Source organism: Brassica napus, chromosome C4 (assembly GCF_020379485.1).
Source record: "Brassica napus cultivar Da-Ae chromosome C4, Da-Ae, whole genome shotgun sequence".
Classification (NCBI taxonomy): Eukaryota; Viridiplantae; Streptophyta; class Magnoliopsida; order Brassicales; family Brassicaceae; genus Brassica; species Brassica napus.
Genome location: NC_063447.1, coordinates 3,232,084 through 3,290,451, shown reverse-complemented (window position 1 = coordinate 3,290,451; position 58,368 = coordinate 3,232,084). Strand labels below are relative to the sequence as shown.

Below are 58,368 nucleotides of genomic sequence, written 5' to 3'. Positions count from 1 at the left end.
TTTAGGGTAACACATAGATTTTTAAAAAAATCAAAAAATATGAAAATTTTTTCAATGCATAGTTGCATCCTGAACTAACATATGATAATGTTCAAAGGTTTGGAGCCTTCTTTGTCTCCGTTTTTCATAAATTAGCGATTTTATAGTGGTTATTCCACCGATTTAGGGAGTATTATAAAGTTTACTAAATAATTGATAAAAAATTATAACGATACCCATATACCACGAAAGAGAGTTTAACATACATTAGTACAAATGTATTGTTAAGAAATTATAAAACACACTAAAAATATAAGCTTCTGTATATAGAGCGTTTAATGTAAACCTCAATATTTTCGTAGGGGTTAACACATAGATTTTGAAGAAAATTCAAAAAATATAACAATATTGCTTTAATGCATAGTTGCCTCCTGTACTAACATATGATATGTTCAAATAGTTTTGAACCTTTGTTGTCTTCATTTCTCTAGAGAATAGCGATTTATAATGGTAGTCCACTAATTTAGGAATATAAGAAGTTTTACTAAATTATTTCTAAAACAAATTGAACGATGCTCATGTACCATGAAATAGAGTTTAGCATACATTAATACAAATGTAGAATGTGGTTAGAAATTTTAAAACAACACTAAAGATTATAGGTTTCAGTATATATAGCATTTACCAAAAACTCAATATTTTTTGTATGGTTAACACATAGATTTTGAAAAATTTCAAAAATATGACAATATTGTTTTAATGCATAGTTGCATCCTGAACTAACATATGATGATGTTCAAATAGGTTTGGAGCCTTCTTTGTCTCCGTTTTTCAAGAATTAGCGATTTTATAGTGGTTATTCCACCGATTTAGGGAATATTATAAAGTCTTTCTAAATTAATTGATAAAAAATTATAACGATCTTCATATACCAAGAAAGAGAGTTTAAGATACATTAATACAAATGTAGAATGTGGTTAGAAATTAGAAAACACCACTAAAATATAAGCTTCAGTATATAGACCGTTTAACGTAAAACTCAATATTTTCGTAGGGGTTAACACATAGATTTTGAGAAAAATTCAAAAATATAACAATATTGCTTTAATGCATAGTTGCCTCCTGTATTAATATATGATGATGGTCAAAGAGGTTTTGGAACCTTTTTTGTCTTCATTTCTCTAGAGAATAGCGATTGTATAATGGTTAGTGCACTAATTTAGTAGTATAAGAAGTTTTACTAAATTAATTTCTAAAAAAATTGAACGATGCTCATGTACCATGAAATATAGTTTAGCATACATGAATACAAATGTAGAATGTGGTTAGAATTTTAAAACAACACTAAAGATTATAGATTTCAGTATATATAGCATTTACCAAAAACTCAATATTTTTCGTAGGGGACACATAGATTTTGAAAAAATATAAAAAATATGACAATATTGTTTTAGTGCATAGTTGCATCCTGAACTAACATATGATAATGTTCAATAGGTTTGGAGCCTTATTTTGTCTCCGTTTTTCAAGAAATTAGCGTTTTATAGTGGTTATTCCACCGATTTAGGGAGTATTATAAAGTTTTACTAAATTAATTGATAAAAAATTATAACGATTCCCATATACCACGAAAGAGAGTTTAACATACATTAGTACAAATGTAGAATGTGGTTAGAAATTATCAAACAACACTAAAAAGTATAAGCTTCAGTATATAGAGCGTTTAACGTAAAACTCAATATTTTCGTAGGGGTTAACACATAGATTTTGAGAAAATTTAAAAAATATAACAATATTGCTTTAATGCATAGTTGAATCATGTACTAATATATGATGATGTTCAAAGAGGTTTGGAACCTTTGTTGTCTCTATTTCTCTAGAGAATAGCGATTTTATAATGTTTAGTTCTCTAATTTAGGGAGTATAAGAAGTTTTACTAAATTAATTTTAAAAAAAATGAATGATGCTCACGTACCATGAAATAGAGTTTAGCATACATTAATACAAATGTAGAATGTGGTTAGAAATTTTAAAAAAAACACTAAAGATTATAGATTTCAGTATATATAGCATTTACCAAAAACTCAATATTTTTCGTAGGGGTAACACATAGATTTTGAGAAAATTTCGAAAAATATGAAAATATTGTTTTAGCATAGTTGCATCCTGAACTAACATATGATGATGTTCAAATAGGTTTGGAGCCTCTTTTGTCTCTTTTTTCAAGAAATTAGCGATTTTATAGTGGTTATTCCACCGATTTAGGGAGTATTATAATTTTACTAAATTAATTGATAAAAAAAATATAACGATTCCCATATACCACGAAAGAGAGTTTAACATACATTAGTACAAATGTAGAATGTGGTTAGAAATTATAAACAACACTAAAAAAGTATAGGATTCAGTATATAGAGCGTTTAACGTAAAACTCAATATTTTCGTAGGGGTTAACATATAGATTTTGAGAAAAATTCAAAAAATATAACAATATTGCTTTAATGCATAGTTGCCTTATGTACTAATATGATGATGTTCAAAGAGGTTTGGAACCTTTGTTGTCTCATTTCTCTAGAGAATAGCGATTTTATAATGGTTAGTCCACTAATTTAGGGAGTATAAGAAGTTTTACTAAATTAATTTCTAAAAAAAATTGAACGATCTCATGTACCATGAATATAGTTTAGCATACATTAACCAAATGTAGAATGTGGTTAGAAATTTTAAACAAACACTAAAGATTATAGATTTCAGTATATATATAGCATTTACCAAAAACTTAATATTTTTCGTAGGGGCTAACACATAGATTTTGAGAAAATTTCGAAAAATATGACAATATTGTTTTAATGCATAGTGTCATCCTGCACTAACATATGATGATGTTCAAATAGGTTTGGAGCCTTCTTTGTCTCCGTTTTTCAAGAAATTACGATTTTATGGTGGTTATTCCAACGATTTAATGAGTATTATAAAGTTTTACTTAATTAATTGATAAACAAATTATAACGATTCCCATATACTACGAAAGAGAGTTTAACATACATTAGTACAAATGTAGAATGTGGTTAGAAATTATAAAACAACACTAAAAAGTATAAGCTTCAGTATATAGAGCGTTTAACGTAAAACTCAATATTTTCGTAGGGGTTAACACATAGATTTTGAGAAAATTTCAAAAAATATAACAATATTGCTTTAATGCATAGTTGCCTCCTGTACTAATATATGATGATGTTCAAAGAGGTTTGGAACCTTTGTTGTCTCCATTTCTCTAGAGATAGCGATTTTATAATGGTTAGTCCACTAATTTAGGGAGTATAAGAAGTTTACTAAATTAATTTCTAAAAAAATTGAACGATGCTCATGTACCATGAAATAGGTTTAGCATACATTAATAAAAATGTAGATGTGGTTAGAAATTTTAAAACAACACTAAATATTAGGTTTCAGTATATATAGCATTTACCAAAAACTCAATATTTTTCGTAGGGGGTTAACACATAGATTTTGAGAAAATTTCGAAAAATATGAAAATATTTTTTATTGCATAATTGCATCCTGAACTAACATATGATAATGTTCAAATAGGTTTGGAGCCTTCTTTGTCTCCGTTTTCAAGAAATTAGCGATTTTATAGTGGTTATTCCACCGATTTAGGGAGTATTATAAAGTTTTACTAAATTAATTGATAAAAAATTATAACGATTCCCATATACCACGAAAGAGAGTTTAACATACATTAGTAAAAATGTAGAATGTGGTTAGAAATTATAAAACAACACTAAAAAAGTATAAGATTCAGTATATAGAGCGTTTAACGTAAAACTCAATATTTTCGTAGGGACACATAGATTTTGAGAAAAATTCATAAAATATAACAATATTGCTTTAATGCATAGTTTCCTTATGTACTAATATATGATGATGTTCAAAGAGGTTTGGAACCTTTGTTGTCTCCATTTTTCTAGAGAATAGCGATTTTATAATGGTTAGTGCACTAATTTAGGGAGTATAAGAAGTTTTACTAAATTAATTTCTAAAAAAAATTGAACGATGCTCATGTACCATGAAATAGAGTTTAGCATACATTAATAAAATGTAGAATGTGGTTAGAAATTTTAAAACAACACTAAAGATTATAGGTTTCAGTATATATAGCATTTACCAAAAACTCAATATTTTTCGTAGGGTTACACACAGATTTTGAAAAAAAATCAAAAAATATGACAATATTGTTTTAATGCATAGTTGCATCCTGAACTAACATATGATAATGTTCAAATAGGTTTGTAGCCTTCTTTGTCTCCGTTTTTCAAGAAATTAGCGATTTTATAGTGGTTATTCCACCGATTTAGGGAGTATTATAAAGTTTTACTAAATTAATTGATAAAAAAATTATAACGATTCTCATATACCACGAAAGAGAGTTTAACATACATTAGTACAAATGTAGAATGTGGTTAGAAATTATAAAACAACACTAAAAAGTATAAGATTCAGTATATAGAGCGTTTAACGTAAAACTCAATATTTTCGTAGGGGTTACACATAGATTTTGAGAAAAATTCAAAAAATATAACAATATTGCTTTAATGCATAGTTTCCTTATGTACTAATATATGATGATGTTCAAAGAAGTTGGAACCTTTGTTGTCTCCATTTCTCTAGAGAATAGCGATTTTATAATGGTTAGTCCACTAATTTAGGGAGTATAAGAAGTTTTACTAAATTAATTTCTAAAAAAAATTGAACGATGCTCATGTACCATGAAATAGGGTTTAGCATACATTAATACAAATGTAGAATGTGGTTAGAAATTTTAAACAACACTAAAGATTATAGATTTCAGTATATATAGCATTTACCAAAAACTCAATATTTTTCGTAGGGGTTAACACATAGATTTTGGAAAAATCGAAAAATATGAAAATATTGTTTTAGTGCATAGTTGCATCCTAACTAACATATGATAATGTTCAAATAGGTTTGGAGCCTTCGTTGTCTCCCTTTTTCAAGAAATTAGCGATTTTATAGTGGTTATTCCACCGATTTAGGGAGTATTATAAAGTTTTACTAAATTAATTGATAAAAAAATTATAACGATTACCCATATACCACGAAAGAGAGTTTAACATACATTAGTACAAATGTATAATGTGGTAGAAATTATAAAACAACATTAAAAATTATAAGCTTCAGTATATAGAGCGTTTAATGTAAAACTCAATATTTTCGTAGGGGGTTAACACATAGATTCTGAGAAAATTTCAAAAAATATAACAATATTGATTTAATGCATAGTTGCCTCCTGTACTAACATATGATGATGTTCAAATAGGTTTTGGAACCTTTGTTGTCTTCATTTCTCTAGAGAATAGCGATTTTATAATGGTTAGTCTACTAATTTAGGGAATATAAGAAGTTTTACTAAATTAATTTCTAAAACAAATTGAACGATGCTCATGTACCATGAAATAGAGTTTAGCATACATTAATACAAATGTAGAATGTGGTTAGAAATTTTAAAACAACACTAAAGATTATACGTTTCAGTATATATAGCATTTACCAAAAACTCAATATTTTTCGTAGTGGTTAACACATAGATTTTGAAAAAAATTTAAAAATATGACAATATTGTTTTAATGCATAGTTGCATCCTGAACTAACATATGATGATGTTCAAATAGGTTTGGCGCCTTCTTTGTCTCCGTTTTCAAGAAATTAGCGGTTTTATAATGGTTATTCCACCGATTTAGGGAATATTATAAAGTCTTTCTAAATTAATTGATAAAAAAATTATAACGATTCTCATATACCAAGAAAGAGAGTTTAACATACATTAATACAAATGTAGAATGTGCTTAGAAATTATAAAACACCACTAAAAAGTATAAGCTTCAGTATATGGACCGTTTAACGTAAAACTCAATATTTTCGTAAGGGTTAACACATAGATTTTGAGAAAAATTCAAAAAATATAACAATATTGCTTAAATGCATAGTTGCCTCTTGTATTAATATATGATGATGGTCAAAGAGGTTTTTGAATCTTTGTTGTCTTCATTTCTCTAGAGAATAGCGATTGTATAATGGTTAGTGCACTAATTTAGAGAGTATAAGAAGTTTTACTAAATTAATTTCTAAAAAAAATTGAATGATGCTCACGTACCATGAAATATAGTTTAGCATACATGAAAACAAATGTAGAATGTGGTTAAAAATTTTAAAACAACACTAAAGATTATAGATTTCAGTATATATAGCATTTACCAAAAACTCAATATTTTTCGTAGGGGTTAACACATAGATTTTGAAAAAAAATAAAAAAATATGACAATATTGTTTTAGTGCATTGTTGCATCCTGAACTAACATATGATAATGTTCAAATAGGTTTGGAGCCTTTTTGTCTCCGTTTTTCAAGAAATTAGCGATTTTATAGTGGTTATTCCACCGATTTAGGGAGTATTATAAAGTTTTACTAAATTAATTGATAAAAAAAATTATAACGATTCTCATATACCACGAAAGAGAGTTTAACATACATCAGTACAAATGTAGAATGTGGTTAGAAATTATAAAACAACACAAAAAAGTATAAGATTCAGTATATAGAGCGTTTAACGTAAAACTCAATATTTTCGTAGGGGTTAACATATAGATTTTGAGAAAAATTCAAAAAATATAACAATATTGCTTTAATGCATAGTTGCCTTATGTACTAATATATGATGATGTTCAAAGAGGTTTGGAACCTTTGTTGTCTGCATTTCTCTAGAGAATAGCGTTTTTATAAAGGTTAGTCCACTAATTTAGGGAGTATAAGAAGTTTTACTAAATTAATTTCTAAAAACAATTGAATGATGCTCACGTACCATGAAATATAGTTTAGCATACATGAACACAAATGTAGAATGTGGTTATAAATTTTAAAAAAACACTAAAGATTATAGATTTCAGTATATATAGCATTTACCAAAAACTCAATATTTTTCGTAGTGGCTAACACATAGATTTTGAGAAAATTTCGAAAAATATGACAATATTGTTTTAATGCATAGTGTCATCCTGCACTAACATATGATGATGTTCAAATAGGTTTGGAGCCTTCTTTGTCTCCGTTTTTCAAGAAATTAGCGATTTTATGGTGGTTATTCCAACGATTTAATGAGTATTATAAAGTTTTACTAAATTAATTGATAAACAAATTATAACGATTCCCATATACTACGAAAGAGAGTTTAACATACATTAGTACAAATGTAGAATGTGGTTAGAAATTATAAAACAACACTAAAAAAGTATAAGATTCAGTATATAGAGCGTTTAACGTAAAACTCAATATTTTCGTAGGGGTTACACGTAGATTTTGAGAAAAATTCAAAAAATATAACAATATTGCTTTAATGCATAGTTGCCTCATGTACTAATATATGATGATGTTCAAAGAGGTTTAGAACCTTTGTTGTCTCCATTTCTCTAGAGATAAACGATTTTATAATGGTTAGTCCACTAATTTAGGGAGTATAAGAAGTTTTACTAAATTAATTTCGAAAAAAACTGAACGATGCTCATGTACCATGAAATAGGGTCTAGCATACATTAATAAAAATGTAAAATGTGGTTAGAAATTTTAAAACAACACTAAATATTATAGGTTTCAGTATATATAGCATTTACCAAAAACTCAATATTTTTCGTAGGGGTTAACACATAGATTTTGAGAAAATTTCGAAAAATATGAAAATATTTTTTATTGCATAATTGCATCCTGAACTAACATATGATAATGTTCAAATAGGTTTGGAGCCTTCTTTGTCTCCGTTGTTCAAGAAATTAGCGATTTTATAGTGGTTATTCCACCGATTTAGAGAGTATTATAAAGTTTTACTAAATTAATTGATAAAAAAATTATAACGATTCCCAAATACCACGAAAGAGAGTTTAACATACATTAGTAAAATTGTAGAATGTGGTTAGAAATTATAAAACAACACTAAAAAAGTATAAGATTCAGTATATAGAGCGTTTAACGTAAAACTCAATATTTTCGTAGGGACACATAGATTTTGAGAAAAATTCATAAAATATAACAATATTGCTTTAATGCATAGTTCCTTATGTACTAATATATGATGATGTTCAAAGAGGTTTGGAACCTTTGTTGTCTCCATTTTTCTAGAGAATAGCGATTTTATAATGGTTAGTGCACTAATTTAGGGAGTATAAGAAGTTTTACTAAATTAATTTCTAAACAAAATTGAACGATGCTCATGTACCATGAAATAGGGTTTAGCATACATTAATAAAAATGTAGAATGTGGTTAGAAATTTTAAAACAACACTAAAGATTATAGGTTTCAGTATATATAGCATTTATGAAAAACTCAATATTTTTCGTAGGGGTTAACACATAGATTTTGAAAAAATCAAAAAATATGACAATATTGTTTTAGTGCATAGTTGAATCCTGAACTAACATATGATAATGTTCAAATAGGTTTGTAGCCTTCTTTGTCTCCGTTTTTCAAGAAATTAGTGATTTTATAGTGGTTATTCCACCGATTTAGGGGATATTATAAAGTTTTACTAAATTAATTGATAAAAAAATTATAACGATTCCCATATACCACGAAAGAGAGTTTAACATACATCAGTACAAATGTAGAATGTGGTTAGAAATTATAAAACAACACTAAAAAAGTATAAGATTCAGTATATAGAGCGTTTAACGTAAAACTCAATATTTTTGTAGGGGTTAACACATAGATTTTGAGAAAAATTTAAAAAATATAACAATATTGCTTTAATGCATAGTTGCCTTATGTACTAATATATGATGATGTTCAAAGAGGTTTGGAACCTTTGTTGTCTGCATTTCTCTAGAGAATAGCGATTTTATAAAGGTTAGTCCACTAATTTAGGGAGTATAAGAAGTTTTACTAAATTAATTTCTAAAAAAAATTGAACGATGCTCATGTACCATGAAATATAGTTTAGCATACATTACACAAATGTAGAATGTGGTTAGAAATTTTAAAAAAAAACACTAAAGATTATAGATTTCAGTATATATAGCATTTACCAAAAACTCAATATTTTTCGTAGGGGTTAACACATAGATTTTGAAAAAAAATCAAAAAATATGACAATATTGTTTTAGTGCATAGTTGCATCCTGAACTAACATATGATAATGTTCAAATAGGTTTGGAGCCTTCTTTGTCTCCGTTTTTCAAGAAATTAGCGATTTTATAGTGGTTATTCCACCGATTTAGGGAGTATTATAAAGTTTTACTAAATTAATTGATAAAAAAATTATAACGATTCTCATATACCACAAAAGAGAGTTTAACATACATTAGTACAAATTTATAATGTGGTTAGAAATTATAAACAACACTAAAAAAGTATAAGATTCAGTATATAGAGCGTTTAACGTAAAACTCAATATTTTCGTAGGGACACATAGATTTTGAGAAAAATTCATAAAATATAACAATATTGCTTTAATGCATAGTTGCCTTATGTACTAATATATGATGATGTTCAAAGAGGTTTGGAACCTTTGTTGTCTCCATTTCTCTAGAGAATAGCGATTTTATAATGGTTAGTCCACTAATTTAGGGAGTATAAGAAGTTTTACTAAATTAATTTCTAAACAAAATTGAACGATGCTCATGTACCATGAAATAGGGTTTAGCATACATTAATACAAATGTAGAATGTGGTTAGAAATTTTAAAACAACACTAAAGATTATAGATTTCAGTATATATAGCATTTATGAAAAACTCAATATTTTTCGTAGGGGTTAACACATAGATTTTGAAAAAAATCAAAAATATGACAATATTGTTTTAGTGCATAGTTGAATCCTGAACTAACATATGATAATGTTCAAATAGGTTTGTAGCCTTCTTTGTCTCCGTTTTTCAAGAAATTAGCGATTTTATAGTGGTTATTCCACCGATTTAGGGGATATTATAAAGTTTTACTAAATTAATTGATAAAAAAATTATAACGATTCTCATATACCACAAAAGAGAGTTTAACATACATTAGTACAAATTTATAATGTGGTTAGAAATTATAAACAACACTAAAAAAGTATAAGATTCAGTATATAGAGCGTTTAACGTAAAACTCAATATTTTCGTAGGGGTGACACATAGATTTTGAGAAAAATTCAAAAAATATAACAATATTACTTTAATGCATAGTTGCCTTATGTACTAATATATGATGATGTTCAAAGAAGTTGGGAACCTTTGGTGTCTCCATTTCTCTAGAGAATAGCGATTTTATAATGGTTAGTCCACTAATTTAGGGAGTATAAGAAGTTTTACTAAATTAATTTCTAAATAAAATTGAACGATGCTCATGTACCATGAAATAGGGTTTAGCATACATTACTACAAATGTAGAATGTGGTTAGAAATTTTAAAACAACACTAAAGATTATAGATTTCAGTATATATAGCATTTACCAAAAACTCAATATTTTTCGTAGGGGTTAACACATAGATTTTGAAAAAATCGAAAAATATGAAAATATTGTTTTAATGCATAGTTGCATTCTGAACTAACATATGATAATGTTTAAATAGGTTGGAGCCTTCGTTGTCTCCGTTTTTCAAGAAATTAGCGATTTTATAGTGGTTATTCTACCGATTTAGGGAGTATTATAAAGTTTTACTAAATTAATTGATAAAAAAATTATAACGATACCCATATACCACGAAAGAGAGTTTAACATACATTAGTACAAATGTATAATGTGGTAAGAAATTATAAAACAACACTAAAAATTATAAGCTTCAGTATATAGAGCGTTTAATGTAAACCTCAATATTTTCGTAGGGGGTTAACACATAGATTTTGAGGAAAATTCAAAAAATATAACAATATTGATTTAATGCATAGTTGCCTCCTGTACTAACATATGATAATGTTCAAATAGGTTTTGGAACCTTTGTTGTCTTCATTTCTCTAGAGAATAGCGATTTTATAATGGTTAGTCTACTAATTTAGGGAATATAAGAAGTTTTACTAAATTAATTTCGAAAACAAATTGAACGATGCTCATGTACCATGAAATAGAGTTTAGCATACATTAATACAAATGTAGGATGTGGTTAGAAATTTTAAAACAACACTAAAGATTATACGTTTCAGTATATATAGCATTTACCAAAAACTCAATATTTTTCGTAGTGGTTAACACATAGATTTTAAAAAAAAAATTAAAAATATGACAATATTGTTTTAATGCATAGTTGCATCCTGAACTAACATATGATGATGTTCAAATAGGTTTGGCGCCTTCTTTGTCTCCGTTTTCAAGAAATTAGCGGTTTTATAATGGTTATTCCACCGATTTAGGGAATATTATAAAGTCTTTGTAAATTAATTGATAAAAAAATTATTACGATTCTCATATACCAAGAAAGAGAGTTTAAGATACATTAATACAAATGCAGAATGTGCTTAGAAATTAGAAAACACCACTAAAAAGTATAAGCTTCAGTATATGGACCGTTTAACGTAAAACTCAATATTTTCGTAAGGGTTAACACATAGATTTTGAGAAAAATTCAAAGAAGTTGGGAACCTTTGGTGTCTCCATTTCTCTAGAGAATAGCGATTTTATAATGGTTAGTCCACTAATTTAGGGAGTATAAGAAGTTTTACAAAATTAATTTCTAAATAAAATTGAACGATGATCATGTACCATGAAATAGGGTTTAGCGTACATTACTACAAATGTAGAATGTGATTAGAAATTTTAAAACAACACTAAAGATTATAGATTTCAGTATATATAGCATTTACCAAAAACTCAATATTGTTCGTAGGGGTTTAGGGTTTAGAGTTTGGGTTTAGGGAGGTTTTGGGTTTAAGGTTTGGGTTTAGGGTTTGGATTTAGGGTAACACATAGATTTTGAAAAAAATCAAAAAATATGAAAATATTGTTTTAATGCATAGTTGCATCCTGAACTAACATATGATAATGTTCAAATAGGTTTGGAGCCTTCTTTGTCTCCGTTTTTCAAGAAATTAGCGATTTTATAGTGGTTATTCCACCGATTTAGGGAGTATTATAAAGTTTTACTAAATTAATTGATAAAAAAAATTATAACGATACCCATATACCACGAAAGAGAGTTTAACATACATTAGTACAAATGTATAATGTGGTAAGAAATTATAAAACAACACTAAAAATTATAAGCTTCTGTATATATAGCGTTTAATGTAAACCTCAATATTTTCGTAGGGGCTTAACACATAGATTTTAAGGAAAATTCAAAAAATATAACAATATTGATTTAATGCATAGTTGCCTCCTGTACTAACATATGATAATGTTCAAATAGGTTTTGAACCTTTGTTGTCTTCATTTCTCTAGAGAATAGCGATTTTATAATGGCTAGTCTACTAATTTAGGGAATATAAGAAGTTTTACTAAATTAATTTCTAAAACAAATTGAACGATGCTCATGTACCATGAAATAGAGTTTAGCATACATTAATACAAATGTAGAATGTGGTTAGAAATTTTAAAACAACACTAAAGGTTATAGGTTTCAGTATATATAGCATTTACCAAAAACTCAATATTTTTTGTAGTGGTTAACACATAGATTTTGAAAAAATTTCAAAAATATGACAATATTGTTTTAATGCATAGTTGCATCCTGAACTAACATATGATAATGTTCAAATAGGTTTGGCGCCTTCTTCGTCTCCGTTTTTCAAGAAATTAGCGGTTTTATAAAGGTTATTCCACCGATTTAGGGAATATTATAAAGTCTTTCTAAATTAATTGATAAAAAAATTATAACGATTCTCATATACCAAGAAAGAGAGTTTAAGATACATTAATACAAATGTAGAATGTGCTTAGAAATTAGAAAACACCACTAAAAAGTATAAGCTTCAGTATATGGACCGTTTAACGTAAAACTCAATATTTTCGTAAGGGTTAACACATAGATTTTGAGAAAAATTCAAAAAATATAACAATATTGCTTAAATGCATAGTTGCCTCCTGTATTAATATATGATGATGGTCAAAGAGGTTTTGGAACCTTTTTTGTCTTCATTTCTCTAGAGAATAGCGATTGTATAATGGTTAGTGCACTAATTTAGTAGTATAAGAAGTTTTACTAAATTAATTTCTAAAAAAAATTGAATGATGCTCACGTACCATGAAATATAGTTTAGCATACATGAACACAAATGTAGAATGTGGTAAGAAATTTTAAAACAACACTAAAGATTATAGATTTCAGTATATATAGCATTTACCAAAAACTCAATATTTTTCGTAGGGACACATAGATTTTGAAAAAAATATAAAAAATATGACAATATTGTTTTAGTGCATTGTTGTATCCTGAACTAACATATGATAATGTTCAAATAGGTTTGGAGCCTTTTTTTGTCTCCGTTTTTCAAGAAATTAGCGATTTTATAGTGGTTATTCCACCGATTTAGGGAGTATTATAAAGTTTTACTAAATTAATTGATAAAAAAAATTATAACTATTCCCATATACCACGAAAGAGAGTTTAACTTACATCAGTACAAATATAGAATGTGGTTAGAAATTATAAAACAACACTAAAAAAGTATAAGATTCAGTATATAGAGCGTTTAACGTAAAACTCAATATTTTCGTAGGGGTTAACACATAGATTTTGAGAAAAATTTAAAAAATATAACAATATTGCTTTAATGCATAGTTGCCTTATGTACTAATATATGATGATGTTCAAAGAGGTTTGTAACCTTTGTTGTCTGCATTTCTCTAGAGAATAGCGTTTTTATAAAGGTTAGTCCACTAATTTAGGGAGTATAAGAAGTTTTACTAAATTAATTTCTAAAAAAAATTGAATGATGCTCACGTACCATGAAATATAGTTTAGCATACATGAACACAAATGTAGAATGTGGTTAGAAATTTAAAAAAAACACTAAAGATTATAGATTTCAGTATATATAGCATTTACCAAAAACTCAATATTTTTCGTAGGGGTTAACACATAGATTTTGAAAAAAATCAAAAAATATGACAATATTGTTTTAATGCATAGTTGCATCCTGAACTAACATATGATAATGTTCAAATAGGTTTGGAGCCTTCTTTGTCTCCGTTTTTCAAGAAATTAGCGATTTTATAGTGGTTATTCCACCGATTTAGGGAGTATTATAAATTTTTACTAAATTAATTGATAAAAAAATTATAACGATTCTCATATACCACAAAAGAGAGTTTAACATACATTAGTACAAATTTATAATGTGGTTAGAAATTATAAACAACACTAAAAAAGTATAAGATTCAGTATATAGAGCGTTTAACGCAAAACTCAATATTTTCGTAGGGACACATAGATTTTGAGAAAAATTCATAAAATATAACAATATTGCTTTAATGCATAGTTGCCTTATGTACTAATATATGATGATGTTCAAAGAAGTTGGGAACCTTTGGTGTTTCCATTTCTCTAGAGAATATCGATTTTATAATGGTTAGTCCACTAATTTAGGGAGTATAAGAAGTTTTACTAAATTAATTTCTAAATAAAATTGAATGATGATCATGTACCATGAAATAGGGTTTAGCATACATTACTACAAATGTAGAATGTGGTTAGAAATTTTAAAACAACACTAAAGATTATAGATTTCAGTATATATAGCATTTATGAAAAACTCAATATTTTTCGTAGGGGTTAACACATAGATTTTGAAAAAAAATCAAAAAATATGACAATATTGTTTTAGTGCATAGTTGAATCCTGAACTAACATATGATAATGTTCAAATAGGTTTGTAGCCTTCTTTGTCTCCGTTTTTCAAGAAATTAGCGATTTTATAGTGGTTATTCCACCGATTTAGGGAGTATTATAAATTTTTACTAAATTAATTGATAAAAAAATTATAACGATTCTCATATACCACAAAAGAGAGTTTAACATACATTAGTACAAATTTATAATGTGGTTAGAAATTATAAACAACACTAAAAAAGTATAAGATTCAGTATATAGAGCGTTAAACGTAAAACTCAATATTTTCGTAGGGGTGACACATAGATTTTGAGAAAAATTCAAAAAATATAACAATATTACTTTAATGCATAGTTGCCTTATGTACTAATATATGATGATGTTCAAAGAAGTTGGGAACCTTTGGTGTCTCCATTTCTCTAGAGAATAGCGATTTTATAATGGTTAGTCCACTAATTTAGGGAGTATAAGAAGTTTTACTAAATTAATTTCTAAATAAAATTGAACGATGCTCATGTACCATGAAATAGGGTTTAGCATACATTACTACAAATGTAGAATGTGGTTAGAAATTTTAAAACAACACTAAAGATTATAGATTTCAGTATATATAGCATTTACCAAAAACTCAATATTTTTCGTAGGGGTTAACACATAGATTTTGAAAAAAATCAAAAAATATGAAAATATTGTTTTAATGCATAGTTGCATCCTGAACTAACATATGATAATGTTCAAATAGGTTTGGAGCCTTCTTTGTCTCCGTTTTTCAAGAAATTAGCGATTTTATAGTGGTTATTCCACCGATTTAGGGAGTATTATAAAGTTTTACTAAATTAATTGATAAAAAAATTATAACGATACCCATATACCACGAAAGAGAGTTTAACATACATTAGTACAAATGTATAATGTGGTAAGAAATTATAAAACAACACTAAAAATTATAAGCTTCAGTATATAGAGCGTTTAATGTAAACCTCAATATTTTCGTAGGGGTTAACACATAGATTTTGAGGAAAATTCAAAAAATATAACAATATTGATTTAATGCATAGTTGCCTCCTGTACTAACATATGATAATGTTCAAATAGGTTTTGGAACCTTTGTTGTCTTCATTTCTCTAGAGAATAGCGATTTTATAATGGTTAGTCTACTAATTTAGGGAATATAAGAAGTTTTACTAAATTAATTTCTAAAACAAATTGAACGATGCTCATGTACCATGAAATAGAGTTTAGCATACATTAATACAAATGTAGAATGTGGTTAGAAATTTTAAAACAACACTAAAGATTATACGTTTCAGTATATATAGCATTTACCAAAAACTCAATATTTTTCGTAGTGGTTAACACATAGATTTTGAAAAAATTTCAAAAATATGACAATATTGTTTTAATGCATAGTTGCATCCTGAACTAACATATGATGATGTTCAAATAGGTTTGGCGCCTTCTTTGTCTCCGTTTTTCAAGAAATTAGCGGTTTTATAATGGTTATTCCACCGATTTAGGGAATATTATAAAGTCTTTCTAAATTAATTGATAAAAAAATTATAACGATTCTCATATACCAAGAAAGAGAGTTTAAGATACATTAATACAAATGTAGAATGTGCTTAGAAATTAGAAAACACCACTAAAAAGTATAAGCTTCAGTATATGGACCGTTTAACGTAAAACTCAATATTTTCGTAAGGGTTAACACATAGATTTTGAGAAAAATTCAAAAAATATAACAATATTGCTTAAATGCATAGTTGCCTCCTGTATTAATATATGATGATGGTCAAAGAGGTTTTGGAACCTTTTTGTCTTCATTTCTCTAGAGAATAGCGATTGTATAATGGTTAGTGCACTAATTTAGTAGTATAAGAAGTTTTACTAAATTAATTTCTAAAAAAAATTGAATGATGCTCACGTACCATGAAATATAGTTTAGCATACATGAACACAAATGTAGAATGTGGTTAGAAATTTTAAAACAACACTAAAGATTATAGATTTCAGTATATATAGCATTTACCAAAAACTCAATATTTTTCGTAGGGACACATAGATTTTGAAAAAAATATAAAAAATATGACAATATTGTTTTAGTGCATTGTTGTATCCTGAACTAACATATGATAATGTTCAAATAGGTTTGGAGCCTTTTTTGTCTCCGTTTTTCAAGAAATTAGCGATTTTATAGTGGTTATTCCACCGATTTAGGGAGTATTATAAAGTTTTACTAAATTAATTGATAAAAAAAATTATAACGATTCCCATATACCACGAAAGAGAGTTTAACATACATCAGTACAAATGTAGAATGTGGTTAGAAATTATAAAACAACACTAAAAAAGTATAAGATTCAGTATATAGAGCGTTTAACGTAAAACTCAATATTTTCGTAGGGGTTAACACATAGATTTTGAGAAAAATTTAAAAAATATAACAATATTGCTTTAATGCATAGTTGCCTTATGTACTAATATATGATGATGTTCAAAGAGGTTTGTAACCTTTGTTGTCTGCATTTCTCTAGAGAATAGCGCTTTTATAAAGGTTAGTCCACTAATTTAGGGAGTATAAGAAGTTTTACTAAATTAATTTCTAAAAAAAATTGAATGATGCTCACGTACCATGAAATATAGTTTAGCATACATGAACACAAATGTAGAATGTGGTTAGAAATTTTAAAAAAAACACTAAAGATTATAGATTTCAGTATATATAGCATTTACCAAAAACTCAATATTTTTCGTAGGGGTTAACACATAGATTTTGAGAAAATTTCGAAAAATATGAAAATATTGTTTTAATGCATAGTTGCATCCTGCACTAACATATGATGATGTTCAAATAGGTTTGGAGCCTTCTTTGTCTCTGTTTTTCAAGAAATTAGCGATTTTATGGTGGTTATTCCAGCGATTTAATGAGTATTATAAAGTTTTACTAAATTAATTGATAAACAAATTATAACGACATATACCACGAAAGAGAGTTTAACATACATTAGTACAAATGTAGAATGTGGTTAGAAATTATAAAACAACACTAAAAAAGTATAAGATTCAGTATATAGAGCGTTTAACGTAAAACTCAATATTTTCGTAGGGACACATAGATTTTGAGAAAAATTCATAAAATATAACAATATTGCTTTAATGCATAGTTGCCTTATGTACTAATATATGATGATGTTCAAAGAAGTTGGGAACCTTTGGTGTTTCCATTTCTCTAGAGAATATCGATTTTATAATGGTTAGTCCACTAATTTAGGGAGTATAAGAAGTTTTACTAAATTAATTTCTAAATAAAATTGAACGATGATCATGTACCATGAAATAGGGTTTAGCATACATTACTACAAATGTAGAATGTGATTAGAAATTTTAAAACAACACTAAAGATTATAGATTTCAGTATATATAGCATTTACCAAAAACTCAATATTTTTCGTAGGGGTTAACACATAGATTTTGAAAAAAATAAAAAAATATGAAAATATTGTTTTAATGCATAGTTGCATCTTGAACTAACATATGATAATGTTCAAATAGGTTTGGAGCCTTCTTTGTCTCCGTTTTTCAAGAAATTAGCGATTTTATAGTGGTTATTCCACCGATTTAGGGAGTATTATAAATTTTTACTAAATTAATTGATAAAAAAATTGTAACTATACTCATATACCACGAAAGAGAGTTTAACATACATTAGTACAAATGTATAATGTGGTAAGAAATTATAAAACAACACTACAAATTATAAGCTTCAGTATATATAGTGTTTAATGTAAACCTCAATATTTTCGTAGGGGTTTAACACATAGATTTTGAGGAAAATTCAAAAAATATAACAATATTGATTTAATGTATAGTTGCCTCCTGTACTAACATATGATAATGTTCAAATAGGTTTTGGAACCTTTGTTGTCTTCATTTCTCTAGAGAATAGCGATTTTATAATGGTTAGTCTACTAATTTAGGGAATATAAGAAGTTTTACTAAATTAATTTCTAAAACAAATTGAACGGTGCTCATGTACCATGAAATAGAGTTTAGCATACATTAATATAAATGTAGAATGTGGTTAGAAATTTTAAAACAACACTAAAGGTTATAGGTTTCAGTATATATAGCATTTACCAAAAACTCAATATTTTTCGTAGTGGTTAACACAGATTTTGAAAAAATTTCAAAAATATGACAATATTGTTTTAATGCATAGTTGCATCCTGAACTAACATATGATGATGTTCAAATAGGTTTGGCGCCTTCTTCGTCTCCGTTTTTCAAGAAATTAGCGGTTTTATAAAGGTTATTCCACCGATTTAGGGAATATTATAAAGTTTTTCTAAATTAATTGATAAAAAAATTATAACGATTCTCATATACCAAGAAAGAGAGTTTAAGATACATTAATACAAAATGTAGAATGTGCTTAGAAATTAGAAAACACCACTAAAAAGTATAAGCTTCAGTATATGGACCGTTTAACGTAAAACTCAATATTTTCGTAAGGGTTAACACATAGATTTTGAGAAAAATTCAAAAAATACAACAATATTGCTTAAATGCATAATTGCCTCCTGTATTAATATATGATGGTCAAAGAGGTTTTGGAACTTTTTTTGTCTTCATTTCTCTAGAGAATAGCGATTGTATAATGGTTAGTGCACTAATTTAGGAGTATAAGAAGTTTTACTAAATTAATTTCTAAAAAAAATTTTAATGATGCTCACGTACCATGAAATATAGTTTAGCATACATGAACACAAATGTAGAATGTGGTTAGAAATTTTAAAACAACACTAAAGATTATAGATTTCAGTATATATAGCATTTACCAAAAACTCAATATTTTTCGTAGGGGCACATAGATTTTGAAAAAAAAATAAAAAAATATGACAATATTGTTTTAGTGCATTGTTTTATCCTGAACTAACATATGATAATCTTCAAATAGGTTTGGAGCCTTTTTTTTGTCTCCGTTTTTCAAGAAATTAGCGATTTTATAGTGGTTATTCCACCGATTTAGGGAGTATTATAAAGTTTTACTAAATTAATTGATAAAAAAATTATAACGATTCCCGTATACCACGAAAGAGAGTTTAACATACATCAGTACAAATGTAGAATGTGGTTAGAAATTATAAAACAACACTAAAAAAGTATAAGATTCAGTATATAGAGCGTTTAACGTAAAACTCAATATTTTCGTAAAGGTTAACACATAGATTTTGAGAAAAATTCAAAAAATATAACAATATTGCTTTAATGCATAGTTGCCTTATGTACTAATATATGATGATGTTCAAAGAAGTTGGGAACCTTTGGTGTCTGCATTTCTCTAGAGAATAGCGCTTTTAAAAAGGTTAGTCCACTAATTTAGGGAGTATAAGAAGCTTTACTAAATTAATTTCTAAAAAAAATTGAATGAGACTCACGTACCATAAAATGTAGTTTAGCATACATGAACACAAATGTAGAATGTGGTTAGAAATTTAAAAAAAAAAACTAAAGATTATAGATTTTAGTATATATAGCATTTACCAAAAACTCAATATTTTTCGTAGGGGCTAACACATAGATTTTGAGAAAATTTTGAAAAATATGACAATATTGTTTTAATGTATAGTTGCATCCTGCACCAACATATGATGATGTTCAAATAGGTTTGGAGCCTTCTTTGTCTCCGTTTTTCAAGAAATTAGCGATTTTATGGTGGTTATTCCAACGATTTAATGAGTATTATAAAGTTTTACTAAATTAATTGATAAACAAATTATAACGATTCTCATATATCACGAAAGAGAGTTTAATCTACATCAGTACAAATGTAGAATGTGGTTAGAAATTATAAAACAACACTAAAATGTATAAGATTCAGTATATAGAGCGTTTAACGTAAAACTCAATATTTTCGTAGGGGTTAACACATAGATTTTGAGAAATATTTTAAAAATATAACAATATTGCTTTAATGCATAGTTGCCTCCTGTACTAATATATGATGATGGTAAAAGAGGTTTGGAACCCTTTTTGTCTCCATTTCTCTAGAGAATAGCGATTTTATAATGGTTAATCCACTAATTTAGGGAGTATAAGAAGTTTTACTAAATTAATTTCTAAAAAAAAATTAAACGATGCTCATGTACCATGAAATAGAGTTTGACATACATTAATAAAAATTTAGAATGTGGTTAAAAATTTTAAAACAACACTAAAGATTATAGGTTTCAGTATATAAAGCATTTACAAAAAACTCAATAATTTTCGTAGGGGTTAACACAGATTTTGAAAAAACTTCGAAAAATATGACAATATTGTTTTACTTCATGGTTGCATCATGCACTAACATAAGATAATGTTCAAATAGGTTTGGAGCTTTCTTTGTCTCCGTTTTTCAAGAAATTAGGGATTTTATAGTGGTTATTCTACCGATTTAGGGAGTATTATAAAGTTTTACTAAATTAATTGACAAAAAAATTATAACGATTCCCATATACCACGAAAGAGAGTTTAACATACATTAATACAAATGTATAATGTGGTTAGAAATTATAAAACAACACTAAAAATTATAAGCTTCAGTATATAGAGCGTTTAATGTAAAACTCAATATTTTCGTAGGGGGGGTTAACACATAGATTTTGAGAAAAAATCAAAAAATATAACAATATTGATTTAATGCATATTTGTCTCCTGTACTAATATATTATGATGGTCAAAGAGGTTTTGGAACCTTTGTTGTCTTCATTTCTCTATAGAATAGCGATTTTATAACGGTTAGTCTACTAATTTAGGGAATATAAGAAGTTTTACTAAATTAATTTCTAAAACAAATTGAACGATGCTCATGTACCATGAAATAGAGTTTAACATATATTAATACAAATGTAGAATGTGGTTAGAAATTTTTAAACAACACTAAAGATTATAGGTTTCAGTATATATAGCATTTACCAAAAACTCAATATTTTTCGTAGTGGTTGACACATAGATTTTGAACAAATTTCAAAAATATGACAATATTGTTTTAATGCTTAGTTGCATCCTGAACTGAAATATGATAATGTTCAAATAGGTTTTGAGCCTTCTAAGTCTCTGTTTTTCAAGAAATTTGCGATTTTATAGTGGTTATTCCACAGATTTAGGGAGTATTATAAAGTTTTATTAAATTAATTGATAAATAATTTATAAGGATTCCCATATACCATGAAAGAGAGAATAACATACATTAGTACAAGTGTAGAATGTGGTTACAATTATAAAACAACACTAAAAAGTATAAGCTTCAGTATATAGAGCGTTTAACGTAAAACTCAATATTTTCGTAGGGGTTAACACATAGATTTTGAGAAAAATTCAAAAAATATAACAATATTGCTTTAATGCATAGTTGCCTCATGTACTAATATATTATGATGGTCAAAGAGGTTTGGAACCTTTGTTGTCTCCATTTCTCTAGAGAATAGCGATTTTATATTGGTTAGTCCACTAATTTAGGGAGTATAAGAAGTTTTACTAATTTAATTTCTAAAACAAATTGAACGATGCTCATGTACCATGAAATAGAGTTTAGCATACATTAATACAAAAGTAGAATGTGGTTAGAAATTTTAAAACAACTCTAAAGATTATAGGTTTTCAGTATATATAGCATTTACCAAGAACTCAATATTTTTCGTAGGAGTTAACACAAAGATTTTGAGAAAATTTCGAAAAATATGACAATATTGTTTTAATGCATAGTTGCATCCTGTTCTAACATATGATGATGTTCAAATAGGTTTGGAACCTTTTTTGTCTCCGTTTTTCAAGAAATTAGCGATTTTAAAGTGGTTAGTGCACTAATTTAGGGAGTATAAGAAGTTTTACTAAATTAATTTCTAAAAAATATTGAACGATGCTCATGTACCATGAAATATAGTTTAGCATACATTAATACAAATGTAGAATGTGGTTAGAAATTTAAAAAAAAACACTAAATATTATAGGTTTCAGTATATATAGCATTTACCAAAAACTCAATATTTTTCGTAGAGGTTAACACATAGATTTTGAAAAAAAAATCGAAAAATATGACAATATTGTTTTAATGTATATTTGCATCCTGAACTAACATATGATAATGTTCAAATAGGTTTGGAGCCTTCTTTGTCTATGTTTTTCAAGAAATTAGCGATTTTATAGTGGTTATTCCACTGATTTAGGGAATATTATAAAGTCTTTCTAAATTAATTAATAAAAAAATTATAACGATTCTCATATACCAAGAAATAGAGTTTAACATACATTAATACAAATGTAGAATGTGCTTAGAAATTAGAAAACACCACTAAAAAGTATAAGCTTCAGTATATAGACCGTTTAACGTAAAACTCAATATTTTCGTAAGGGGTTAACACATAGATTTTGAGTAAAATTCAAAAAATATAACAATATTGCTTAAATGTATAGTTGCCTCCTGTATTAATATATAATGATGGTCCAAGAGGTTTTGGAACCTTTGTTGTCTTCATTTCTCTAAAGAATAGCGATTGTATAATGGTTAGTGCACTAATTTAGGAAGTATAAGAAGTTTTACTAAATTAATTTCTAAGAAAAAATTGAACGATGCTCATGTACCATGAAATAGAATTTAGCATACATTAATACAAATGTAGAATGTGGTTAGAAATTTTAAAACAACACTAAAGATTATAGGTTTCAGTATATATAGCATTTACCAAAAATTCAATATTTTTCGTAGGGGGTTAACACATAGATTTTGAAAAAAAATCGAAAAATATGAAAATATTGTTTTAATGCATAGTTGCATCCTGAACTAACATATGATAATGTTCAAATAGGTTTGGAGCCTTTTTTGTCTCCGTTTTGCAAGAAATTAGCGATTTTATAGTGGTTATTTCATCGATTTAGGGAGTATTATAAAGTCTTACTAAATTAATTAATAAAAAAATTATAATGATTCTCATATACCAATAAAGACAGTTTAACATACATTAATACAAATGTAGAATGTGGTTAGAAATTAGAAAACAACACTAAAAAGTATAAGCTTCAGTATATAGACCTTTTAACGTAAGACTCAATATTTTCGTAGGGGGTTAACACATAGATTTTGGGAAAACTTCAAAAAATATAACAATATTGCTTAAATGCATAGTTGCCTATTGTACTAATATATGATGATGGTGAAAGAGATTTTATAATGGTTAGTCCACTAATTTAGGGAGAATAAGAAGTTTTACTAAATTAATTTCTAAAAAAAATTGAACGATGCTCATGTACCATGAAATATAGTTTAGCAAACATTAATACAAATGTAGAATGTGGTTAGAAATTTTAAAACAACACTAAAGATTATAGATTTCGGTATATATAGCATTTATCAAAAACTTAATATTTTTCGTATGTGTTAACACATAGATTTTGAAAAAAAATCGAAAAATATGATAATATTGTTTTAATGCATAGTTGCATCCTGAACTAACATATAATAATGTTCAAATAGGTTTGGAGCCTTCTTCGTCTCCGTTTTTCAAGAAATTAGCGATTTTATAGTGGTTATTCTACCGATTTAGGGAGTATTATAAAGTTTTACTAAATTAATTGATAAAAAAATTATAACGATTCTCATATACCATGAAAGAAAGTTTAACATACATTAATACAAATGTATAATGTGGTTAGAAATTATAAAACAACATTAAAAAGTATAAGCTTCAGTATATAGTGCGTTTAACGTAAAACTCAATTTTTTCGTAGGGGTTATAACCCTTGGATAAATCATAAACTCTAGATCAAAAACCCTAAAACACTCAAAAGTTTAGAGTTTAGGGTTTTAGTGTTTAGTGTTTTTGATTTAGAGTTTATGATTTATCCAAAGGTTTAGGATTTAGGATTTAGGGTTTAAAGTTTAGAATTTAGGGTTTACTATTTTGCTGACGACGTTAAAAAGTTTTTTTTTTTTTTGTAACTACTATTTTTTAAAAAAAATTTAAAACATAATATAATTTAACAATATTTTCTTTTTTTTTCAAATAATTTTCTTTTTAAAAGATATCGAATTTGAAATAATGAAATTCTATTACTTGGGTGAATCTCTTAGAGGATGAACCCAATAATAACTTTATTTTTTTGTTAATTCAATAAAATTTAAGTTGGGTCGAACCCGCAGGCCTCTAAATTTTTTGATTGATCAACAAGAAGTCAAGAAAAGTGTACGAGGTTCAATAAGTCTCTAAACAAAGTGATATATAATTATTTCATAAACTGATCATCTCTTAATAGTACAACAAAACAACAAGACAAGCAGCGAGCAGGCTTTTTATCTCTATTACTTCAAATCTGTAGAGCATCAGCAATGGATCCCGCGAGGCTCAAGACTTCGAAAGGAGCTTTGTTTCCTATGGACTTAACCGTCTGTGGACAAGAATCTGTGATCCAGAAGTAAGCAAACGCTTCTTCTACTCCTGATTAAGAGACAAAAAAAAACAGTATAATAAGACTCAATTTTAAGGATAGAAGAAGAGAGAGATGAACAATTGACAAAGTCAGTAGTTACCATTGTTCTTGTGAGTGAAACGCTCCCATGAGCTATTAGGGAAGACACCATGAGTTACATAAGCACTCACCTTCGCTGCTCCATGAGCTGCCAATACTTTCTGTGTAGAAAGTTTTAAATGAGTTTGAAGATTGTGATAGTTAGATGCAAAAATGCAGGGAGATGGTAGTTCAAGACGATACCTGGCACTCGATGAGTGTACCACCAGACTGCACAAGATCATCCACAATAACAACGTGGCAACCAGCAGGGTTACCTTCCTTCAGCCTAACTATTCTCTTATCGCCTTCACGAACCTTTGTGCACACCACCTGAATCATTGATTCAACATTGAGTCTCACTCACTATCAAAGGTTCAAGATTGATAAAAAAACATCAGAGCATACAAACCGTGGGGTACTGATCCAACAGCTTGTGGAAACGCTTCCAAGCTCCATCATCCGGAAACGCAACTATGACCTGCAAACAAAAAAAAAGGAACCAAAATCAAAACTTTTCTAACTTTCATTATTTATCATCTCCAGCTAATGAAACTAACTTTCTCAGTCTCAGGAATCTGCTGAAGACGCTTCGTCAGCAAAGGGATCCCAGTCTCAAACAAAGGAAGAACCTGATCAGCAAAGTAAAACCTTTCCTGCAAAACACACACAAGAAACATTATTACACACGTCACCAGAAAACTACTATCAGTCACTAACAGGCTAAAACCATATACCTGTAGAGCGTGAATGTCATAGATGACTACACTAGTCGGACCACCACGCGAAATGGGGATGTTGGAGACAATCCTAGCCATGGTGAAAGCAGTAGCCACGTCTCCTTCCTCCTCCATCCTCTCAAAGGAGCCGGTGGGGAAGAAAGGCAGCACCAAGGTGAAGGAAGCAACGAACAGGCGAGGGAGCAAGTAAATGACAGAGATCTGCTCGAAGATAACCGCAGGAGAGCTGAAGGAGGCAAGGAAGGCCACGTGTTGGCCTCTGATTTGGTGTGCGTTGTTGATAAACAGATTTGGGAATCCATCAGCAAAGCTCCTGAAACAAAAACATAAAACCAATGAACAAACTCAACCCCAAGGATGAGGGCTTTGAATACATAGAGCCTTTACACACAATAAAGTTATGATTTTTTGGGCAGAGTGATTCAAAGTTTCACATAAAGTTATGATTTTTTTGGCAGAGTGAATCAAATTTTCACATAAAGTTATGATTTTTACTTAACCACAAAGCTATGAACTTTATTGAATGGGGGGAAAGAGGGAGACTTTTACCTCCAGTTGATGGATTGGAGAGTGATGTGGTCAGATTCGGCGGCGATGTTGCGAGCGAGTTCTTCACACTCTAAGCAGTAAAAGAGATGAACTTTCTTCTTCTGTAGTTCAGACACGATGGCTTCCTTACAAATCTGGTTCTTCTCCATGAAGATGTTGTTGTTGTTGGCTGCGTTCTCAGACATTGAGAAGAAGAAGAGTCCGAATGTCTTTTTGATACGGAGAATCTGATGCACACCAGAAAAGGGTTTAAGGGCTTTTTTTTCCAAAATATCTTATTTTTGTTGGTCCAATGTATCCAGGTAATACGCAACTTGACTTACCAAATTAAAAAAAAAAAATCACTAAAACCTTTATTTTCATATAATTTCATTATTTTTGTTTGTTGCTTCGTTTTTATCACTTATATTTATAAGTAAAAACTTTCATTAGTGTTTCAATAGGATACAGTAAAACTTGTCAGACCAACCGCATGGAAGAGTCTTAGGAGAGGTTCACACGCAAATCGAAAAAAAAAAATTATTATAATAAACAATAACGAAGACTTCGTCTCGCCACGCTCTTTCGGCATAAATCCGGGTTGTTACTGTTTAGCGGGCCCCTCGCCACGTGACAGTCCGCTATTGGTCAGTTTATTTTTATTTTTAAAAAAAAAAAATCAAACAAAAAATAAAATAAAAAAATAAAAAAAATTCAAATTATGAACCCCAGGGTTCATTAATGCACTTGCTCTTAGAAGGCATTTAGGGAGAAAAAGTTATTTTATTTTGTTGGTATATTTGAAAAAGAAAGAAAGTTGACTAGAGAATAGATTGTAACTTATAAATTGGTGTAGAAAGAATATATGAAGCGAAGAATTCGGGTAACTTATTAAGTAACAAAGAAAATACAATCCATGTTAGAAATATGAGAGAAGTGTTGCTTTGAAAGTTGTGTCTTTCTCATTAGCTCTCACTATCAATATATAGTGGAGGTTCCAAGGGTTTACAACAAAGAAGAGTATCTACACATTTATTACATATTGACCACAAATATCTAGACTTGGTCAAAGCTCATAAATGCTCCGGTTGAATGAGTCTTCATCTTGACTAGTCTTGGACGGATGAGACGAACCGGAGACGGGTGTAGACGGACCGGATAGTCTGGTCGGATGTAAACCTCCCTGATGGTTAATGGCAATCCACATATCCATATCATGGATTTATAACACTCCCCCTTGGATGCCATAACCATATCGGGCTTGTAATGTGCTAACGTTGCCTCATTAAAACCTCTCCCGGAAAACCCAAAACCCAATGTGGTAAAAAGGGAAACCAAGGACAGGAAAAAGAGTACAACACACATTACTCCCCCTGATTTGGACATCACTGAAGGTCCTTGAGTCTTCGCATGCCAATCTGCTGCGTAAGCTTCCTGAATGTGCTGGTGGGAAGTGACTTGGTGAAGAGGTCGGCTGAGTTCTCACTTGACCGGATTTGAGTGACGCTGACCTCCTTGGCTTTCTGCAACTCATGTGTGAAGAAGAACTTGGGTAGTATATGTTTGGTTCGGTCACCTTTGATATACCCATCTTTGAGTTGAGCAATGCAGGCTGCATTATCCTCATATATGATGGTCGGACCATTGTCCTCGACCATTCCACTATCTGATCGGATGTGTTGAGTCATAGACCTCAACCATACACACTCACGACTTGCCTCATGCATGGCTAAGATTTCTGAGTGATTTGATGATGTGGCTGCTATAGTTTGTTTCATGGAACGCCATGATATTGCAGTACCACCATGAGTGAACACATATCCGGTTTGGGACCGAGCATGGTGTGGATCAGATAAGTAGCCTGCATCAGCAAAGCCTACTAAACCATCTTTGGTTTCATTGGTATAAAATAGACCCAAATCCTTAGTTCCTTGAAGGTAACGTAGGATATGTTTAATTCCATTCCAGTGCCTCTGGGTCGGACATGAACTAAAACGGGCTAGGAGACTCACGGCAAAACATATATCTGGTCTAGTGTGGCTAGCCAAATACAGTAACGCTCCTATGGCACTGAGGTAAGGCACTTCTGGACCCAGGACATTCTCATTCTCGTCCTTAGGACGAAATGGGTCAGTGTCCACTCCAAGGGACCTCACGACCATTGGGCTGGTCAATGGGTGAGCCTGGTCCATGTTAAATCTCTTGAGTACTTTTTCAGTATATGCCTTTTGATGCACAAGGATTCCTCCTTTTATGTACTCAAGTTGTAACCCCAAACAGACTTTAGTTTTACCTAGGTCTTTCATTTCAAACTCTTTCTTGAGATATTCAACTGTTTGGGCGATTTCCCCAGGGGTTCCAATGATGTTCAAATCATCAACATACACTGCTATGATAACAAATCCATTGTTTGCAAACTTCTTTATAAAGATACATGGACTGATAGGGTCGTTCTTATAGCCAACTTTGGCAAGGTATTCGCTTAAGCGATTATACCACATTCGACCACTTTGCTTAAGTCCATATAAGGATTTGTTCAGCCTTATGCAGTGTTCTTCTCGAGAACCTTTATTAGCTTTGAGCTCAACACCCTCTGGTAATCTCATATATATTTCGTTATCCAGTGGACCATAAAGGTATGCGGTTACAACATCCATTAACCGCATATCCAAATTTTCTTTGATGGCCAGACTTATTAAAAATCGAAATGTAGTTGCATCCACCACAGGGGAGTATGTCTCCTCATAATCGATGCCTGGTATTTGTGAGAATCCTTGTGCAACAAGCCGTGCTTTGTATCTTACAATTTCACCATGTTCATTTCTTTTCCTCACAAATACCCACTTATATCCCACTGGTTTAACATTATAAGGTGTCCGGATAATCGATCCAAAGACATTCCTTTTCTTAAAAGATTCTAACTCCACGTTTATGGCTTCTTTCCATTTGAGCCAATCTGATCTTTGAGTGCACTCTAGTATAGACGTGGGTTCATGATCCTCATCTAAGTCCATAACATCAAGGGCTACTTGGTATGCAAATATATCATTGATGTCGACATCTTTCCGGTTCCATCTTGTCCCAGACATTAAATAATTAATTGAGATCTCATCATTAGCACCTTCAGTACCATGAGGCTCGGCGTCCCGAGTCTCATTGGTTGGTACCTTAGGCATGGCCATTTCGGCCTTGTCTGGACAATCTATGACCTCGGTTTCTTTTGCACCTTTCTTTAGTTTCCGAGGTCTTTTATCTTTGGAACCAATTGGTCTACCACGCTTAAGACGTGCTTTAGACTCTGTAGCCACTTGATTGTGTCCATCTTGGACATCAATACTTATTGGTGCATTACAAGCTGGTATATAGGACTTAGTCACTCTTTTCGGGTCAGCAAAGGAATCAGGCAATTGATTAGCTAGCTTTTGCATATGAATTATTTTCTGGACCTCTAAATCACATGATTGAGTCCGAGGATCTTGCCATGATAAGGATGTTTGATTCCATACAATTTCTTTTCCCAGCTTGTTATTTTCTCCCCCTAATGTTGGGTACTCTGATTCATCAAAATGACAATCAGCATATCTGGCCTTAAATAAATCTCCAGTAGTAGGCTCAAGATATTTAATAATGGTTGGAGAATCAAAACCAACATATATTCCCATCCTCCTTTGAGGTCCCATTTTTGTTCTCTGTGGTGGTGCAATAGGGACGTACACAGAACATCCAAATGTTTTGATATGGGATACGTCTGGCTCATGACCCGAGAGTAATTGGGATGGAGAATATTTATGTTCACTGGATGGCCTTATGCGTATTAATTCAGCAGCATGTAATACCGCATGTCCCCAAGCTGATACTGGTAGCTTCGACCTCATGAGTAATGGTCGAGCAATCAACTGGATTCTTTTAATGAAGGATTCGGCCAATCCATTCTGTGTATGTACATGTGCCACGGAGTGTTCCACACTTACCCCCATGGACATACAGTAATCATTAAAAGCTTGGGAACTGAATTCACTTGCATTGTCAAGACGTATAGTCTTTAGTGGAAAATCTGGAAAATGGGCTCGCAGTCTTATGATCTGTGCCAATAGTCTTGCCAATGCTAAGTTTCTAGATGATAATAGACAAACATGCGACCATCTGGTCGATGCGTCAATGAGGACCATAAAATATCGAAATGTCCCACAAGGTGGGTGTATTGGTCCACATATATCACCATGTATTCTTTCCAGAAAGTTTAATGTTTCCTTACTCACCTTTCCAGGTGATGGCCTTATTATTAATTTTCCTTGTGAGCATGGAATACATGTAATGCTCATAGGGATAGTTATCCTATCTTTCAAGGAATGGCCAGTTGAGCTCGAGATTATTTTGCGCATCATGGATCTGCCAGGATGGCCAAGCCTTTCATGCCATTGTTTAAAGGCTTCTCTGAACTCATTAGGAATTGAAGTGTTAGCCTCACTCGATTTTATATTGGCACAATAGAGGCCTATTGATATAGCAGGGATAGTCTCTAGGACTTTCTTATGGCCTTGGGCATTTTCATAAATCAAGAGGAATTCTTTCTTTCCCTCGCCCCTAGTTTCAACATGTAGATCATTCATGCGAATGTCTTTGAAACTTAACAGATTTCTCTTTGATTTTGGAGAATATAATGCATTAGAAATTTCTAAATGCGTGCCTTTAGGCATCACTAAGTGGGCCGGGCCATGGCCTTCAATAAGGCTGGCCGTGCCTGCTATAGTATTGATATTGGCACTCTTTAAAATGAGGTTAACAAAATATCTTTTGTCTTTTAATATAGTGTGACTTGATCCACTATCCACTACTAGCTGGTTCTTGTCTTCTTTCATTTCTGAAAAATAGACAAGAGTCAACACCTTAGATATTACATAAGGTTTAAAGTATGTTTTAATGGCTTTGTTTTATGTTCTTAATAATTTCGACTTTGTATAAGGCATATATAAAGTAAGAAAAACTTTATTTCATAAATAGAATTGCCAAAGTCATAGAACATAAAGCCAAATCAAGAATTCAAAATGCAAAGACAAAAGCAATATGATATCGAAATCTTCATATTCAGCCACTTGTAAGGAGGTCTGAAGTCTCAAAATCCTCATGACCATCTCTGCCATGGGCTTGATCATCCTCATGGTCCAGATCATTCTCATTATCATAATGGACCAAATTTGCCTCAGAGTTCTTGCCCTTTATGCTCTCCTGGTAGAGCTTAACAAGGTGTTGGGGAGTTTTGCATTTATTAGCCCAATGATTGGTCATCCCACAACGATAGCAAGCAGATTTGGTCGAGCTCGAGCCATGGGTTTTGAAGTCGGACTTATACCCACGGTTAGCTTGATGACCTCGGCTATAGCCTCGGCCTCGGCTGCGACCAAGATGGTCTCGTGGTTGAAATCCACGGCCACGTGGTTGAAACCCACGGTTACGACCTTGCCATCTACCACGGCCTCTCATGCGACCACAATATGACTCTCTTGGAGTCTCATCTTTTGGCTCTACGGCCGCATGTGCCTCAGGCAATGCTTTAGCACCAGGAGGCCTTAGCTCACTGTTCATCATGAGCAACTCATTGTTTTGCTCAGCTAGCAACAAACAAGAGATTAAGGCAGCATAAGTGGAGAAACCCTTCTCTCGGTACTGTTGCTGAAGCACAACATTGCTGGTGTGGAATGTGGAGAATGTTTTCTCCAACATATCAGCATCAGTAATAGTCTCACCACAAAGTTTCAACTTTGAGACTATTTTGAACAAAGCCGAGTTATACTCTTCCACAGACTTATAGTCTTGGATTCTCAGGTTTCTCCAATCATAAAGGGCTTTTGGCAATATCACAGTTTTCTGATGATTAAATCTGGTTTTCAACTCTGTCCAAAGTTCCAGAGGATTCTCAATTGTGAGATACTGGTCCTTGAGACCTTCAGCAAGGTGATGGCGAATGACAACAAGTGCCTTGTAATTATCCTCGTCTGATGGCTCAGTGCCTTCAGTGATAGTATCACCAAGGTTTCTGGACCTTAAGAGGATTTTGGTATCAAGCTCCCATTGGAGGTAATTATCTCCGGAGAGATTGAGGGAAGCATATTCAAGGTTGTTGATTTTCGACATCTGAATCAAATATCCATAAAGGAGTAAGGATTCATAATATAATTCAGGATTTGAATTTATATGCCAAGGAGTTTGATGATTTATAATAATGATGGTTTATTATGCATTTTATTTTCAGAAAATATTTTATATGCATTAAGATAAAATTTTGTCAATCAATACGGATGGATTAAAATGCATCATGGACAAGACAAATAACTTTTATAATGTTCAAGATATTTGTAAACCAAAGTAGATTTTCAAAATCGGTTATAACTTGGTTTATAATTTCGAATAAAGAAAATGTACTAGATTTTAAATAGAAACCGATTTTGTCTAACTATATGCAAACAGTGTGAATCATTTTAGATGCAAACAACATGAACCACTTCAGACGCACTAGTATCATCATTGCTAAAGCTATGCGAACATGTATGTTTGGTTTCAATTATGTGATACCTATGTCCAGTTTTAACAATATGATAGTTGGATGCATGCAAAGGTCAGTTCATGGATGATTCAAGTTCGATCTAATGATTTACTAAATGATACTATCAGGCATACAAATGATCAGTTCATAATTTATTCATAGAATCAGGTTCAAGGATGAAACTAGATCAAGTTTTATTTTAACTAGCAAACTATGTGATCAAAATTCAGTATGATATAAAATCTGTTCATGGTTGGTTTAATTAACAATATGATCAAATGATTTCAAATGATTTCAACCAGATTTTATTCTACCTTATGACATATCAAGACTATGGCTTATAAAACTTTAGAAATAATTTTCAGTCAAAGATATGCACTTAATAAATTCAAACAAGCATTTATAAAATCGATTATGCATTTATAAAAATCATAAAAGGTTTTTAAAACTTTGATAGTTACAAAATAAATATTAATAGTCAAGGATATGCAATGAATGATTTTAATTTCGATTTTATTGGTGGGTTGACTGATTTTAGGAGATCTGGCCGAAAATGGCACAGCAAGGGATTGATGGAATTTTGTTTTGGCCAGATTATACACTTATGTTTATCACATCTGGTAAAATGGCCAAACAAAAGGATTGAATCAAAAGGTTTAAGCTTTCTCTAATAATTTTATGATTCATAAGTTTTTATAAACAAGATTCATGTAGATCTTTAGGTATTTTGATAAGTTTATAAGTTTTTAGAGAAACATAAACCTTTAGAGAATTTAAAGTTTTATGGATTCAAGATACTTTTAGAATCAAGTTTCATATGGATCATATGGATCATAGAAACAAGATCAATATTTTAAATCCATAGATTGTTTATAAGTTATGGATTCATATAGATCCTAGATTTGTTTCAGATATAATGGTGTTCTTTAGATTTCAAGGTTTTGATTTGTTTACCTTTTTCACCACAAGAATCTGAGAGGACCACCGTGAGAGTTGGCCGGAATTTGAGAGAGAGAGGAGTTTTCCGGCTGAGAGAGAGAGCTGGCCTGGTGGAGAAGAGGCTGAGCGCCGATGGAGCAAAGGCTGAGCACCGGAGGAGCTGGCCGGAAAGGGAATCGCCGGCAGAGAGAGATTTCTTAGGTGGAGAGCACAATCGTGCTGATAACGTGTTAGAAATATGAGAGAAGTGTTGCTTTGAAAGTTGTGTCTTTCTCATTAGCTCTCACTATCAATATATAGTGGAGGTTCCAAGGGTTTACAACAAAGGAGAGTATCTACACATTTATTACATATTGACCACAAATATCTAGACTTGGTCAAAGCTCATAAATGCTCCGGTTGAATGAGTCTTCATCTTGACTAGTCTTGGACGGATGAGACGAACCGGAGACGGGTGTAGACGGACCGGATAGTCTGGTCGGATGTAAACCTCCCTGATGGTTAATGGCAATCCACATATCCATATCATGGATTTATAACAATCCAAGTTTTGACGTAGTTCATTCATGATGTTTAAAACTTGATTATACAGCAGTTTCAAATTAAAATTTGATTAGTTTGAATGTGAAAGTAACTTATTCTTCCATTTAAAATTAGGCTCTACTAAATCTCGAAAGTGTTGTTGGAAATCAGTGATGTAATTAAGAATTTATTGACATTTTTACACTAAAAGTTTCCAATTTAAAAATATGATTAGTTAGTTATTAATTATATTTCAATAAAAATATTAGAGAAAACATGAGTATATTTTCTTAGTAAAACAATTTAATATCGCCAAGATATAACCATCAAATATATATTTTTATAATAAGGTTGATAAAATTATCAATTAGAATATCAATATAGTACAATTTTATAATTTCAATAAAATAATAACTAATGTTAAAAAGGAAACTTTTTTGTGTTGGGCAGGGCCTTGGCCCGTTTAAAAAAAATTGTAAGATATCCTAGTCACCAAAACTGGACTCTGATAATTAACAAACCAAACTTATAAATCCTTTATTTATCCTGAAAATAAGTCATTTCCACACCAAAAGAAATGGTTGAATTATATACACTGAATAATTTAATTACACGTGGAGCCATGTGTGCTCCAACAAGACCGCACGAGAACCAATCATGTTCATGTCTCAATCATCATATCCATTGTCATCTTCATCTTTTTAGCTCACGCAACACATCCTGACGTGAACCACACGCACCACTCGAAGCGAGATCCACCGTCTGATCATCCCACCTAAGTCTCATCCCATGGTTCAGCCTTCTGATGAAACCCTCGCTACGTCTTTCACAGTAATCCAACCACCTAGCCACATTCACAGACTCCTTATCCTTCCAATAATACCCACCTAACTCATCAAAACGACGACGTACGGCTAAATACTCCACTAACCCGGCGACAAGCTCCGGCGAAGCCCCTGATGACTCGTCTCCCCATAGCCAAACCTTAACCATAGATCGTCGCAATGCTGCTTCCACGTCATTACGAAACTCACTTGTTTTCATTAGAGATGAACTTAAACTGATCACATACTCTCCATTACTTGCATTAGAAGTTACCGAGAACTTATCGCTTCTGTTTCTGTAGAACCGTACGGTAACGTGGTTTACAGGCTTCCGGAGACGACGAGGAACACCGTCGTAGAGAAACCTCTCCACGAAGAAGCTCGTCTCGAGCAAGAGCCTCACCGCGGTATCATCAGATTCGAAGAAAAGAGAAAATCTCTTCCCTGAAGGAGTTTCTTTAGCTTCGTTGATGATGGTTATGGAGAAGCCTTTTGATGCCTCGTGGTTTGCCCACAATGAGATTGCTCCGATGATGATAACAGAGAAGATCCGTGGAAAGATACCTGAATCTGAGTCTTTGGTGGCGGGTTTGGCTAGGAAAGGTTGAAGAAGAGTCTGATCCGCCATTGAAGCCATAGAGAGAGAGAGAGAGGTGTAACGGTTTTGTAATGGAAAGTAATTGAGAGAGAGACTTATAACGAGTTTGTTGTAATGAAACTCAACTAAACACTGATCATGTCGTTCACATGGACAGGAGGATGTACACGCAAGAGGATAATATATATATATACACATTAGTCACAAAGAGAAGGTTCCAAAATAAAAGTAATTAAAATAATAATAACGTGGAGGAAGAAGCAAATCTTGATACTGTACATATATGTTTCTTCTACATCATCGCTCGATCTGTACACTTACCTTTGAAGGTGGGGTTAGAGTTCTCAGCTACTGGCTGGTTTTGGTTGAGGTTTAGAAAGACTCTTCTTCTACAATGTTCTTGGAGTTAACGTTCTTATCCGTCGTGTAAGACCAATCTGGATCAAGCGCGGTTATGTTCCAAATGCTTGAAAAAGGCTGTTCCTGTATGATCCATAGATATGAGGTGAAATCAGTGGACTCAACTGCATATGGAAGGAAACTGAGAATCTGAATTTAATAAACTACCTGATCATTAGCGTCTTGACCATCATCATTGTAGTGAGAGACTTGTGGAAACAGATGCTTACCGTCCTTCATAGGACTTGGATTCTGCATGTATGAAGCAAGGGCTGACTTTCCTTGGATCTCTGCATATGCCAATGAAGCAACTTTCCCACTGTTGAAATTTTCCCATACTTTACCACTGAAGGTCTGCAGAAACAGGCATAAAAACATTACTAGTCTCGACCAGCATATTAGACAAGAGCAGTTTCCTAAATCAATACCTGCTGGAAGGGAACAATGTGAAGTGGAGAGACCATGTTGACAAAAGCATAACCCATGTTGCAATTATTCTGTATCAATAAGAAATGTAAGATCGTCAGTACGTTCTCAAGTGATTACAAGAACATCAGGAGTTCACTCTTTTATACCTTAAATTCTATAGGTAAGCAAAGAAAGTCATAGTCTCCCTTGTGCTTCTCGTCAATCTCAGCCACCAGCATCATGTAAGTATACCTTACAAAACAAAGCATTTGAGAGTTAAAACCAATGTTCAAGAAATCGATAAGCGGTAACTAACCCCTTTGTAAACAACTAGCTGGATTGTTTAGGGCCTAGGCGGGGACGGATTTTTGAATTGTACTAACATTATTGCTTGATTTAACATTCAGACCGATTTAAATTGATTTCGATCAATTTTAACTGATTTAGAACGGTTTAAACTGATTTAAGTCTAAATCGGACCGTCTAGACAGGCGCCTAGCCACCACTTAGACCGATTTCTAGAACATTGGTTAAAACATTGCGCAAATATTTTAGATTGAGATCAATAAAAGGCTTACTTGTTTGGGATGTTCTTAATGATTAATGTAGTCCGAGTATCATCTCCAGTAGCAATTCTATCCAAGTCAATATGATACCGCCCACCATCTGTGAGCTGAGTCTCAAAGTGTGTGATCCTACCTTGCTCAGCAAAAGGTTCATGTCTTACTGATTGTAATCCTCTACTCCCACCAAAAGGAATTGTTGGTAACAAGGACATGCCGGAGCCAGTGAAGTTCACACCAACGTTGGCTTGTCCATGAGCATTGGTATAGCTTTTGTTGATTCCCATATCTCCAAATCCAAGTGGTAACAGAGAGGAGGTCTCTGTGTAGCGATTCATATGGGTATTAAAATGACTGCTTGAAGGAGCAGAGCCAACATGATGCTGGTACTTCCCAAGTAATGAACCTTGCCTCTCAGCAAATGGAAAACCATGCTTAGATGATGATGATGATGAAGCACCAGTGTAACCAGGATAATTGAAATGCTGAGGAGGGCTTCCCCACCGATAACGGTTATCAGAAGAAGTCCCAAATCCTGAAGAGTGTGGTGGAGCTATAAACCTCATGGAGTTGGAAATTCCACCTCCTATATGCTCTGGCAACGAATGAGGTTGCCCAAAGGCAACGTTGTGCAACAATCCTTTATTCAGAATAGTTTGGTTTGGATGGTTTAATAGCCCTTGGTAGCGAGAAGGCTGGTGACCAGGGAGAATCGAAGCCAATCCAGGCATATTACCTAGACCGTGTGGCCTCGGAAAGGTATGAGAAGGAGAGCCCTTCACAGGACTACCAACTGGCCAGTTACCTGCTAAACAGATTGAACAATCACTCACTAACCAGTGGAGAGAAAGAAAAAAAATGTTAAAAGAAAATGATCAATATGAGATTTCACCTGGTGGAGAATTAGCTACTTGATTGAAGAAATTTGCAATTTCGTTTCTGTCCAAATCTTGACTTGTAGACGGCACCGAGCTGCATGCAAATAGTATTCAGTTAATCGTGTACGATGTTTTTATTTAGAAAATATACAAAATTAAATGTTAAAACGACACTTAAAATGAAACGGAAGCAAGGAGAATAAAGTTTCAGGGAACTCACACTCGACGAGCTCCACCAGGACGGCTAAGTTCGAGCTTTATACATTTACCACCAATCTCGCTTCTGTCCAGTGCTTTTAGAGCTGACTCTGCATCTCTAACATCATAGTACTCAATGAACCTGTGGAAACTCCTGTTTGGAGTTTCTCTAATCTGCTTTTACAAGTCAAGAATTAGTAAGTAGATGGTTTGGTTTGCACATTTGAAGCCACAAGCAAAACAAAAAGTTACCTCTCTTATTTCACCATGGGCACCAAACAGCTTAAGGAGCTCATCGTTTGATACTGTTGTGTCCACATTAAATATCACAAGCGTCCCTTGGTTCATATCCTTCTCTGAAGGATTTTCCTGTAAACAGATGGTTACAAAAGTGGTAAAGAAAGCTGAAAAAACATTAAATCCAGAATAGTTTTCTCGGTTCATACTTTGGGAATGGAGAAGTGAATGTCTAATGTCCTCTTTCTTAAGAGAGTGTTCTGTAGTGCACGCATTGCAGCATGAGAAGCTCGGATGTCATAGTAGGATATCATTACAAAACCTCTGCTTTTGCATGCAGTGTACAAGCTCCTGATCTCCCCAAACGGCTGGTGACACAAATAGAAATCAAATTAGCCAAGAGCAAAGCAAGACTTGATACAGTAACAAGTTCACATACCTCAAAGAGAGCGGTTAACTCTGAATCCTCGACACTGCTGTTGATGTTCCTCACAAATAGTGTTCTTGAAGGATGCTCACCGTTTGGATGTTCTACTGAAACTCTGCCAGATGTATTGGGGCGTTTACGAGGAACAAATGAATTTGCAGCACCGCTATCAACAGCATGATTCTCTTGGGATTCAACATCCAGTTCCATACCCCCTCCAGTACAGAAAACATCACACTCTTCGAGTTCATCAGGCAGCCCGTTGAAATTAAGCTCATCAATGAGGCCGGGAAGGAGCTCATTTTCATCCTCGGGAAGCAAGGTTTCTAAAGAATCAGGTTCAACATCTTCTTCCAAAGAATCATTCTCTGAGTTTCCTACGCCAAGTTTATCATCAAGTGAGAGCCAGCTATCTGAATCAGTCATGTTCACTGCAAGTTTCTCAAAAGAAAAAGAGAAATATATTAGCAAGTGTATTCAAGTAAGTTAATAAGTTTAAAAACTGATCACTAACAGAAGAGAGGACATACGGTTTTCATGAAGAAGTGTGGGCAATGAGCTTGAGAACATGCTCAGATCACTTGCACTGCCTCTATTAAAAGTTTCAGTTGATCTAAGCTCCAAAGATGGCATGTCTAAATCTAGCATAGCCAAAAGATCAGATGTATAAATAAAAAATGTAATAGACAGCTGAAATAACGGTAGAAACTAGAAAGCATGTTTTGGTACCAGCAGCAGAGAGTGAATCCTTTGGTTCTGCCTCCATCTTTTTGGAGTCACCACCAACTGCAAAAAAAAAAAACAATAATAATAACTGTTTATTGAGTTATGATATTTGCATCATAAAAGCTACTTGCTAGGGAGGATCATTAGCTCTCAATAAACGCAAGATACTGGTGTTTCCTCATTCAGACATAAACAAAAGCTAAAAAAAAAAAAACAGTCAGATGGAATATTACAAACAGGAAAGATAATTCAAGGAGGCGACCATATGACTTCTCGGTTGGTCAACTCGATGAACAACAATTTAGAAATTTTTAGAGACAAAACATTATTAGACAGGAATCATCTGTGTAATAAACTCAAAATTCAAAAAGCTCGTAACAACCCAGAAAGCTTGGAACTTTTCAAACTCAAGGACTAGATGAGAATCAAGTTGTTGTTCTGTCTAAGATCATCATCAGTAAGAGAAAAAAAAAACAGAACAATCACAATCAAACTACATATAGCAAAAAAAAAAAAAAACAGAGCAATCACAACCAACCGATTGTGGAATAAGAGAAAGAAGTTGAAGTAGTACCTGCGATGGAGGAAACCATGAACAAACAAACAAAAAAATAAGAAAGCTTTGGAGAAGAAGACGATCAAAGTAAACAGGAGGAGAATCGGAGAAGCAAAGAAGAGAGAGAGAGAGGGTATGTTTCTGTTTCGTAGAAGAAGGGGAGTTTATTGCTTACACTCTTCCTCCTCCTCCTTCCGTTGCCGGGAAAATTACACAAACGACCGAGAAAGAAACCGAATTTTTTTTTAATTTTTTTTTAATTTTTATTTTTTCTCAGAATGAAGCAGAGAGAGAGACCAAAACAGGGTATTTGTGAAGTTAATGACAATAATTAAGACTACTAATTACTTAATTAGAGTCTATACTTAAAAGTTCGTCGTCACGCCAAGTGGGCAACCGTTGACACGAACATAAACCAGTTACTTGACATTTACTTTGTTTATTAAACCTCTAAATTTTCATTTCAAGAAATATTGATATGTTGAATATTTATTACACAAAAAGGAGAATATTTATTACACGAAAATAAATTGTGGTCCAATGTTTTTGATTTTCTAAACAAATATTCAAATTGGTCTTTTAAGTTTTAACTCATGTGGTCATCATATGTACTGACACGACATCAACATTCATTCAAAGCCGACAATCATCTACAAAATATTTATATTACATGTAGCATGAATAAAATTCATATTCTTACTCTCTACGTGATTAAACCGAGATTCTTAGACTGGGGTTCTTACCAAGAAATAAGAAACTATTTTTTTTTAACTTTTAACTAAAAAAGCAAAGAACCGGTTCTTAAAGTCATTATTTAAGAACCGGTTCTTAGCTTTTTTAGTTAAAAATTAAGAAATAGTTTCTTAACTTCCGCTAATAACCTCATCCTAAAAACTCCGGATTAATCATGCTCTAAAGTATCAAATTAACCAGGTTAATATCATAATATCATCATTATATGGTAAGAATTTCAGATTTTTGTTCGGTTGTACTTTAAGGGTTTTTAGTTTCGTGAAACGTTTTAGGCTTATCTTATTATATAAAGCTTGGTTCTTGAAAATTGGTAATTAACATGATCGCGACATATAGCAATTATATATTTAAGATTGTAAAATGTGTTAATCTATCTCATAATTAAAAATATATATACTAAGATATTAACAAAAACGAATTTTATTAAAAATCTTATTATATATTATTTAATAGTAATTTTTTTAAATCTTATTATATAAAACTTGGTTCCTCAAAGTTGCAAATTAACATGATCGCGACACATAACAATTATATATTTAAGATTGTGACATATGTTAATCTATCTCATAATTAAAAATATATATACTAAGATATTAACCAAAACGAATTTTATTAAAAATCTTATTATATTATTTAATAGTAATTTTCATTTTTTAAAATCATAATCAAAAGATAATTGCAAAAGATTATTTGATAATAATTTTCCTTCTAATATTGTGACATGTAATTAAATATATAATGATTAAAATATATAATAATAATAAAAACGAATTTTGAAAAAAAAAAACTACTTTTAAAAATTATTTAATAGAAAAAACTATTTTTAAAAAATATTTAGTATAAATGTTTTTAGAAATTTTCCTTTTCCAAAATCCTAAAAAATAGATTTGAGAAAAAATTATTTAATATAATTATAAAAGATTATATTGAGTTTGGTTCTTCAAAATTGTTAATTAACATGATTGTGACACATGATAGTTATATATTTAAAAATGTGATATATGTTAAACTATATCATAATCAAAAATATATATCTAAAATAATAAAAACAATTTTATTAAAAAATAATTATAAATATTATTTAATAGTCTTATTGTTATTATTATTATTGCTATTATTATATTTCATCATAATGTTTGTTTCAAAAAATACTAAGGTGATGATTGTTTGGATGGTTTTTAGATTTTGGTTTTTGGTTTTTGGTTTTTGGTTTTTAGTTTTTAGATTTTGGTTTTTAGTTTCTGGTTTTTGATTTTGCAGTAGATTTTAGTTTTTGAAAAAACATGAATGGTGATTTTGGTTTCTAACTTTTGGTTTTTGTTTTTATAAAATAGTAAAATATTTAGTTTTAGTTTTTAGAAAACTTGAATGATTATTTTTGTTTGAGTTGAAATAAAAATTAATAGTAAAATATTACTTACTATGAACAACAAATAATACAAAATATTACCACTTAAAAATAAATTTATTTTATAAGAGAAAATAATACGAGCTAGATAGATGAACCACAATTCTGATATATATATGACAACATAATTAATGCAGTTTAAAATGAAAAGACATAATTAAAAAGTTAGAAAAACAGTTATATTTTTAAAATATTTTATAAATCAAATATTATAAATAAAAATATCAATAGCTAGTTTATTTAAATATACTAAATAAAATTTAAACGTATTTTTATAAGTTCAGGAAACTGTATAAAATTATAAGTATATTTTGAATTCGGAATTAAAAAATTTATTATCCTTTTGGTTTCTCAAAAATTTGATTAATGATTTTTTGGTCTGATATTAAAAAAAAATTAGAAGTTTATTTCTTGTTTGAAAAAATTAATAAAAGAATATATATCACGAATTTTAATAAATAGTACCAATAGTAAGAAAATGAATCTTACTAAATCTTTTTTGTTTATAGTAATTATCATTTTTGCTTTTTCTTATATTAAAATATAAATAGAAAAAAACAATTTAAAAAAAATTGGAAACCCACCGTAGTATAAGAAAAAAAACTATGAAAACTTGGCTTTTGGTTTTTGTACTAAAAAAACAGTTATTTGCAAAAAATAGTTTCACTACATTTTAGGGAATCTATTTTTTTAAAATCTTGATTGGTTGCAAAATAGTTTTTGGAAAAACAAAAACCAAAAACTAATCCAAAAACTACAAACAATCAACCTCTAAAGATAGAGAATTACGAAAGATAAACATTAAAAGATAACCTCTAAATATTTTTCCTATCAGTTCTTTTTTTGCTAATATGGATCATCTTTTTTGAGAGTTAATTCAAAGATGGATGACCACCAATTTGCATGGATATTATGGTATATATGGAAAGACCGGAATAACAAAGTTTTTAGCAATCTGGATATTGATCCGAGAGAAATACTCAAATTAGCAGAATTGGAGTCATCACTCTGGGCTGAGGCACAGGTAGTAAATGATCCAATGAGGGGTTATCACGTACATACCACTTCCACATTAGCAACGTCAGGACGATGGTGCTTCATAGATGGATCATGGAAAGATAAAAATTTATTTTCAGGGTAAGGCTGGTATAGCACTTTACTGGGTTTCGAAGGTTTATTAGGGGCAAGGAACGTAAGAGCATGTCTCTCACCCCTTCATTCGGAGGTAGAGGCTTTAATTTGGGCAATGAAATGTATGAAGAATTTAAGACAGTTTCATGTGACGTTTGCAACAGATTGTTCTCAATTGGTAAAGATGGTTTCGGAACCAGAAGAATAGCCAGAATTTGAAAGTTATCTGGAAGACATTAAGCTTTTAAAAAGAAGTTTTCTCAACTCAGACATCATTCATGTACCACGGACGGAGAACCTACGGGCGGATAGCCTAGCACGTAGTGCTAGGAAACAACCGTCTTTCGTCGTTCACATGGATGCGGAGTTACCAAATTGGTTTACAGAGTCAATATGAGTCTGTAAATGTTTTGTTTGCTGTCAAAAAAAAAATATTAAAAAAATAAAAATAAAAGATAAACATTAACTTTTAAGAAAAAAATGTTAAACAAAAACGAATTGTAAAATCCTACAAGTACAATAAATTATTTAATAAAAACATGAAGAAAAACTAACTTTAAAATAAATATTATTATTTTTAAAAGCATAATTAAAATAAAATTATAAAAGTACTCTTATTAATTTCTTATAAGTAAATAACTTTTATTTTTTAATAGATAATTGTATGTTAAAAAATTATGACAAAAAATAGCTACAAATATTTCACATCTTTATTTAGGTTTAAGCTTCCACTTATTATAAAACACAATAGTATTTACATCAAAAGTATTACCTGAGTATTTTCTTTTAATTTCTTGATACAACTCAATTTTTTATTATTCTTATTATATATTTTATGATGCAGGAATAACTTTTAATTTTGATGTTAATGTCGTCCATGAGTATATGTAAATATGATAAATATGTGTTTGTATGTATAAGACAAAATATATTAATAATTAAACAGAATTTTCTATTAAAAACAAAATAGTTGTATAAAAATCTAAAAGAAATAAATAACTAATTTCCTTTTTGAAAGTCCAAATAAAATAAAAACATAAAAATAATCTTATTTTTCTTATAATTAACTAACTTTAATTTTTAATAATTTTGTGTTAAAAAAGATAAACCAAAATTAACTTCAAATATTTCACCTGATATGATTGTGATATGTGTCAATAAAAAAATTAGATTGTAAATGTGTCAATAAAAATTTCCATTATGTGAAAATAACTTATTTTTTTCCTAAAATCTTAAATAAAAGAGATTTCTAAAAGAAAATTATTTTCTAATATTAACCAACTAAGAATTATTTGTTTTTAAATCGTGACCAGAGATAATTTGTTTAATAGTAATTTTTACTTCAAAAACTTAATGATAAACATAATAGTAAAAATTATTCAATTAACAAAAAAAATTGTAAAAATATTAATGATATTGAAAAAACGAATTTTGAAAATTGAAACTTTTAAAAATAGTTAATATTAACTAGAAATAGTTATTTGATAAAAAATATTTTTTAAAAATCCTAGACAAAATATAATTGTAAGAGATTATGTAATATTAATTTCTTTTTCTAAAATCCTACAAAACTGTAAAAGAATATTTAATAGTTGTTTTCCTTTTAAAAAAAAAATCCTAAACAGAAGAAATTTATATAATATTTTTAAGACTTAATAGATTGGTGTATTTAACTTTCATTTCTTTTTATTTTTTAGTTCTTATTTCGGATTGTGTTCAGTTTAAATGTTTATGTATAGTATTTTTTCTAATCATTAGTATAAAGCTTATAACAATTCATCTATGCACCATGATTATAAAATACAAATATTAGTTTGAACTTATGTGTGAAAACGTGTTTTAGTTATAAAATAAATCTCAAACAACATATGCAAAAAAACAATCATAATACTATAACAAAATAATTTATTATTTTATAGTTTTTCTTAAATTAAAACATCAAACAAAATCCGTTACAACGCAACGGTTCCTATCTTGTGAATAATAAAGTACAAAATAAAACATATTACAGTATATCCTATCAACATCTTGTATAGTGTAATGGGCTTTGTGCATTTAATAATAGGCTCTCTAATTCTATGTTGGGATACTTAGCCCAAAGACTACAGTATTTGGGTTATGTAAAATTTTAATTTCTCCTGCATTTTTTTTATTACCGCTGGGGCACTTTAATCAATTAATTTATTTCCACAATTGATCTGTACTAAGAGAGCATCATTAGTGGTGTTTCTATCTAAAAAGTATCTCATCATTTTAATATTCATATAATTTTATTGTATAATTAAAATTAAAAAGGAAAAAAAATGTCATTCACTTACAACTTGACACCTAACACGTGAATCTCTTCCACTCTTTGGATAGTCTCCTTATGTCGAAACGTCTCTCTACTCTATGCTGTCTCTTTCTTCCTTTTTTAATTTTTTAATCATTAAAATGTCAAGAGCTTTGCTAAGAAACTGTCCGATGCCTGCTCTTTAAGTACTAACATTTGTTTACGTGTATGTCTCTCGTACATGTTTTTGAGAGCTTTGAAATAGATAGAATTGTAATCTTAACGTACATGATTTTGTTTATGAGTAGTGATTAAGCCTACAAAATCTTGTAAATGCATTGCTCGATGTGTGGCATGACTATATATGTAATTTAGAAGAGAAACAAATTCTAGAATCAAAGACCAATGGGCCATGCCATGCTATTTACACGCACACAAACGCAGGGAGTATGGTGTCAGAACGTGTCTCTTCACTTCTCTGTTGATATTTGACGCTACGTCACTTCTGATACGTGTATACTTACAAAGAGACTTGTTGTCAAAAAATGTGATAAACCAGCTAATAGTAATAATTAGCGTGCCTACTTCTTTTGGATCCTCTTTAGTAAATCCAAAGTCAAACCAGCTCAGATTAGTATAACTATTTTCACTCAAATTTATTATTGAAAAAGCTGATGCTTTTGATGATTAGCCATTATTAATCCACTTGACAATTGAACCAATCTATAATTTAGCCTAGGCGATTAAATTAAAAGATCAATATACAACTATTTATTTCATTGTGCCTATTTGGGCATGACATTGGTCATCTTGGACTAACAGCTCGATATGAGAGACAAAAATACCCAAAAGCGTAATAGTAAAAAAAATCATCAAATTCACATTTTGTAGATTCCTGACCATGACTTCCTAAGATGGCAATCTATGTTATTCCATATTCAATGTGATTTAAACAAATAACTCAACATTTTGGTCACAACAATGATATATATTAATTACAATAGTATTGATTAGTGGCATAAAATTAAATTAGGTGGAAGATATTCGGGCATGAACCGCTTATTATGTTTACCAATTAAATAGCATAACAAACGGTTCGAACAAGTGACAAAATTCACAATTAGATATTGAAAGGAGGAGGTTTGTATAATAAAATAGATGGTTCACAACCTTCTGTTTGCCAAACGGTTTGTTGATATATCTATAGCTTTTATCAAATCTTCTTTTGTTCTAGCGGATTATACATCTTTTACCAACCAAAGATTCCGTGACCATTTTGGTAACTTACAGTTTTGTTTAACTAGTCATCTATATATTTGAGATACAATTTAGGGAAAATTTGGAGAAATGCACTCAAATAAGATTATAATTTGAAAACTACACCCTTATTTAAATTTTTGGAAAAATACACTTATATATATAAATTTACCTAATTACCCATTCTTAATATTTCTAATATATTGCTTAAAATTTGTTTTTTTTTTAAATCTTAATTTCTAATATATTGTTTAAAAATTGTTTTAAAAAAAATCATACAGAATCTATCTAATATCTTTTTAATATTTCTACATAATATCAATTTTTATTATTTTGAAAAAAAAAAGAAATCAAGACGCGTATCGTCTTCTCAGTCTTCTTCTCCTCGCCATTTCTGAAACTTTTCCCCTTTTTTCTTAGTTTCACAGATTCTTCCTCTTAGAGGTTTGTAGATTCATGAATCATATTTCAGTTTCTAATTCTGATTCTATTTTATTGTGACAATAAATCTGTTTTATTTTTCTTTTAGGAAAATCATGTTGCATTTGTATGGAGTTTTAGGAGACTGGAAGATGAATAAAGAATCATGGAGATTCAAGGAGAATACAAGAGCAGGAGGTAAATTATTTACCATTAAAGAAGACTTGAAGTTTGATGAGATGGTTGAGATGGTTCATGAAGATTTTGGTATAAATAGGTTGGGTAATGAGTGTTGTTCAAAAAAAAAAGAAGTTGGGTAATGAGTTAGAACTTAGCTACGCACTACCAGAATCAATGCTTCGAGATATGCCTAAGGATACACCTCATGTTTTTGTGAACAATGATAGACAATTGGTTTCTATGTGTGAAATGTGTAAATTTACGCATCTGCGTCTTTGCATCTCGGTGAAGAATGGAAACGTAGGGAACCATGATCAAGGTTTCAGTCGTGAAGATACTGCCATTGATGGAAAAGGGCATGGAAATAAGAATAAGAATGTTGATATACAGGAGAGTAATCAAGAACCAGAAGTGGAAGTTTCTAACTTTCATGATGCAAAGGTCATTGAAAAGGGTCAATGGTTCAAAAATAAATCAGAGCTGTCTTGGAGTAACGGATGCTTTCGATTGAACGCAAATTCAGAATTGTTGTCAGCAAGTCAGACAAGAAGTTGTTAGTTGTCAAATGTGCAGATACAAGCTGCAACTGTATGGGTAGAGTTGCCAAGACTAATCTGACAAGCGAGTTTTCTGGGTAACAAAGTACATCGACAAGCATACATGTTTTTCTAGAAACACTGGTGGACCGAGAGCTTCTTCCAAAGTTATAAGTAAGCTTCTTTTGCAAAACTTTAGAAATTCAGGTCTAAATATGAAACCAGAGTTGATTATGGTCTTGATTCAAAATATTGGAAGATATGGAAAGCTAGGTAAGATGCTCGGACAGAGGTATTAGGTTCTCCAAAAAGTAGTTATGCTCAGCTTCCAATATACATGACTTGACTTGTTTATATAAGTTGAAGTAAATAAAATAAAGAAAAATCTGTATAAACTTCATGATAAAGTAAAAACAAATCATAATTCACATATTCTTCTTTGTTATTATAAAATTTAAATGCTAAAATAACATATTTATCTCAACACATATATTTATCTTAAAAAAAAAAATTTTAATGTTATTATTTTTATTAATTCCGAATTTATATATTAATTTCAAATTAATATCTTAATTATTGAAATATCTTGGGTAAAAAAAGTCAATTCATAAATAAAGAAGTGTATTTTTTAAAAAGTAAAATAGAAAATGCAATTATCAAATTTCAAATCCTAAATAGGGTATTTTGCAAATTATCCCTACAATTTAAATAAAACAGACTAAATAGTACTATGTGGAAAGATAACAAGCTTAATTTGAGAAATGATCTAAATTTGTAACCGGATAAAAAAAAAAATTAATCGAATTAACATAATATATAAGTTTATAAAGAGTTTGGGATAAAAAATCAGTAAATAATTTATTTTCGTAATATATTTAACAGAGCAAATGATTACAGAAACTGATGTGTAAATTTTTATAAATAAAAAAAAATTGTTTAGCAACTAAAAATTGCATAGTTCAAAATAAATAACATGTTTGACACTATATTTACCAGATACGTCATTTTGATAAAAACGAAATGAATGAATGGAAATAAAAGATAAAATAAAGATCCTATACTAATAATGATTTTTGTCAATAATAAGCTAATTGATACCCATAATAATGAGTTAATAACACATTGATAAAAGAGTTTTTATTTTCTGGTGGGAGAAAAGCAGCAGCTCACCAAACCATTAAAACTCGTATAATTACTCTCTCTATATATAACCAACTCTAGATTCCATCCTCTTATCTCTCTCTCTCCTCTCTTCTTTCTCTATCGCCCTTGTGTGTCGGTGATCAGATCTCCCTCTCGATTCTCTCCCCGCCGACGAAAACGTGCGTTCAAAGCAAAGCCTCTTCGCACTCAGCTTTTCAGCAATTGCTTGTTAAAGCTCGGATCTTTCGTGGTGGGTTTGGAGAAATCGAGAGAGAGAGAGGTGAATGAGAAATTGGCCTGCGATTCTGTCTCTGTCGGTGAAGGGTTGCTGGGGCCAATGCGGCTGATCTGATTCTCTTCTCTCTTCGATCTCATCGTCATCAATTTCTTTTTTTTTCCACCTAAATTCAGATCAAATCTGATACGATCATGATGCAGCAAGATCCTCAGCGTAAAAAGGTGAAGACTTTACTTCCTTTCCCTTGTAAAGATCTTTCCTTTATTCGATATTTGTTTGTGTGTTTCGGTTAATCTTGTTTGTTTGTTTGTTTGTTGTCTTAAAGTTGCCGTTTTGGGAAATTCTGAATCTCTGTTTATGAGTCGTTTCTTTTGGTGCGATGAATTTTTTTTTGGGCAAAAGTCTCGAACTTTATCTTGTTAACGACCACCTGGCATCGTAGTTTCAGAAGTTTTTATGTCAGCGGCAGATGCTTTATTACATTGTTATTATTTTTTTAATTCTGTCAATTGTCTGAGTCTTTAAGCGGTGTCTGCAAGTTGGTTCATTCGTGGTTTATCTTTGTAGCTCATATGGCATTGTAGTTCAAAAGGTGAATACTTTTTTTTTTCTCTTAATCCTTGTCAAAGTCTCCCCATTTATTTAGATATTTGTGTTCGTGTTACGGCTAATCTTGTTTGTTTGTTTGGTTGTTGTCTTAAAAGTTGCCGTTTTGGGGGATATTTCTGATTTATGTTTTATGTGTTGATATTTTGATGCGTTGATGAACGTTACAAGTGTCAAACAAACAACGCATCTTGTTGTATAATTCAGTTCAAGACCTGTTGTGTTGTAGAGCGATTTTGATTTCTTTCTTCAGGATTTTGCATTTGGCTTGATCCTTTCATTAGCATCAGCTTCTTTCTGCTTTGATTATCTGAATTTTGAATCTTCAGCGTCAGATTATATCCTTGCGTGTCCGTGAATTTTTTTCTATCTCTTTATCACCAACGGCATTGGTACTTTTCTTTTATGATAAAAGTCTCAAACTTCATCTTGGTATGACCTATGCTTTACGCTGTAAGGTTTGGTTGTTTTCTTTTTGTCACTTGTCCGAGTCCTTTAAGCGTTGTCTGCAAGTTGGTTCCTCGTGGTTGTCTTTGTAGCTCATATGGCATTGTAGTTCAGAAGGTTCTGCAAGTATTGTAGCAACTGATTGATGTGTTATGTATGTGTCCTCGTTTCTAAAACTACAATTTTCATGAATTGTGTCGTACAATTGAGTGTTTCCTGACTTGTTATGACATGTGGTTCACGTTGTTATGTCTCGTTATTTTCTTCTGTCAGTTGTCTGAGTCTTTTAAGCACTAAGCAGTGTCTGCAAGTTTATGAGTTGGTTCATCGTAGTTCAGAAGATTTTAAAAGTATTGTAGCAATTCATGTGTGATGTGTCCTAGTTTCTAAAACTACAATGCTCATGAATTGTCTCGAACTATATAGAGTGTGTTTCCTGACTTAGAAGTTGCTATCTGTAACAGAACAATCTAGAGATGGAGTTCTTTTCTGACTACGGTGACGCCAGCAGGTTCAAAATCCAAGAAGTAATCGGAAAAGGCAGCTACGGAGTCGTCTGCTCAGCCATAGACACCCTTACCGGCGAGAAAGTCGCCATCAAGAAAATACACGACATCTTCGAGCATATATCAGACGCCGCCAGGATCCTCCGGGAGATAAAACTCCTCAGGCTCCTGAGGCATCCGGACATAGTCGAAATCAAGCACATTATGCTCCCCCCTTCGCGGAGAGAGTTCAAAGACATCTACGTTGTGTTTGAGCTCATGGAGTCTGATCTTCACCAAGTTATTAAAGCCAATGATGATTTGACCAAAGAGCATTACCAGTTTTTCCTATACCAATTATTGCGTGCACTCAAGTACATTCACACAGGTAGTCTTATATTTTTGGTCTGTGACTTTAGTCATGTGTGATAATATCTTATGCAATTTTGATTGTTGCAGCTAATGTCTACCATAGAGATCTGAAGCCAAAGAATATATTGGCTAATGCAAACTGTAAACTCAAGATTTGTGATTTTGGATTGGCGAGAGTGGCTTTCAATGACACCCCCACAACAATCTTCTGGACAGTACGTTAAGTTTGTATACATACTCATCAATACATTGCAGAACCTAATCCTCTGTTGACTTTACAGGACTATGTTGCTACAAGATGGTATAGAGCTCCAGAGCTTTGCGGATCTTTTTACTCAAAGGTGTTCAATTCGTTCTCTATATAAACATCTTTGAAACTGTTACTGTGAGCTAACTTTTGGTGGATTTGGCTTTATTGTAGTATACACCAGCAATTGATATCTGGAGTATAGGCTGCATTTTCGCCGAAGTATTGATGGGAAAGCCACTTTTCCCTGGAAAGAATGTGGTTCACCAGCTTGATCTTATGACTGATCTGCTCGGGACACCTTCCCTGGACACCATCTCCCGGGTACTGATCTCTTCTTCTTAGTAGACATAAGTGTATTGAGTTTTCTGCAAAATCTTAAAAGCAAGGACCATACAGGTGAGGAATGAGAAGGCAAGGAGGTACTTGACAAGCATGAGGAAGAAGCCACCTATTCCGTTTACTCAGAAGTTTCCAAACGCAGATCCTTTGTCTTTGAAGCTGTTGGAGAGGCTTCTCGCTTTTGATCCAAAAGACCGGCCAACCGCTGAAGAGGTTACTTTTCAGCTTACATTATTTGACTAATCACCTCAATGCTTTGGTTCTGATACTTTGCTTTCATTAGGCACTTGCGGATCCATATTTCAAAGGACTGGCGAAAGTGGAGAGGGAGCCATCGTGTCAGCCCATTACGAAGATGGAGTTTGAGTTCGAGAGAAGGAAGGTCACTAAAGAAGATATCAGAGAGCTGATATCTAGGGAGATACTTGAGTACCATCCTCAGCTGCTAAAAGATCACATGAGCGGTGCTGATAAAACCAATTTTCTCTATCCAAGGTCTTACTTAATTATCTATGGTTGCATCTCTGAGCAAGCATTGTGTTAGTTACATCCCAATCCCTAACGTTTGTCTGTACTGTTGCAGTGCTGTTGATCAATTTAGAAGACAGTTTGCACATCTTGAAGAAAACAGTGGGAAGACTGGCCCTGTTGCACCTCTAGAAAGGAAACATGCCTCTCTTCCCAGGTAAATCCTTATTTTATATTTGAGAAATTGCTTAAAATACTTAAGTTGTCTACCACTTTTCAAAAATACTCTCAATCAAAAATACCATAACATTTTAGTTAGAGCTTAATGATTATTGTTTACGGTCAAAATACCATAACTTTTGGGTTAGAGTTTAATGATTATTGTTTACGATTTAGTGTTTAGGGAGTGAAGTTGGATTTAAAAACTTTTATAAATTATTCTTAAATATTTATAAGTGATTTATGAGAGTTAATTTAATCTTTTCATCGCAAACTTAATGTATTTATTAAAATGATTATTGTAAATTTGGTAAAATTGAAATTCCAAATTGTTTAAGTGGAAGAAATAATACATTTTTTCTGAGTTCTGACACTTTGTTTGTATGCTTTCAGATCAACAGTTATACACTCAACGGCAGTTGCAAGAGGAGGACAACCAAAACTTATGAACAACACAAACACATTGAACCCTGAAACAACTCAAAACATTCCTCTTAATCATCATGCAACGTTACAAGCACAACAAAGAAACCTCTCAGGTACTTATCATCATCACTCATCCTGAAATCCACCAAAACCAAACTCTATAAACAGCAACCATCTCTCTTTCTATTCAAGCAGCTGCCAAACCAAGCGCATTCATGGGCCCGGTGGCGCCTTTTGACAACGGTAGAAGCAGTAGAGATGCATACGACCCGAGATCATTCATCCGCAGCACTACTACTTCTCTCCCCTTTCAACAACAGTCTGCATCAACAGCCGCCATGGGGAAGCAACAAGAGAGGAGAACAACAACAACCATGGAGTCTGAGAAGCAGGCAAGGCAGATATCTCAATACAACAGATACGCACAACCAGACGTGGCAATCAACATAGATAACAACCCGTTTATCATGGCTCGAAACGGAATGCACAAGGCGGAGAACATGAGTGATCACCGGATCATAATCGATACAAATCTGTTGCAAGCAACAGCAGGAATAGGAGTTGCGGCGGCTGCTGCAGCGGCTGCTCCCGGTGGTTCTGCTCACCGGAAAGTTGGAGGTGTTCGGTACGGCATGTCAAAGATGTACTAGAGCTTTGATCACACAGAACATCGTATGTTTCAACTTCTGTCATAAAAGAAAATTGTCTTTTGACACAAAACTATAAATATGAAATTGTTTTTTTTTTAATTATTCTCTACAGATATATAAATGGATGTAATATTCTTGGCATATAGAGTCGACAGGGAAGGTTCTGATTTTTCTCACGTTTAAAAAGAACCGACGGCTGCAGAGAGGATGTATCAGCGTGGACTGTGGATGCTAATGATGATGAGTGTTTCATGGCAACAACCGATGCATGTGGTAGTGGGAGCCCATTTCAGAGACACCACTTTGTTCCTCCGAAGTAAAAAAAAAGCTGCTTTGTTACTTGATTACATCTGTAACCAAACAATTGGTGTGTAACTGTGTATATATATTTTGTTGTATAAAATCTGAGTTGGCTTATTTTCTTATGAAACATGTTTCTTCTTACATCCGAGTATGAATTAGTATTAATAAACTGATAAATAAAGCTAAAATGCGTTTCTTATATCATATATGCACTCTAATCCGTTTTATTATTCCGAATTTGAATATATAGTTTAGGTGGTGGTGATTGTTTTGGATTTCTAGCCATGAAGCTTTTAATAACCTTTTTTTAACATCAATTAGTTCTAAGAGCACAGTGATCTTGGAAAGTGTTTGAAGATTACTGGAAAGAGAGGATCACGGTTCCTATTATTATCTCTCTGTCAAAGGGTATTGAAACTGGTCTTGCACCAGTTCCACATATCATTACCCCAACAAAGATAATCCACATATACAAAGGGTGGTGATCTTGGAAAGTGTTTGAAGAGATTAGTACGCCATTGGAGCTGGTAAGTTTCTACGTGCAACACAAGGATTCTGAGGGGTCCTTCGCAACAGCTTTTGATTCTTCTCGTGTCTTGTTTTTTTTTTCCAGGAAGGCTGGTAGCGCTTACTAAAGTAACGAGAGTGCTACAAGCAAATCAGTGTACTTTGCGCATTGTACATCTGAGATGATATTCATAACTCATTTACTAGCAGAAGAGCCTGAGTCCTGAGAAACTTGCAGGGCCTTTGCTAGCTGATACTTATGTGACCTTGTTGAAAGGGTGTAACAGCGTGGTATGGTCAGATGCTTGCCAAAGGGGAAATAAATAGAGATATGGGTGATAGTATAAGCAGGAAGGGAATGATTCAGGTAAGAAAAAAACTGTTCTTGACGTAAGAGATTTGCAAATCCTTGTTATCGAATTTTGAGAAAGACAGAGATTACACGAGAAGACGTAAAGGATGGGGATGAATGATCCCACAAACTTTATATTCTTCATAAAACCCTATTCTCTATTTTGTGAATTTGGGCTTATAACATTTCAGGTTTGTTAGGTTGGGGCTCTTAGTTACAGCTACAATTTCTTAGTTTTTAACCAAAAAAACTAAAATTTTAACCAAAAAAACTAGAGAGAATTGCCAAGTGTGACTCAAAACTTGGAGTCAAACCCAAAACAATACCCCAACTTGGGTCAAAGGCAAAAGTAACCTAAAAGGCTATTGAAATTACAACTATCCCCTTGTGACCAAACAAAAAAACGGATTTTTTTTTACGTTTCTACCCCTCGCAAGTCGTCTGTTTAGACGACTTGAAAATAAGTCGTCCAGACGACTTAACTGAAAGTCGTCTGGACAGTTAGTCTTAAACATAATTTAAAAATTTTGTAAAAAATATTTTGATAAGTGAAAAATGGGAATTATGTAATTAACATATGTCTTAGGAGGTATAAATTAAGATATAACAAATTTCAATTGTTTTCAGCATAGATGAGTGAAAGTAGTGAGTCATGATATTCTTTAGTTTATGTTTCATCAACATATGTTGTAGTATTGTATGTGTTCTTAGGGTTAGATTTTGGAAAGCATTAAAACCGTTTTTGAAAATTTTTAAAATTACTTATGCGTGTTCATTTCTATGTATAGTAAACACTATTTAAGTATAATTTGATTTTATAACGTGGTTAGTTAGTTAATCTAGTCATTTTAGTTTAGGGGTTCATTTTAGGGTCTAGGACGACTTAATATTTTGTCGTCTGAAAACAGACGACTAAATATTAAGTCGTCTGTTGTACATTATCAGCCAGAATAAGTCGTCTAAACCGGACCAAACCTTAAAGTTTACCAATGTACTTTTAAAGCTAACCGGATTATTTACCCAATATATAAGGTGATTTTTTTTTTTTTTGTTTCATTTTTCACGAAATTCAGAAACCCTAACAGTTCTCTCTCAAAGGCGATTTCGAATTCCCACGATTTCCGAACAAACCATCGTTCTCAACGTCAGCTATCTATCTCACTTCATTCTCACCGTTGTCGCCGCAGCTTCTTCTAACCCTAGCGCCGCCGATTCCTCTAAACCCTAGCGCCGCCGATTCCTCTAAACCCTAGCGCCGCCGCTTCCACTATTTCCGAACAAACCGTCGCCCTCGCCACCGTGGTCACCAACGTTCTCACCGCCGCTTCCTCTAAACACTAGCGCCGCCGCTTCTTCTAAACCCTAGCGCCGCCGCTTCTTCTCTGTAAACCTTAGCGCCGTTTCTCTGTAAACCCTAACGCCGCTAAGTCATCAATCTCGAGGAAAAGATGAACATAAAACGTTGTCTTTATCAATTTACTCATTCTCACCGTTTAACGTTTATTTTTTCAGATCTATAACCGCAATGACGAGTACTCCAACTCCTTCTGCGACTGGAAGACTTGTAAGTAATTTAAGTCGTCTGGAAAGTCTTCCAAGTGGACGACTTAGTAGATGACTTAAATATAAGTCGTCCATTTGGAAGACTTTCCAGACGACTTTCCAGACGACTTAAATTTAAGTCGTCTACTAAGTCGTCTGGACTTATATTGTTGTCTTTGATTATTTTGCAGACAAAAAGGATGGATATTCCAGAACTCCCCCGTAGGTTATACACATCAGGGGAAGAGCCAGAAGCCCACAATAGCATTTCGTATCATACGGATAACAGCAAGTTGCATACTGCTCTTAGGAAAGCTCTTACTGATGACGAATTTGAAGAGCTCAAGGAGTCGAGTTTGGGAGTTTTCATCAAGTTCAAGAAGCAGGGATTTGGTTGGGCTTCAAGGCTGGTTCACTACATGCTCAGTTTCAAGCTGGACATTAAGAAGAAGTATGAGATGTGGTCTCTCGTTGGTCCAGAACCTTTGAGGTTTTCACTGTTAGAGTTTGAAAACCTCACTGGTCTAAACTGCGAGTACATCGAGGACCTTGAGACACCAAAATGTGACGTTACCCCAGAGATGGTTTCTTTCTGGGGGATGCTGGGAGTTCATCTGGAAGCTGGGCCAACTACTGATCAGATAATAGCAGCACTGAAGAGATGCGGGGATTGGTCCAGGGAAGATCGCAAGCGGCTCGCGTACCTCTCCATCTTCACTGGATTCATTGAAGGGAGAAAGTTTTCAACCGCTACACGATCTACTCTGGCAAGGCTAGTGATGGATTTAGAACGGTTTGAGAATTATCCATGGGGGAGAGTCGCGTTTAAGGTGCTGATGGACTCTTTGTGGAACAAAGAAATTGCTGGCTGTTACACCGTGGATGGGTTTATACAAGTTCTTCAAGTCTGGACGTACACAGCTATGCCGGAATTGGGTGCTAGTATTGGTGGTCCCAGAGCAGACAGTCCGTCTCCACCGATACTGGCTTACGAGGGCAGCAGAGGCCGCAGATCAATGAAAGCTGCTATCTTGAGTCAGGTATTTACTTCAATCCAAAAGACTGCGCAGACGACTTATTATAAGTCGTCTGGAAGGTCGTCCAGCTTGACGACTTATCGGACGACTTATAATAAGTCGTCTGGAAAGTCTTCCCAGCTGGACGACTTATCGGACGACTTAATTAAGTCGTCTGGAAAGTCTTCCATCTGGACGACTTATTAGACGACTTATAATAAGGCGTCTGGAAAGTCTTCCCAGCTGGACGACTTATCGGACGACTTAATTAAGTCGTCTGGAAAGTCTTCCATCTGGACGACTTATTATAAGTCGTCTGGAAGGTCTTCCATCTGGACGACTTATTAGACGACTTATAATAAGGCGTCTGGAAAGTCTTCCCAGCTGGACGACTTATCGGACGACTTAATTAAGTCGTCTGGAAAGTCTTCCATCTGGACGACTTATTAGACGACTTATTATAAGTCGTCTGGAAGGTCTTCCAGCTGGACGACTTAGTAGACGACTTATAATTAAGTCGTCTATTTAGTATTTTTTTTCAAATATCTAACTCGATTCTTCTATTTACTGCAGACCCGCGTGATCAACTTTGTTGAGAAGGACATTAGTGAAATGTGGCCAAAATGGGACTCTGAGGTT

The 58,368-nt window shown here is 31.9% G+C and overlaps 4 protein-coding genes across 6 annotated transcripts; 1 reads left to right on the top strand and 3 right to left on the bottom strand.

Moving 5' to 3' along the window:
* Positions 1 to 25,016: 25,016 nt before the first annotated feature.
* On the bottom strand, positions 25,017 to 26,901 carry LOC106433957 (ribose-phosphate pyrophosphokinase 4). The gene is made up of 7 exons (XM_013874796.3): positions 26,615 to 26,901; positions 26,063 to 26,378; positions 25,886 to 25,981; positions 25,738 to 25,806; positions 25,530 to 25,658; positions 25,348 to 25,447; positions 25,017 to 25,255 (listed from the first exon to the last, which is right to left on the bottom strand). The coding sequence occupies exons 1-7, from the start codon at positions 26,797 to 26,799 to the stop codon at positions 25,125 to 25,127; spliced, it is 1,026 nt and encodes a 341-aa protein (XP_013730250.2). The 5' UTR covers positions 26,800 to 26,901; the 3' UTR covers positions 25,017 to 25,124.
* Positions 26,902 to 35,107: 8,206 nt separating this feature from the next.
* LOC106433953 lies at positions 35,108 to 36,215 on the bottom strand. The gene has a single exon (XM_013874792.3). The coding sequence runs from the start codon at positions 36,213 to 36,215 to the stop codon at positions 35,289 to 35,291; it is 927 nt and encodes a 308-aa protein (XP_013730246.1). The 3' UTR covers positions 35,108 to 35,288.
* On the bottom strand, positions 36,182 to 41,157 carry LOC106433951 (protein MEI2-like 2). Of its 2 annotated transcripts, none has more exons than XM_013874790.3 (13): positions 40,428 to 41,157; positions 39,857 to 39,913; positions 39,658 to 39,768; positions 39,140 to 39,558; positions 38,910 to 39,068; positions 38,716 to 38,832; positions 38,486 to 38,637; positions 38,280 to 38,359; positions 37,403 to 38,195; positions 36,992 to 37,076; positions 36,845 to 36,913; positions 36,585 to 36,770; positions 36,182 to 36,500 (listed from the first exon to the last, which is right to left on the bottom strand). In XM_013874790.3, exons 1-13 carry the CDS (start codon positions 40,444 to 40,446, stop codon positions 36,390 to 36,392), a joined length of 2,358 nt encoding a protein of 785 aa, XP_013730244.2. In that variant the 5' UTR covers positions 40,447 to 41,157; the 3' UTR covers positions 36,182 to 36,389. The 2 variants fall into 2 exon arrangements, with proteins under 2 accessions (XP_013730244.2, XP_013730245.2); XM_013874791.3 differs by having other exon boundaries at positions 37,403 to 38,192.
* An 8,440-nt stretch (positions 41,158 to 49,597) lies between these two features.
* Positions 49,598 to 54,453, top strand: LOC106433952 (mitogen-activated protein kinase 20). 2 transcript variants are annotated; one of them, XM_048753345.1, is made up of 11 exons: positions 49,598 to 49,968; positions 51,265 to 51,673; positions 51,745 to 51,872; positions 51,939 to 51,998; positions 52,079 to 52,228; positions 52,304 to 52,459; positions 52,530 to 52,741; positions 52,830 to 52,931; positions 53,327 to 53,472; positions 53,555 to 54,031; positions 54,156 to 54,453. In XM_048753345.1, exons 1-10 carry the CDS (start codon positions 49,939 to 49,941, stop codon positions 54,007 to 54,009), a joined length of 1,848 nt encoding a protein of 615 aa, XP_048609302.1. In that variant the 5' UTR covers positions 49,598 to 49,938; the 3' UTR covers positions 54,010 to 54,031; positions 54,156 to 54,453. The 2 variants fall into 2 exon arrangements, with proteins under 2 accessions (XP_048609302.1, XP_022557897.2); XM_022702176.2 differs by having other exon boundaries at positions 54,122 to 54,453.
* The last annotated feature ends 3,915 nt before the right edge of the window (positions 54,454 to 58,368 follow it).

Excerpts from the sequence above, each read along its gene's own strand:
- LOC106433957 (XM_013874796.3), bottom strand. The coding sequence starts at position 26,799 with ATGTCTGAGAACGCAGCCAACAACAACAACATCTTCATGGAGAAGAAC. Across the intron at positions 26,379-26,614 it reads CTCCAATCCATCAACTGGAG|GAGCTTTGCTGATGGATTCC; the intron begins GTAAAAGTCTCC and ends TTTTTGTTTCAG. Across the intron at positions 25,448-25,529 it reads GTACACTCATCGAGTGCCAG|AAAGTATTGGCAGCTCATGG; the intron begins GTATCGTCTTGA and ends CTTTCTACACAG.
- LOC106433953 (XM_013874792.3), bottom strand. The coding sequence starts at position 36,215 with ATGTGTATATATATATATTATCCTCTTGCGTGTACATCCTCCTGTCCA.
- LOC106433951 (XM_013874790.3), bottom strand. Across the intron at positions 38,638-38,715 it reads CCCATGGTGAAATAAGAGAG|ATTAGAGAAACTCCAAACAG; the intron begins GTAACTTTTTGT and ends TTGTAAAAGCAG. Across the intron at positions 38,196-38,279 it reads AGTAGCTAATTCTCCACCAG|CAGGTAACTGGCCAGTTGGT; the intron begins GTGAAATCTCAT and ends CAATCTGTTTAG.
- LOC106433952 (XM_048753345.1), top strand. The coding sequence starts at position 49,939 with ATGATGCAGCAAGATCCTCAGCGTAAAAAG. Across the intron at positions 49,969-51,264 it reads AAGATCCTCAGCGTAAAAAG|AACAATCTAGAGATGGAGTT; the intron begins GTGAAGACTTTA and ends TATCTGTAACAG. Across the intron at positions 52,229-52,303 it reads CCCTGGACACCATCTCCCGG|GTGAGGAATGAGAAGGCAAG; the intron begins GTACTGATCTCT and ends AGGACCATACAG.